Source organism: Rutidosis leptorrhynchoides, chromosome 5 (genome assembly GCF_046630445.1).
Source record: "Rutidosis leptorrhynchoides isolate AG116_Rl617_1_P2 chromosome 5, CSIRO_AGI_Rlap_v1, whole genome shotgun sequence".
Taxonomy (NCBI): Eukaryota; Viridiplantae; Streptophyta; class Magnoliopsida; order Asterales; family Asteraceae; genus Rutidosis; species Rutidosis leptorrhynchoides.
In genome coordinates, this window is record NC_092337.1 from 352028538 (window position 1) to 352100626 (window position 72089).

At 35.2% G+C, this 72089-nt stretch overlaps 1 long non-coding RNA gene across 3 annotated transcripts; it reads left to right on the forward strand.

Annotated features, from left to right (window-relative positions):
• The first annotated feature begins 34016 nt into the window (after positions 1-34016).
• LOC139847530 (uncharacterized) lies at positions 34017-37082 on the forward strand. 3 transcript variants are annotated; one of them, XR_011759556.1, is made up of 4 exons: positions 34017-34610; positions 35558-36124; positions 36205-36712; positions 36840-37082. It is a non-coding gene; the product is annotated as an uncharacterized lncRNA (long non-coding RNA). The 3 variants fall into 3 exon arrangements; XR_011759555.1 differs by having other exon boundaries at positions 36205-36292; positions 36360-37082; XR_011759554.1 differs by having other exon boundaries at positions 36205-37082.
• The last annotated feature ends 35007 nt before the right edge of the window (positions 37083-72089 follow it).

Here is a 72089-nt window from a genome sequence, read left to right on the forward strand (position 1 = left end):
CCAAATTCTGAAACTCCCTATAAAAGCAAACGAATTCTGATCGCAAAAACCAACATATATCCATCCTCTCTATATCTATACGTAAATATTTATATTTATATTTTAATTTTAATTTTAATTTTAATTTTAATCCTAATAATAAGGGTATGTTAGCGAATATTGTAAGGGTGTAAGTCGAAATTCTGTCCGTGTAACGCTACGCTATTTTTAATCATTGTAAGTTATGTTCAACCTTTTTAATTTAATGTCTCGTAGCTAAGTTATTATTATGCTTATTTAATCCGAAGTAATCATGATGTTGGGCTAATTATTAAAATTGGGTAATTGGGCTTTGTACCATAATTGGGGTTTGGACAAAGGAACGACACTTGTGGAAATTAGACTATGGGCTATTAATGGGCTTTATATTTGTTTAACTAAATGATAGTTTGTTAATGTTAATATAAAGATTTACAATTGGGCGTCCCTATAAATTACCATATACACTCGATCGGACACGATGGGCGGGGTATTTATATGTACGAATAATCGTTCATTTAACCGGACACGGGAATGGATTAATAGCCATTGGAATAATTAAAACAGGGGTGAAATTATGTACAAGGACACTTGGTATAATTGATAACAAAATATTAAAACCTTGGGTTACACTCAGTCGACATCCTGGTGTAATTATTAAACAAAGTATTAAAATCTTGTTACAGTTTAAGTCCCCAGTTAGTTGGAATATTTAACTTCGGGTATAAGGATAATTTGACGAGGACACTCGCACTTTATATTTATGACTGATGGACTGTTATGGACAAAAACCAGACGGACATATTAAATAATCCAGGACAAAGGACAATTAACCCATGGGCATAAAACTAAAATCAACACGTCAAACATCATGATTACGGAAGTTTAAATAAGCATAATTCTTTTATTTCATATTTAATTTCCTTTATTTTATATTTAATTGCACTTCTAATTATCGCATTTTTATTATTATTGTATTTAATTGCACTTTTAATTATCGTACTTTTTAATTATCGCAAGTTTATTTTATCGCACTTTTATTATTCGCAATTTCATTATCGTTATTTACTATACGCTTTAAATTAAGTCTTGTATTTATTTATTATTTTACATTTGGTTTTAATTGAGACTAAAGTTTTAAAATCGACAAACCGGTCATTAAACGGTAAAAACTCCCCTTTATAATAATAACATTACTTATATATATATTTGTATTTTTATAAAAGTAAACTAATATAGCGTTAAGCTTTGTTTAAAGATTTTCCCTGTGGAACGAACCGGACTTACTAAAAACTACACTACTGTACGATTAGGTACACTGCCTATAAGTGTTGTAGCAAGGTTTAAGTATATCCATTCTCTAAATAAATAAATATCTTGTGTAAAATTGTATCGTATTTAATAGTATTTTCTGTTAAAATTAATAGCTATTTTATATACACCTCGCATAACTATCAAAAACATAATAACACCAAACCAAAAGAACATAGAGACCGTTGTGTTAATGTTAGCTAAAAACATAACCGAGTAGCAAGAGAACTTAATCATTCCATTCAAAGTTCATAAGTATTATGAATCATTTAAACAAAAGCGTATGTTCACAATTTTTAACCAAAGTTAACCAAAGTCAATATGAACTCGCTAATACACTTTCAAAAATGAAAATCACAAATTCACAATTTAGCATCAACTTAGGACTCAAGCATGTTGCGTTAATAGGTCATAACATTTAAACTTGCATTCTAATGATATTCATCACAAATCATAACACAATTTTCACAATTTTAGCTCAAATGACCATTATAACGTCATACATTATGGCATTCCATTCCAACAATTTACTTCAACAGGCCTAAACTAGTGAAAGTTAAGCATACATATTTCATAAGTTCATTACATTTCAACAATATGCTAAAAATTCAAGAACATTCAAATTATGACCCGGTCAAATTGACATCTATATCACCAACAATAATTAAACACGTCACAACCTTCATTAATATCATACATAAACTCAACATTATGAATTAACCACCCTAAATTCGAATTCAATTTCCACAAACCCTAGAATCATGAGCATACCCTTAAAAACATGTAATTTTTGCAAAATCAACTCAATATGGGTAATTAAACAACTAAGGCATGTTAATCTAAACAATAATCATGCAAATCAAACACCCCACACTTATCATTCACCAATTAGACATATAAACATACAATTCAAGTAATTGAGAAAGAAAAATGTGAAAATGAAGTAACGATACCCTAGAAAACATGATTGGAGCTTGGATTTGGTAGAAGAAAACGCGAATTTGAGGTAGGAAATTAGGGTTTTTGGAAGTGTGTTCGTGTTTGGCAGAGAGAAGTTGATAAAAAATGTGTTTTGTGGTTGAGAAATGGGGTGGATAGGGTATTAAACGCGTATTTTTTTTTCTGAGTCAGAGGTCTTAGACGGCGTCCAGTACCTGGGACGGCGTCCAAGTTTTAAAGATGGGACGGCGTCGAGTTAAATGGGACGGCGTCCAGGATCATTAAGGTGGGACGGCGTCTAGGAAAATGGGACGGCGTCCCAATTAACTAAAATTCACTGACCTGCTTTCTTCGACACTCGCCAGTTTTAAGTCCAAACATAAATCATTTTGCACAACACTAAAAATTATCGTACACACAATTCAAAATATTTACATTTGTGAACCATTTTTTTAACGAGTCGTTCACCCAACTCGTCCCCATTTCGATTTACGCTTTGTTCTCGAAGTTGAGGCTAACCTCATCTTCGATTTCTAGGGGACCATCAACATAGTGCTTGACCCGGTGACCATTCACCTTAAACGTTTCACCTTTTGAATTCCTTAACTCCACCGTTCCATATGGAAAAGCCTTGTTAACAACAAATGGTCCCATCCATCGGGACTTGAGTTTTCCAGGGAAAAGTTTAAATCGTGAGTTAAATAGCAAAACACGATCACCCTCTTTAAAATCTTTCAGATTCCTAAGACGGTTGTCGTGCCAAACTTTTGTCTTTTCCTTGTATATGAGCGAGTTTTCATAGGCATTTTGTCTCAACTCATTCACCTCATTAAGTTGGTTTAAACAAAGGTTTCCAGCTTCTTCAAGATCGAGGTTACATGTCTTAAGAGCCCAATGTGATTTGTGCTCTATCTCCAAAGGGAGATGACATGCCTTCCCATAGACTAGGCGGTAAGGTATGGTTCCAATAGGAGTTTTGTGGGTGGTTCTAAATGCCCACAAAGCATCGTCAAGCTTCGTTGACCACACCTTAGGATTTGATCCAACCGTTTTCTCAAGGATCCTTTTTAGTGCCCGATTTGTATTTTCAACTTGCCCACTTGTTTGTGGGTGATAAGATGTAGAAATTTTATGGGTTATCCCATATCGTTTCAACACCTTTTCCAATTGGGTGTTGCAAAAATGGGTACCACGGTCACTAATTAACGCTTTCGGGGTACCGAATCGGGCAAAGAGCTCTTTAAGAAAAATTACAACAACTCGTGCATCGTTTGTGGGGAGAGCCTTTGCTTCCGCCCATTTTGACACGTAGTCAACTGCAACGAGTATGTATTGGTTGGAATTAGATTTTGGGAATGGTCCCATGAAATCAATGCCCCAAATATCGAAAACCTCACAAACTTGGATTATGTTTTGAGGCATTTCGTCTCTTTGACTAATTTTTCCTGCCCTTTGGCAAGAATCGCATGATTTACAAATTTGGTGGGCATCCTTGAAGATGGTAGGCCAATAAAAACCGGCCTCATAGACTTTTCTCCCCGTGATTTGGGGTCCGAAATGTCCACCAGTGGGACCAAGATGACATTGGAGAAGAATTTGATTGCATTCTTCCCCGGAGACACAACGACGAATTATCCCATCGGGACACCGTTTAAAGAGATACGGGTTTTCCCAAAAATAGTATTTTATGTCACTGAAAAATTTCTTTCGTTTTTGATGTGACATACCGGTTTCTAGGAATCCACCCGCAAGATAGTTGGCTATGTCTACAAACCAGGGATCATCAATTTTCTCAATTTTCATGAGATTTTCATCAAGAAAATTATCTTGAATAACGGTCTCATGGAGAACCTCAAGATTCGGGTTCTCAAGTCGAGAAAGGTGATCGGCTGCTAGGTTTTCGGCCCCCTTTTTGTCTTTAATATCAATGTCGAATTCTTTCAAAAGCAAGACCCAACGTATTAACCGGGGTTTAGCATCTTGCTTAGCAAGCAAGTACTTTAATGCCGAATGGTCTGTATAGACAACCGTCTTTGCTAGTACCAAATAGGATCAGAATTTATCAAACAAAAAGACAATTGCCAGGAGTTCCTTCTCGGTGGTAGTGTAATTAAGTTGGGCTCCTTGCAATGTCTTACTAGCATAATAAATGGGCTTGAAATGTTTTTCAATTCTTTGCCCCAAGACTGCACCAATAGCAAAGTCACTAGCATCACACATAAGTTCGAATGGAATTGACCAATTCAACGATATGAGAATGGGTGATTGCGTGAGTTTTGATTTAAGGAGGTTAAAGGCGTTAAGACACTCGTCTGTAAAGACAAATGGAGCATCTTTCTCAAGAAGTTTGTTCATCGGGGTTGCAATTTTGGAAAAATCTTTAATGAACCGCCGGTAAAAACCGGCGTGCCCCAGAAAACTTCTTACACCTTTCACATTTGACGGTGGTGGTAATTTGGCTATGACTTCCACTTTAGCTCTGTCCACCTCCAGTCCCGCAGAGGAAATTTTATGACCTAAAACAATGCCCTCTCTTACCATAAAATGGCATTTTTCCCAGTTATGAACAAGATTAGATTCTTCACACCGAATTAACATACGCTCAAGATTATGAAGACATGAATCAAAAGAATCACCGAAGACTGAAAAGTCATCCATGAATACTTCTATAAAGTCTTCAATCATATCATGAAAAATAGCTACCATACACCTTTGGAAGGTAGCAGGAGCATTGCATAAGCCAAAGGGCATACGTCGATAGGAGAAAGTACCATAAGGGCATGTAAAGGTGGTTTTCTCTTGGTCCTCGGGTGCTATAGGGATTTGGAAATATCCCGAGAAACCGTCAAGAAAACAATAAAAATTCTTTCCTGCCAACCTTTCCAACATTTGATCAATGTAAGGAAGGAAAAAATGGTCTTTTCGGGTAGCATCATTTAATTTTCTGTAATCAATGCATACCCTCCAACCCGTGATAGTCCTGGTGGAAATTAATTGGTCGTCTTCATTGGTGATAACGGTCATGCCACCCTTTTTGGGTACACATTGGACTGGACTCACCCAAGGACTATCCGAAATTGGGTAAATAAGACCTGCATCAAGGAGTTTGACAATCTCCTTTTTAACGACTTCCTGCATATTAGGGTTCAGTCGCATTTGTATTTGTACACATGGTTTATAGTTATCTTCCATTAATATCTTATGCGTACAATAAGAGGGACTTATACCCTTGATGTCATGAATTTTCCATGCTAGAGCCGGTTTATGGGCTTTTAACATGGAAACAAGCTTAGACTTCTCACTTACAGAGAGTTCGGATGAAATGATAACCGGAAGAGTAGAACCCTCTTGAAGGTAAGCATATTCCAAGTGTTTTGGGAGTGGCTTGAGTTCTAAAACTGGGGGTTCTTCAATCGATGTTTTACATCGGTATTCATTTCCCAAATCCAACTTTCTATACTCTTCATCATTTGGCTCATAACCGTTAGCCATCAAGGTGGTCAACATCTCCACTTCTTCCACCATATTCTCTTCATCACCTTCCATAAAAATGCATTCTCCCGTACCTTGCAATTCTGAAAATTCCTGCAACAACTCCGAATATGTGTCTACGGTTTGCAAATAATAACATTGATCATCAGTAGACTCGGGGTATTGCAAGGCATGGTCAACGGAAAAGGCAACCTTCATATCCTCAATACTAAGGGTCAATTTCTGCCCATGAACATCTATCATAGCTCTAGCGGTATTGAGGAAAGGTCGACCTAATATAAGAGGCACACGTGTGTCCTCCTCCATGTCCAAAATTACAAAATCAGCCGGAAATACTAGGGTACCCACTTTTACTAACATATTCTCTAAAATTCCACGGGGGAATTTAACGGAGCGGTCCGCTAGTTGAATTGCCATTCGGGTTGGTTTTAGTACCCCGGGGTTTAGCTTAACATATAATGAATAAGGCATTAAATTTATGCTAGCCCCTAAATCCGCTAATGCTTTAATGCATTCCAAATCTCCCAGGAGACATGGTATTGTAAAACTTCCAGGATCAGCTAACTTCTTTGGTATTTTATTCATCAAAATTGCTGAACAATTGGCATTCATGGTGACGGATGAAAGTTCCTCCATTTTCTTCCGATTAGTAAGTAAGTCTTTTAAGAACTTAGCATACTTGGGCATACCCGAGATTACATCAATGAAAGGCATATTTATGTTAATTTGTTTAAACATATCTAGAAATTTTAACCTTTCGGCCTCTAGCCTTTCTTGTTTTTGCTTTCTTGGGTATGGGAGCGGTGGTTGATATGGTGTCACTACGGGTTTTTCCCGTTCTTCCTTTTCAACCACTTGTTCCGGCTCCTTAACCGGTTCATCATTTTGGTTCAACGGAACACTGAAATCAGAATTTTCGGGCATTTTTGGATCATCGTATGCTAAAACACTCCGTGTGGTGATAACATTGGCGTGCTCATTTCGGGGGTTCTTATTGGTATCGCCCGGTAAACTTCCTGGTTTTCTCTCACTAAGTAAACTAGCTAACCCACTCATTTGCTTCTCCAAGTTCTGTATTGAGGCTTGTTGGTTTCTAAACTGGTGTTCGTTTTTCTCGTTGGTTTGGTTTATGTTTGTGACAAGCTGAGTTTGTGATGCAATTAACTTTTCCAACATACTCTCCAAATTTGACTTTTTCTCTTCCTGTTGGGGTTTTTGATAAAAACCCGGAGTTTGTTGTTGGTACCCGCTACTTGACCCTTGTTGGTAATTGGAATTTTGACCTTGAGGGTTGTAGGGGTTGTTAAAGTTCCCGTTAAACTGGGCTCTTCCTTGAAATTGATTATTATTTCTTTGGCTTATGAAAGCCACCTCTTCTTTTTGAGCCATAGTTAAACCGGCATCACAATCTTTTCCTAAATGGAGTCCACCGCAGTATTCACAACCTACTTTTATACTATGAATTTTCTTGGTGATTTTGTCCATGTTTTGAGCAACACCGTCTATTTTCACACTTAGGGAACTAAGGTCATCATAAGCACCGGTGCTTTAGACTTGAGCATTACGAGTAATTGGGCGTTCTTGATGCCACTCATGCGAATAATCGGCTAGCTTCTCGATTATCTCATAAGCCTCTTGCTCGGTTTTGTCCTTGAGTGAACCTCCGGACGCTTGATCAATGGAAATTCGGGTTGCAACATCATAACCCTTGTAAAAGATTTGGACTTTTTGAAAGGTATCCAAGCCATGGTTTGGACAACCTCTTAGCATTTTGGAAAATCGATTCCATGCTTCGTACAAGGTTTCCATCGGCTTTTGACAGAATTGGGTAATTTCGTGTTGGAGTCTTGCGGACTTAGAAGCTGGAAAATATTTCTTAAGAAATTTTTCCAACATACCATCCCAAGTTTCTATCGTAGCCTCGGCCAATGAATCTAACCAACTTCGTGCTTCCCCGTGGAGTGTCCATGGGAAAAGTCTTAAAAATATGGCCTGGTCAGTGTCTGGTTTAAGTTTGAAAAGAAGACATATCTCTTGAAAGAGACGAATATGTTCGTTTGCATCTTCATTAGGACCACCACTAAATTGACAGCTGTTATTAATCATTTGAAGAATAGGTCCCTTTATTTCAAAATTTACCTCACCAGTGGGCGGAGTAATGGCACTACCTTGGCCGGTTCGGGTTGCTTTCATCTTAGCCGCCGTTGATTGTCTTGGTACCAACGGTCTTTCTCCTTCCATTTCAAAATTTGGGGGTTGAACGGGTTTACCAAAATCTGAATATCGAGGCTTGGTTGTACTTGATTCTGAATCAAAAGTTTCTTGCTTTGATGAAGATTCAAAAAGTTCAAGTACTTCTTTTGGAATTCTACCAAGCTTTCTATCAGGTTCCGTAAACGGTGTAAGTAATGGAGATTCTGAACTTCGGGTATGTGGCATATGCAACCTATAATCTGTCAATCACACAACTAACAAAAACTATTAAACATACCGATTCTACAAGATTATTCAAAGACTATTAATAATTTTAAATAATTAAGAAACTACTTAATCACAAATTAGTTAATAATTCTATTTTGACACAAAACTGTCCCCGGCAGCGGCGCCAAAAAATTGATATGCGAAAAGTGGTGTATGAATTGTTGTATAAAATAATATGGAAAAATACCGATTAGAGATTGCTACACACTAACGGGCAGTGTACCCGATCGTGTAGTAGTATAGTAACTGGTTTAGTTCCGTGTATCGTTCCAAGGACAGTTGTATTAGTCAAACTAGAATTATAAACTATATTATGATTAACTAAGTAAATGAAGCTTAAAGGTACAAGTTTTATGTTTTGGTGGCTATTTAACGATTTAGCCAAATCAGAGAAGGTTAAATGTAAAAACAATATTTTTGGTCTTTTAAGTTTTATAAGATGAAAATAAGTGCAAAGAAAGTAAGTAAGATAGATTTGATATCAATTTTAAGGAAAAATGCTCATCTCGACTTTTTACCCTCGATGTTGAATGATATTTAAGATTAAGACCGGATTGATTGGTTATGCACGAGAACTAATTGATCGGCTCACCAAGAGTAGTCTTGAGTAAACACTCAAACGGGATTACAAGACGCAAGTGATGTTCTTGTCATCTAAGACCTCCTATTTGTAATCAACTAATTCAACTAGTCTAAAGACTTGAAGAATGATCAAGTCAATGGTGTGTTGATCATGATCCACTCCTATGTCAACTTATGATTTAGCCTAGTTCATTCCCTTGGTCCGGTTAAATGCTCAATTCACCCAACCCAAGTAATCAATTTAGTGTGGTAATAAGATCTCTATAAACGTCACTAGATAAGGCAAATTACTAACACCTATTAGTTATATGAAATCGAGTAATGAAAATATGTATAACAATATCTAGGGAATTGATCGTTCACCTATATAACTACACGTATCAATTAGGCTATCCGAAATTATCTACAAGAGTCGTTCTTACATCCCTATATAAACTAACCATTTGAACTCAACTTATCCCTTTTGGTAAAAGATGGATAAACACATGTCACTAGATGTAAATCAATACATTAATTTAACAAGATGATGTTTCTTAATCAAATGAACATATCAACTAGTTGAATCGAAAGGATTAAGCTTTAACAAGAATGGTTCTTGTATTCAAACATCAAACTATCGTGCATAATAACAATCAATTAAAAGTAAACATTCAACATCTCAGTTATTTATCTAGATGAACATTATAGAGTTTAGACAACAATCATAATTACAAACAAAATAACAATCAACTGATAAGTAGATTTCATTGTTGGAGGACAAGAAAACAACCTAATAGAGAATGAATCTTGGATGGAGAAGGTTTTGATCTTTGAAGACTTGATGTTGATCCTCTTTCAAGAGCTTGGAGTTCACCAAATTTGCTCCCAAAATCGTCTCAGTAGTCTCTGGTTTCGTATATGATAAAACAGTCCCTCAATCAGTAGGTTTTAAAGTGGAGAAAGTAGGTCAAAAGGCAAAAGTAGCTGAAAACCTACTACAGGACGGCGTCCTAAAGTTTGGACGGCGTCCCGTTCTTAAGAGCTGGACGGCGTCCCAAAGACTTGGACGGCGTCCCACATTAAAAGGCTGGACGGCGTCCCAAAGCCTTGGACGGCGTCCCAATGTAACGAAAATTGCTGTTTCGTTTTCTTTTCAATCTTCTTTCATTTGGACGAAGCCTAACACCTTTGATGCCTTGTTTTACCATTCTAGAGCATAAATTAGACCTTAACTTGTATCGGGATCAACCAAGGTCATAGATCATCAAAACTCTTTATAAATCACTCTCCGATACAAATTTGCACATCTTGGCCTATTACTTGTAGAAACGCCTTCATTATCCTTGATTCTAGAGCATTTTTACACGATATTGCGATAGATATATATGATGTTATTGAGCAATATCATTGTCTATGGTGGTGGGGCAGGAGAATAATTGTGGTGGTGAAATTGTGATTACAATTAATTACTTGAGAATATTTTGCAGGATATCGAAAGTATTGGAAGTGTGATTATAATTAGTTATTTTACATTAAATATATTTATGTCACGACTAAATACTCATGTGAACAATACTAAAGTAATTAGTCTTCACATGATTAGAATGGTAAAATACCCCTACCCCTTTTAGTATATATTATAATATAATTATAATATGTGCATTATGTATACAGACCAGATAATTAAGATGCTAGTATGTGATTTACAGAGACTAAGAACAAAGAGATTGAAGATCAAGTGAAGACTCAAAAGATTACATATATTTGAATAATGAATATTGGTTATGATACACGTGAAATATATATTGATTACGAGTAAATGAGCAAATTATGTATTAGCTTAATTACAAGGAAATACAATGTGATTGTGTTCCATCTAGCTAACTCGCAATATATATTGTTGGAACTTGGATTTGATTTGACTCGAATCCAATCCGCCCACTAACTCTCTTATTATTTTAAACCATTATGTTGATAATTGTTTGGAACTAAACACCATTTATACCAAAGCAAATAACCCGAAAAAGGTAACGTAAGTTGCTTAAATTGCCAATAAAGATAATATGATTTTTTCATGTGTCCAAAAAGGTAATGTATTTTTCAATTATTTCCCCTAAAGGATTACAATTTGAAAATGAGTAAAATTGAGGTAATATTTTTCAGCTGGTAATACCATGTATACTAGGGCAAATGTAATATCCTAAGATCGGGCCTAGATGTAAGATGACCTTTTTGTCCTTTGTGTGGTTAATTATGCTTTTATTTTAATAAAATGTTTAGTGTTATTTTATTATTTGATTAAGACCAGTTTGTGACAAGGGTCACAGAACAGGTTCGTTTATTTAATTTGGACTCCGATAGGGCAGTCAAATTAAATACGAAAGTTATCAGATAACTGGTAAATACGCGTGTGTGATGAGTATTGTATTTAACACTAGTATATAAGCAATATACCAGCTATTTCTATCATTTTCTTGAATCTTCTAAATCACCCCGTACCTAACACTTTCACCACTTATAAACCCTAATCTTTATATCTTGATTTGGAGCTTAAATTGTGTTTGAAATCGTTTTTCTTGTGTCATTGTGAGTCTATCAAGGTAAGAATTGTATGATTTCATGTTCAAATCAGTGTTTTAATTGGGTTTGAAACTAGGTTTTTGATAAATGTGATTTTGGTGTCTTAATGCTTAAATTTGGTGTTGTTTTGGCTCAAAACTTGTGGGTTTATACTTCTAAATGTTTTGTGTACAGTTATAAGCGGTTTTGAGGTCAAAAACGGGTCTAAGATTGAGATTTGGGTGATTTTGGTGCGAAACCCGTCAGTTTCTGCTGATGCTGCTGCACGAAGAACACAACCATACGGTTACAGCCTGCAATCGCATGATTACATGGTGCAACCGTACGGGTACATGGTGCAACCGTATAGGTACATATGCAACCGTACGGATGCAATGGTGTTGGTGCAACCGGGCAGAATGTGTGCAATTGTACGGATGCATGATGCAATCGTACGGATGGACTTACAACCATATGGATGCATGTGCAACCGTACAGATGTAGATCAGTGTTGCATTATAGTGTAATTTGGTTGTTTTCTAGCCGTTATACTGTCCGCGTGACTTATGATAACCAGGATGTAAATTCTGAAAATGCATAAGTGTTCGGTGGACTTTTAGTGACACTTTTGTTACTGATTTGCTGTACTGTGCTGTTTTGTACTAACGAACAGAAACTAACTTGATTTGCCTTATGTTCAAGTGATAAGGATAAGGACGCAGGTCAGTGATAGATTATCTGAGCTAGTTGCCGGTATTCGGTGAGTGGGTCTATCTCCGGATAGAGTATTAAGTAGCTGACGCGCTACTTGTTCTGACTCTTTATTAATATATTTATACTCTGTATGAATACCATGCATAGTTAGATATTGCCATGTTAGTTAGAACGATTGCATGATTGATTATCTGTGATCTTATGTGCGCACTGTTAGTTGGACACCAACCGAGGCGACAAGGTTGGGAACCCACCGAGGCAGCAAGGTAGGGTTTGTGTGAGGTTGACCGTGGTAGCCTGGTCAGGTCATGATGTTATTGATTGTTCAGTATAGCATAGAAGGTCACATATGTTACATCTGGACGGTTATGCAGTGGATTCAGTAAAGCGGACTATTGGTAGACTGTAGCCTGATCAGCTAAGTCGTGTACTCGTACAAGCCGCCGATCCTCATATTGTCAGTTGTTGTTTTTATGCTAGTTCAGAACGTTAGCATATCTGTGACCCTTGCATGTTCAGTTGCTTATGCTTGGTCTGTTAGATAGTATCCATTCATTTAGCAGTTGTGCTAATTCCCTCACATTTCCACCGATTGTAGGTTTAGGTACTGCTGGTTAGAAGGGTGTTACGAACGGGATGAAGTCATGTTTGATTATACGTTGAACTCTGATGTTTTCTCTTTTGTAGTGTTTTTATGTAACACCGATGTTTTGAGAAGTTGTAATGGATGATAACTAGATTGATTTCTTTATGTAAATATCAAGTAAGGTTATTTTGGTAATTACATCTATACTTCCGCTGTGATAAAAAAAAAATCAGGGTGTTACAAGTTGGTATCAGGGCTGGTTTAACCTGACTGGCAGGTTAATCGTAAAGGGGGTTCTTACAGTGGCGACCTGTGACGAAGCATTGGATCTTACCCCTTGCGATCCGTTTATGTGTAAAGGGTTGGCCGGCTGTGCGGAGATGCGGGCTGTAAAACCGGGCTCTGAGGCACTCTCAGTGGTCACCCTGTGCGCATGAACAGCATTGAGTGGGATGCGTCCCCAACTTATGTTACAAGTTGGTATCAGAGCGTGGTTTAACAACAAGTACGTGTGCGTATTTGTTCCTAGACCCTGAGTTAAGTCAAACATGTATGTGGGGTGGGGCTAAGTGAATGTAGGATATGGTGCATGTTAGTGTTTAGCAAACTAACAGTATTCCACTAAGCTTTTGTGCGAGTGTTTTGTAGCACAAATAGCAGATAACGGGGATGCAAATGCTACAAACTCGATCCACCCCGGAACGTTCAGTGCTCCAGATGAGGAGGATGAGGTTGAAGTTTACCAGGCTGATTATGTGGATGAACTGGAAAGTAAGCTTAAAGAAGCTCAGGAAAAGGTTGTCGAGCTTGAGTTAGCTAGACAGTCGGGTAATGAGGATACACCTCCGGGTTTTGCCACTGCTCAATCACACACCGTACCGCAAATTAACCAGTACCAATACCCATTACATAACCAATTACCTCAGTACATCACGCCACCACAGATTAACTACCACTATCCAAATCCAATGATGATGAACCAAGTTCAGCCACCCATATATCACCAATCATTTCCACAACAACCATTCCAACAACAATACCAGCCACTAAAAAGATGCACCTTTAAACAATTCAGAGATTGTGGACCGTCTCCGTTCTCGAGAAGTTCTGATCCATCAGTGACTCTCAATTGGTTACGAGAGGTTGAAAAGGCATTTGAGGCCTGTCAGTGTGAACCAGAACTGAAGGTGACTTATACCAGTAGGTTGAAAGATAGGGATGTGGTGTGGTGGGATTCGATAATAGCAAGTGTTCCTCCAGAACAAGTTCGAATGATCACTTGGGAGCAGTTTTACGGTAAGGTATGTGAGCAGTACTGCAATGTGTTTGACATGAATTGAATCAAAATGGAGTTTTTGAAAATGCGGATGACACCTCATATGTCAATTTATGAGGTAATTAAGAAATACATGGACAAGTTAAGGTTTGTGCAACAATGAGTGCCGGATGAGCAATCAAGAATTCAAAATTTTGTGAACATGATTTTACCTGAGTTTAGGACCTTTGTGAGGTCAGCACCGACGTTATCTCAGGCTTTTATTATGGCAAAGATGGTAGAAAGTGATGTTAGAGCAGCAAGGGGTATGAATATAGGGAATGTGGTACTGCAGGGTAGTCAGGCTACCATTCAGTCAAGTTCTAAGTCTAAGAAATCGTTTGGGTTTAGACCGAAGGGTAAAGGTAATCAAGTAAGCTCGGGGCCTGGTTCTGGAAAGAGAGAATGGTGTAAAGGTTGTAAGTCTTCTCACAGTGGACAGTGTTCAGAGGCAACGAGAAGGTGTTTAAGATGTGGTATGGTAGGTTATGAGTCTCAGGGGTGTTCCTTTAGGAAGAATGTTTGTTGGAGTTGTCACCAGCCGGGTCACCGTTCAGCTAGTTATCAGGCATCAAAGGGCGCAAGTTCCGGGGCAGGGTCAGGGGTGCGCTCGACATCTGTCGGGGGTTTCACAGCCTCAAGTGGACTAGAAAAGAAAGAACCCGCCGACTGCAGAAGCAAGGGCCTTTCAGATGACAGTGGAGGCCGCTACCAATACCGATGACGTCATAACCAGTATGTTCTTGATCAACTCAATACCTGCTAGATTATTGTTTGATTAGGGTGCAAATAGGACGTTTATGTCTATAGATTTCTGTACTAAGTTTGGGTTACCTGCTACTGTGCTGCCTGAGCCTTTTATAGTAGAGGTAGCTGATGGTAAGACGGTTCCAGTCACAACGTATGTGTCTAGAGCTAGTATAGAAATTGATGGTAGACCTTTTGCTATGTCCTGTTTAGTGTTGCCTATCCCTAGTTTTGACGTAGTGTTAGGGATGAATTGGATGAGCCTACATAAGGCCCACATCAAGTGTGATAAGAAGATTGTGACCTTCCGTTTGAATGATGGAACCCGAGTTGTGGCCCGAGGGAATGGGGTGGGTTCACTTTCAAAGGGGTGTGAGTCTTTTATGGCTTATGTTATTGATGCTAAGATAGAGAAGAGATCTGTTACCGATATTCCGGTAGTTTTGGAATTTCCTGAGGTATTTCCTGTTAAGTTACCGGGGTTACCGCCGGTAAGAGAAGTACAGTATAAGATTGAGTTGGTTCTGTGAACAACTCCAGTAGCTAAGGCTCCTTATAGGTTAGCTCCTTCTGAAATCAGAGAGATAATGTCTCAGATACAAGAATTGTTAGATAGACGGTTTATAAGACCTAGTTCTTCGCCGTGGGGTGCGCCGGTGTTGTTTGTAAAGAAGAAAGACGGTAATCTGAGAATGTGTATAGATTATCGAGAATTAAATAAAAGGACGGTTAAGAATAAGTATTCTTTGCCTAGATTGACCAGCTTCAGGGTGCGTCGTACTTTTCAAAAATAGATCTTAGATCCGGGTATCATCAGGTTCGAGTTGCAGAATCAGATATACTAAAGACAACGTTCAGAATGAGATATGGGCATTACGAGTTCTTGGTTATGCCATTTGGGTTGACGAATGCTCTAGCAGTTTTCATGGATCTGATGAACAGGGTTTGTAAGCCATATTTAGATCAGTTTGTTATTGTGTTTATCGATGATATATTGGTGTATTCAAAGACAGAGGCTGATCATTCGACACATCTTCGATTAGTGTTAGAGTTGTTAAAGAAAGAGCAGTTATATGCTAAGTTTTCAAAGTGTGAGTTCTGTCTTCGAGAAGTACAGTTTCTGGGTCATGTTATCTGCGAGGCAGGTATTAAAGTGGATCCATCGAAAATAGAAGCGGTAATGGGTTGGAATTCGCCGAAGACGCCGACAAAAGTTAAGAGTTCCTTGGGTCTTGCGGGTTATTATCGTAGGTTTATAAAAGATTTTTCTAAAATAGCGGGTCCGTTGACCAAGTTGACCAGAAAAGATGTAAGTTTTCGATGGAGTGACCAACAGGAACAAGCCTTTCAGACTCTGAAACAGTTGTTGTGTCAGGCTCCAGTATTAGCATTGCCAGAGGGTTCAGATGATTTCGTGGTTTATCATGATGTGTCAATTGCCGGGTTGGGGTGTGTACTGATGCAGAGAGATAAAGTTATCGCGTACGCTTCTCGTCAGTTAAAGACATACGAACGTAATTATCCGGTTCATGATTTAGAAATGGCCGCAGTGGTATTTGCGTTGAAGTTATGGAGATACTACTTATACGGTACAAAGTGTGTGATATGTACAGACCATAAGAGCCTCCAGTATTTTTTACGCAGAAAGAACTGAATATGCGACAGAGACGGTGGATTGAACTTATAAAAGACTATGATTGTGAAATAAAGTAATATCCGGGCAAAGCGAATGTTGGTGCTGATGCTTTAAGTCGTAAAAAGACCGTAGAGACTGTAAAATTTATGAGAACCGAAATAGCTTCAGACCTTATTGAACAGATAAGACAAGTTCAAGCCCAAGCTTTATTGGAGGAGAATTTAAAGACTGAATTGATGACTAAAATTAAAGACCAATTGACAGATGATTCTCGTGGACTTAAGATGTTTAAGAACCGAATTTGGGTGCCCATGCTTGGAGATTTAAGGAAATTAATCTTAAATGAAGCGCACAAATCAAGGTTGATTGTCCATCCGGGTAGTACCAAGATGTATAATGACTTAAAACTGATGTATTGGTGGCCAACAATGAAGAAATATGTTGCTTAATTGGTAGAAATATGTCACGTTTGCGCTCAGGTTAAAGCCGGACACCAGAACCTTATGGTTCATTACAACAGTTGAAAATTACAGAGTGGAAATGGGATCATAGTACGATGGATTTTGTAACCAAATTACCTAGATCTCATAGAGGTAATGATATGATATGGGTAATTGTTGATCGATTGACAAAGAGTGCACACTTTTTAGCAACAAAAGAGACAGCCTCGTTGAGTACTTCAATCGATCTATTGGCAATACAACCTTTGCTAAGAGAGGTAACACCTAGACTGTCTGCATCGAAAAACATGTACCTTCCAACACTGGTCACCACTTATTTAAATGTGGAGACTTTCATGGCACAAAGTGGCATGCCGATCACTTCCATCCATTTTTTGAGAGTGAATAAGTGAAAATTTTACGTGGAATTTTTAGCAATAAAATCACCAAATCATAAGGAGATCTGAGGGTGATATCTTTAACTTAGATCATATATAACCCTGCCTGTGACGTCAATGACAAATTGTGCATTTTTTGGTGATGTGGCAAGGTAAAGAAGTGAAGTTTTGTAATGGGAAGTGTTAAATTTGTGGTGGATGGTGTAGTAAAATATTATTGGTGTTGGATATAAAATATATCAATTGAGAATATATAAAAATAAATGCTAAAATCTGATTGGCTGGAGAGGATTTGACAATTTCTCCCCTTTCCGTTACATATATGACTAACGCCCATTTTTCGTCAGCTCTGACGCCCCATTAGAGGTGTCAAGAGCGTCAGATCCCTGCCACTTAGCTTTCCATATCATCTGACGGAAATTTTTGATGCCCCATTAAAATTGGTCTTAAGATCCCTTTAAATTCAGTATGATTTTCTAGAAATGTTCTAAAATGCACGAGACACACGAATCGAATCTAAAGACCCCATTTAGGAAATGTGTACAAAATATTGCCATATAGATTTCAGTTGAGAAGATGACAAATACAGAAAAAGGCGCTGTGATGTTAGATACTTAGATGTAACATATATGAGTCATCCATAAATATGATTCAGATACGCCTTGTAAAGAAATGGCTTAAAAATAAAATTAAAGAGGTTACAATAGGTTATCACTAAATCTCAAGGTGTTCGTATTGATGATAATCTGAGTTTCCATAAAGAGAGGTTCAGCTTTAATATATTTCCCTTAAGGTCAGGGTCAGTCTGCAACTTTTTGATTCCCTGAGCGATATGATTAAAAAGTGTCCCCATTATGTTCTTGTCGACAAACAACGTTCGACCATTTAAGGGTGTAAATTTCAACCGTGTCATGTAATCTTTTCTAGGTTTATTATTTAAAAAACGTACCAGAGAAGTTTAACTCTAAATCGTAATATATGTGACTTAAATGTGTATATCATTTATCATTTAGTAAAGTAAAAAACATAAGTTATTTGTGAACATATCTATATGCAAATAGCTAAGGGTGTGTTTAGATGATAAAATTTTAAAGCTTGTGAAAGCTTAAAAATATATACTTTATGATTTTAAAAAGCTTATTGTTTTTAAGCTTAGTTTGAAAAAAAAAAGCAGAGCTTATAAAAAAAATTAGAGCTTAAAAATTAAGCTCTTCCCAACTAACTTAAAAAATAAGCTCATAGCTTATGAGATGATAATTTACATAATTATATAATCATTATTATTATTTTCTTTTCTAGTCAATTCACACATATAAGCTGTAGCTCTTTCTACCTTAACAAATAATTATATAAATAATAAGTTCTAGCTTCCATCTTTAAAAATATGCTCCAGCTATAAACTCCAGCTCCAGCTAGAAGCTACAAGTTCAGCTACTTTCGTCCAAACATACCCTAAATATTGTATAATATAAATTTTTTTACAATTTTAATTAAGTAAAATTAAAAACAAACATAATCGACTATTCACTTTTATAATATACTCAATCACAATCGAGTTTAATTTATATATATAGTAAAAAATTCAAACGAGAACCACAAAAAGGGGGAACTGCGAGAACTTTTAATTTAAAAAGATTTTCACAAATGAGTAAATTTAAATCAGCCAAAAATGTTGATATAGAGTAAGAATGTATATAAATAGTTTGAAAAATCTTTTATTTTACCTATATAATCAAATATATAGTTTCTCTTTTACATGTACATATTTGTTTGTAAACATGTGGAGAAATTCATATGATTAACAATTTAACATTTAATTTGTGGTAATGAACATATGTTTGTTAATGATATGAACATTAATTAACATTTGCATGTAATTTATAGCATTTAAATGCACAAAAATTATGAAATTAAAAAGTTTTCGCCGTTCTCGGTCTTTTTGTGGTTTTGGTCCTTTTATTTTAGATTGTAATATTTTTGAATTGTTTTACAAAAATAGAAATTCTGGTTTCATTTTTACAAAAAAGGTATAACTGGATTTCCAAAGACCGGTTTGCCACTTTTCATACCAATCTGGCGTTATAAAGTCCGATTTCCTTGCACTTTTTCCAGATGGCAGCTGTAAGCACAATAACGCCACCCGTACCCTAAACCGGCCTTCCAAAACCGGATTGCAGGCTTTTATGAAAAAATCAAAAACCGGCCTTTCAAAGTTCAGTTTAAAATGCAGCACCCTGCCTCAATTATGGACTGAAACCCTATCTTGTCATGATCAGATTTCTTAACTTTTTATTATTATTTATACCACCATTATCTTCAATTTATTAACAACATCACAAACAACCTTTTTACATTTCAAATACATCAATCTGAGCTTTTTAAATAGATAAAAAATAGCTTGAAACTACAAAAAACACTAATCTCACACAATTAAATGACTAAAATTTGTTCGTTTATGATTCATTTTGTTTGGGGTGGCCAAATTACTTTTCATAATAGTTGGCTTACCGGTGATGAAACAAAAGTTAGAAGGAGTTTTGTGTTGTCTACGAAGGTTAACTGTATGCAATTAAACCAAATGGCTTACAATTATGTAGGGGGCCGATCAAAGAACACATTCGTTGAGAATGTTCTTGTGGTTTGTTTTTAATGGAAATGTTTGTAGAAATGAACTCACTGATGATCATACTTTGAAAACTATTTATTACTATTTCTCTTAGAATGATCCAAATTATCAGGCTCATATTGAAATTCAGTATGAGCAAGTATTTTCAAACACACAAGATTCGAGTTTAATGAATCCAATTGCATCTATAAAAGCTGGTCCATCAATAATTGTTGATGAAGTTCAAGAAGCATATGAAGACTCTGGTGATAGTATGTCAACCGCCACTGACGATACAGTTGAGCACTATAGTGTTGAAGTAAATGTTTCAAATGACTCCGATAGAGAGGAGGAAGTGCAAGTGCAACAAATTGCGCATGTTTCACGTTTCCAGTGTGTTAATGAAGAAAGTGAGGCTAGTAATCCTATTGCATTCGATGATGATGACGAAGAATCATGGGTTGTTTGGAATTCTGATCAACCCGATGTTATTACAAAAGGAATGATGTTCAAGAACAAAGCCGAACTTTTGTATGCTGTTCGGAGATGGAATATATGAAATAATAGGGAACTCATTGTTCAAGATAGCAGATCGTGTTATTTCAAAGCAAATTGCTACACAACTAGCCCAACTTACGAGGGTCCACAAGAAAGAAGACGTTGTTCGTGGACTGTAAGTGGTTTAGTTCATAATAGATACAAGGAATGGAAAATTGTTAAATGGAAAGATCAACACAATTGTTATAGAAACGTCCAGGAAAACAACAATCGTTGTTTAACATCTAGCTTGATTGCTAGTGACATTGCTCATCAAGTGAGTTAAGACATTGCTTTTCTGTTTCAGAACATCTAAGCATACATAAAACATATATGGCGGGTGGATGTTGATTACGCTAAGGCATGGAATGCTAGGCGTATTACAATCGAAAGAATGTATGGAACTTAGGAAATTAATTTTGCTGATCTGCCAAGGTATGTAAATGAATTAAAACAAACCAATCCTGATTGTAGAATTCTTATATGGCCCTCGAATTGAGAACGGTGTCGACAGATTCAAGTATGTGTTTTAGTCCTTTGGTCCAACTATTAGGGCATATTAAAGGTGTATTCCGATCATTTGCATTAATAGAATCCATTTGAAAGGGGCTTACAATGGTAAGCTGCTTACCGCAGTTGGCAAAAACGCTAACAATCAAATTTTGCCAGTTGCTTTCGCAATTTTTGACCAAGAAATTTACGATAGTTGGAATTGGTTTTTGGAAATGTTGCAACTCCATGTCGTTGGCAACAGAATGTTATATGTCATATCATAGATCGACACCCGGGTATCCTACTTGCCATGGGTGCAAATACATATGGTTGGGAACATAGGTATTGTTTGCACCATCTTGATAGCAACTTAATGAGTCATTTTAAAACTCCAGTGCTCAGAAGGTTGTGTTGGACATTCGGTTCAATAGCCAACTAGATACTCTACAAGAATGCTATCAAAGTAATCAGGCGTGTTAGTCAAGAGGCTTGAGAATATTTGCAAGAAGCGCGTTTAGGAATGTGGACTGTCTATAGGGATAAAGAAAAGAGTCGTTGGGGTAACAAAACGGCAAACATTGCTGAGTCCCTCAAAAACGTATTGCATCATGCCCGTATGATGCCGATTAGAGCGTGTTTCAATATACCTTTGACTACACTAGGAAATACTTTTACGATCAAAATCGAGAAGCTTTTCAATGGAATTCACCACTGTCCAAGAACATGTGGAAAATCTATCACGAACGGGAAATAAGATTGAAACAACCCAACCCGTACTCCGTACGATAAATTTTTTTTTTATATATATATACACATTTATGCGCCAATTAAATATGTAGACCAAATCACAAGTTCCATTAATACGTACAACCATTTCCAATGTTTACAAAAGGCACAAAGGCCATTAATTAAGTTAATACAAGTTTGACCGATACAATGATAGTTTATAAACCAAACGACCCAACGAGCATGGTTTGGGACTAAACTACCCAAAAGGTGGTCAACTTCCAAAAGCTCCTACAAGCACATCGTCAAGGACATCTAGTGTCCAACAATCCCCTTCCCTTTATCCTCACCTGCAACTAAAAAGATAAACAACGCGAGGGGTAAGCTAACGCTTAGTGAATGCAATAATTATACATGATCATATATAATCTACTTACTCGCATCACTTACACAACATCATATTCGAGTTTAACAATTCATCAAGCATGCTACATTAATAAGCATATACCAATAATTCACAATCCCACAAGTAGCTAATAGTACAATAGCATACAATTCATAAATTAATACTTCCAATACATAATTCACATAACCTTGGTTAACCAATTCGAACACGGGAAGCGGTACTTACAAGACCGTTGGAGTTCATAACGTCCACTAGTGTTACTTACACACCGCGTAATCACTAGTCCCCGGGTGATGTCTTAAACACCGCGACTAACTCACCCTTACAACAATGTGGCGTCTTAAACACCGCGACGAATCCACACTTCATTCAATACAATGAGTGGTGTCTTAATCACCGCGACACTTCCACTCCCATGACATTGTGGTGTCTTAAACACCGCGACAATACCACAAGTCAATCATACCATGAGTAGTGTCTTAAACACCGCGACAATGCTACTCGTTACTTAGAATGTGGTGTCTTAAACACCGCGACACTTCCACATTCACACCACACAAATAAATACATTATATACGTTCACGCATAATTATTCCACTCACCTTGACGCAAGGATGATGAATATTCGCTTCCAACTCAAAGCCAAGTACCTATTACATTAAGTACCAATTCAATACATAAACTAGTGGAATTAACCACATTACATTTACTTGGGCATTTAATGACTCAATTCGCATTGAATGACCCAACTACACCACAACCGCCCCCTTAAAGGCCAAGACTCGACTTTAATTACCAACATTAGTGCATTAAAGTCTACTAGCCTTAAATGACATCCACCTAGGGTAATTTACACCCATTTTACCCAAACTAGGTCAACTAGTACATTCTTGACCCAATTGACATCTCTTTCAATTCTAACAAGTGTTTAATGCTTACAAAACCATTAACACTTTCAAACTCACAATTACAAGACCAAAATCCTAGATTATGGCCATTAGGGTTTCATTACAACAACCTAACCCAAATTCACCCATTTTACTCCCAAATGGGTCATACAAGTTTCTATTAACCAAAACCCTAGCCATAATCAATTAAAACGCGAAACTTAGAGTTAGAACTTACCGAGACTATCACCACGTAGCTAGAGTCACAAGGATCAACTTTAATACTAGCTCCAAAGATCAACCCTCACTTCTTCCTCTCTCAATCTCACTTTGAATTAAATTGGGTGTTAGAGTTTTGGGAGAGAAATTGAAGAAAAAGGAAAAAGGAAAATGAAATAAATGATCTAGTGGACCAGATTTAATGCACCCATATGATCTATACGTCTATTTACCATTTTGCCCCTCAAAATCCCTTAATTTGAACTAAATCCGAAATCTGGCCAGCAGGCCTGCCGCGGCGCGGCATTAATCGTCGCGGCGCGACGATACACTAAAAAGGTTTATTCAGTTTAGGCTGGTTCCTGTTCTAAAATCCTTTGGTGGGCCGCGGCGCGGACCCCCTTGTCGCGGCGCGACAATTGACTGCAACAGACCCCTTCGACTATTTTACACAATTCCAAGGTTTCCTCAATACGCGTCCAAGCCTCAATCTAAGTCTCACGAGACCGAACACTACCCAAACTCATCTACATACATATATATACATTTATATACACATTCACACACAACTAACAAGTTAGCTATTCTAGCCGCATATCGAGCAAGTTATAGACGTACAATTGATTAGGTGTGTACCTTTAAGCGTGTACGGAATAACGGGGTGTTACAACTCTCCCCCACTTAGATCGGAGCGCGTCCTCGCGATCCAAGCCGCGTGACAAGCCGGAAGGTAAACAAAAACAAACTCTTCGGATTCCCATGTAAACTCGGAACCCTTTCGATGCCGCCATTGTACCTTGAAGGTTCTAACTTCCTTGTTCCGCAACATCTTAACCTTTTCATCAAGGATTGCGACCGGTTCTTCCGCATACTCTAACTTGTTATTTAAGGTAATCTCATCCAACGGCACCCAAGACGAGTCATCCACAAGACACTTGCGAAGATGGGAAACATGGAACGTATTATGAATTCCCGCAAGTTCTTCGGGTAACTCTAATCGATAAGCAACCTCACCAACACGTGCCACTACCTTGAAAGGACCAATAAACCGAGGAGCTAACTTTCCTCGCTTTCGAAACCGAATCACACCCTTCCATGGAGAAACCTTAAGCATCACCATATCATCATCTTGAAACTCAATCGTTCTTCTACCTTTATCGGCATAAGACTTTTGTCTATCTTGCGCCGCTTTAAGTCGAGCCCGAATCATTTCAATTTTACTATTCGTCTCCAATACTAAATCGGAACTTCCGATTTCTCTTTGACCCACTTCTCCCCAACAAATGGGAGTTCGACACCTTCGGCCATAAAGCATCTCATAAGGTGGCATCCCAATACTAGTGTGATAACTATTATTGTACGAGAATTCCACCAAGGGTAAATGCTCGTCCCAACTTCCACCAAAGTCAATAATACACGCCCTTAACATATCCTCTAACGTTTGGTTCGTACGCTCGGTTTGACCGTCCGTTTGAGGATGATACGCCGTGCTCATCTTCAATTGAGTACCCATGTCTTCATGAAACTTGTTCCAAAATCGAGACGTAAAGCGAGTATCCCGATCCGAAACAATAGACACCGGAACGCCATGTCGCGAGACCACTTCCTTGATAAACAACTTAGCCAAGGCCTCCGACGATATTGCTTCTTTAATGGGAAGAAACAAGGCACTTTTCGTCAACCGGTCCACGATCACCCAAATCGAATCATATTGAGTTCTCGCCGTCTTAGGTAACTTAGTGATAAAATCCATGGTAATGTGCTCCCATTCCCACTTCGGGATTTCTAACGGTTGCAACTTACCATACGGCTTTTGATGCTCGGCTTTAACTTGCAAACAAGTAACACATCGTTCGACGTATTTTACAACATCGCGTTTCATGCCCGGCCACCAATAATCTTTCTTCAAGTCATGATACATTTTCGTCGCGCCCGGATGAATGGAATATTTCGACTTATGTGCTTCATCGAGTAGCACCCGTCGGTAATCACCCGTCTTAGGCACCCACACCCTTCCTTGAAAGGACAACAAACCCCGCGGACCCATAGTAATAAACTCCGATTGGCCCACAATTCGTTCCGCGTGCTTATCGTGAACATAAGCCTCTATTTGGTCTTCACCCATCTTTTCAAGAAAGTCGTTAGTGATAATCAAACGTAACGATGTTATACGTATCGCCGGATGTTGAGTCTTTCGACTTAACGCATCCGCGACCACATTCGCCTTACCCGGATGGTAAAGTATCTCACAATCATAATCTTTCACCACATCCATCCATCTACGTTGACGATAATTCAAATCCCTTTGAGTAAAAAGGTGTTTCAAATTCTTATGATCCGAATATATCGTACACTTGACACCATATAAGTAGTGGCGCCAAATTTTCAACGCATGCACAACCGCCGCCATTTCAAGATCATGAGTCGGGTACCTCGTTTCGTGTTCCTTTAATTGTCGAGAGGCATAAGCAATGACTTTACCCCTTTGCATAAGGACGCACCCGAGCCCATTTAAAGAAGCATCACAATAAACCACCATGTCTTCGACACCTTCCGGTAACACTAACACCGGAGCTTGACACAACTTCTCTTTCAATAATTGAAAAGCAATTTCTTGCTCGTTTTCCCAATTGAACTTAGCACTCTTCCTTGTCAACTTCGTTAATGGAGAAGCAATCTTAGAAAAGTCTTGGATAAACCGACGATAATAACCGGCCAATCCGAGAAAACTTCGGATCTCCGTGGGCGTAGTCGGTCGTCCCCAACTCTTCACCGTCTCAATCTTCCCCGGATCCACTTGGATACTGCTTTCGTTCACAATGTGACCAAGAAATTGAACCTCTCTTAGCCAAAATTCACACTTAGAGAACTTAGCATACAACTTCTCCTTCCTCAGCGTCTTCAAAACTTCGCGCAAGTGACGTTCATGTTCGTGCATACTTTTCGAGTAGACTAGTATGTCGTCAATGAACACAATAACCGACTTGTCCAACATAGGTTGGCACACCCGGTTCATAAGATCCATGAATGCCGCCGGTGCATTCGTAAGACCAAAAGGCATCACCACAAACTCAAAATGCCCATAACGCGTTCGGAAAGCCGTTTTCTCAATGTCTTCCTCACGGACCCGCATTTGATGATAGCCGGACCGTAGGTCGATCTTAGAGAAATACGTTGCGCCTTGAAGTTGATCAAACAAATCGTCGATCCTAGGTAGTGGATAACGATTCTTGATCGTCACTTTATTCAACTCACGGTAATCAATGCACATACGCATACTACCGTCTTTCTTCTTCACAAATAAGACCGGAGCGCCCCATGGCGAAGCACTCGGTCGGATAAAACCCTTCTCGAGCAATTCTTGAATTTGATTCAATAACTCTTGCATCTCCGTTGGTGCTAAACGATAAGGAGTTTTAGCAATGGGGGTAGCCCCCGGAACCAACTCGATGCGAAATTCTACTTGTCTTTCCGCCGGAACACCCGGTAACTCATCCGGAAAGACATCTTCAAACTCATTAACTACCGGAATTTCACGAATAGGTGGTGGCTCATTACGAGTGTCGACAACATGAGCAAGGAAAGCCATACCACCGGTAATAACGTGACGTCGTGCCCGAGCAAAAGTGCATATCGGCACCGATCTCCTTCGTTTGTCACCATGAATAATCATCTCTCCCCCACTTGGGGTCTTTACACGAATAAACTTGTCGTGGCATGCAATATCGGCTCTATAACGATCGAGCCAATCCATACCAACGACTACATCAAAATCACCCAAAGTCATCGGAATAAGATCAATTTCGAAACTTTCGGCGCCAAACACAACATTGCAATTTTTACACACATCAACCACTAGCGCCGTCTTGCCATCCGCTATTTCAACTTCTACCGGACGACTCAACTTTACTAGCGGTTTATTTAACTTAGGCACAAATCTTGGAGATACGAAAGACAAATTAGCACCACTATCAAAAAGTATCCGAGCCGGATTAGAATTAACCATGAAAGTACCTGAAACGACTTCATTGGATTGTTTAGCTTCTTCGTTAGACATCAAGTAGTTACGACCCCTAGCCGTACCCGCTGCCTTCTCTATCCGCTTAGCATTATCATTACGCAACTCGGGACACTCGGGTTTCTTGTGTCCCTCCTTCCCACAATTGTAGCAAGTGAATTTTGTAGTAGAAGATGGTTTAGTACAATCACGAGCCATATGCCCCCTTCGCCCACAATTATGACAAGTATAGGGGAAATCCCCCGAGGCACCTTTCTTCACACTCCCCACACTCTCGGTTGGGCCTTTCTTTGACTTCTTGCTTGAAAAATTTGAGTGACTCGAACCTTCATACTTTCTCTTCCTCAACACAATCGCTTCAAACCCTTTCGCCATATTAAACAACTCATCGAAGCTCTTCACCACGTTTACGCTAATCTTTTCTTGATAACTATCATTCAAGGTTCGATAGAAATCTTCTTTCAACATTTTATCATTCCCGACATACTCCGGGCAAAATTGCGTCTTGGACAAGAACACGGATTTGAGAGTGTTCAAGTCCATCGACCCTTGCCTCAAGGTACGTAGCTCATCCTTAAGTCTTGTAAGATCGGCCGAAGTTCGGTACTCATCGAAGAACTCCGCTTTAAATTCCTCCCAAGTGAAGTCCATACATTGTTCTTCACCATAGAGTTGGATCTTAGCATCCCACCACAATTTCGCGTCACCCCTTAACATGCTACAACCATACCTAGTCTTCTTGTCGGGTGGACACTCACAGGTACGGAAGGCCCCCTCCATATCGGAGATGAATCGGGCACTCTTGAGTGGGTCCCGATCGCCCTCAAAAGTAGGAGGTTGAGCATCCCTAAAGTTCTTGAAGAAAAAGTCACGCCTTCCCCCATTTTCTTCTTGAAGAGCAATCTTAATTTGCTCCTTAACCAAAGTGACGACTTGTTCGTCAATCGTCTCGAGAAACATCTTCTTAACATCTTCGCGAAACTCCGCCTTTTGGCGCTGAAAGATGGCCTCAACCTTGGCCGTGAACTCGGGGTCCTCGCTCGTGCCCCCAATATCGGTGTCGTGTCCGTTTCTCATCTTCATTCTATAAAACGGAAAAGATTAAACAACGAAACTAAAGACATGACACATATATACATATACACCATACCACTCCATCTCGCTCGACAATCGTCGTACATCGCTTGTTTGACACGATTTGCACCCGTAGTAAGGGTAGCTAATCATTACTACGCGAGCACGTCGCGTAACTTGCTAGTACAACGTCCGTTCCACTTGATGATTGCTATATAATACAAACAATAACGCATGATTAGTTCATATAAACCTATGCGCTAACCAAGACCCGGTCCGACCCAAAGTCCTACAAGTCCCGCACAATACGCACACAAAAGTCTAAGTCTAGGCGCCTATCTCAAGTCACCTAAATCCCTTAGACCATGCTCTGATACCACTTGAAACAACCCAACCCGTACTCCGTACGATAAATTTTTTTTTTATATATATATACACATTTATGCGCCAATTAAATATGTAGACCAAATCACAAGTTCCATTAATACGTACAACCATTTCCAATGTTTACAAAAGGCACAAAGGCCATTAATTAAGTTAATACAAGTTTGACCGAATACAATGATAGTTTATAAACCAAACGACCCAACGAGCATGGTTTGGGACTAAACTACCCAAAAGGTGGTCAACTTCCAAAAGCTCCTACAAGCACATCGTCAAGGACATCTAGTGTCCAACAATCCCCTTCCCTTTATCCTCACCTGCAACTAAAAAGATAAACAACGCGAGGGGTAAGCTAACGCTTAGTGAATGCAATAATTATACATGATCATATATAATCTACTTACTCGCATCACTTACACAACATCATATTCGAGTTTAACAATTCATCAAGCATGCTACATTAATAAGCATATACCAATAATTCACAATCCCACAAGTAGCTAATAGTACAATAGCATACGATTCATAAATTAATACTTCCAATACATAATTCACATAACCTTGGTTAACCAATTCGAACACGGGAAGCGGTACTTACAAGACCGTTGGAGTTCATAACGTCCACTAGTGTTACTTACACACCGCGTAATCACTAGTCCCCGGGTGATGTCTTAAACACCGCGACTAACTCACCCTTACAACAATGTGGCGTCTTAAACACCGCGACGAATCCACACTTCATTCAATACAATGAGTGGTGTCTTAATCACCGCGACACTTCCACTCCCATGACATTGTGGTGTCTTAAACACCGCGACAATACCACAAGTCAATCATACCATGAGTAGTGTCTTAAACACCGCGACAATGCTACTCGTTACTTAGAATGTGGTGTCTTAAACACCGCGACACTTCCACATTCACACCACACAAATAAATACATTATATACGTTCACGCATAATTATTCCACTCACCTTGACGCAAGGATGATGAATATTCGCTTCCAACTCAAAGCCAAGTACCTATTACATTAAGTACCAATTCAATACATAAACTAGTGGAATTAACCACATTACATTTACTTGGGCATTTAATGACTCAATTCGCATTGAATAACCCAACTACACCACAACCGCCCCCTTAAAGGCCAAGACTCGACTTTAATTACCAACATTAGTGCATTAAAGTCTACTAGCCTTAAATGACATCCACCTAGGGTAATTTACACCCATTTTACCCAAACTAGGTCAACTAGTACATTCTTGACCCAATTGACATCTCTTTCAATTCTAACAAGTGTTTAATGCTTACAAAACCATTAACACTTTCAAACTCACAATTACAAGACCAAAATCCTAGATTATGGCCATTAGGGTTTCATTACAACAACCTAACCCAAATTCACCCATTTTACTCCCAAATGGGTCATACAAGTTTCTATTAACCAAAACCCTAGCCATAATCAATTAAAACGCGAAACTTAGAGTTAGAACTTACCGAGACTATCACCACGTAGCTAGAGTCACAAGGATCAACTTTAATACTAGCTCCAAAGATCAACCCTCAATTCTTCCTCTCTCAATCTCACTTTGAATTAAATTGGGTGTTAGAGTTTTGGGAGAGAAATTGAAGAAAAAGGAAAAAGGAAAATGAAATAAATGATCTAGTGGACCAGATTTAATTCACCCATATGATCTATACGTCTATTTACCATTTTGCCCCTCAAAATCCCTTAATTTGAACTAAATCCGAAATCTGGCCAGCAGGCCTGCCGCGGCGCGGCATTAATCGTCGCGGCGCGACGATACACTAAAAAGGTTTATTCAGTTTAGGCTGGTTCCTGTTCTAAAATCCTTTGGTGGGCCGCGGCGCGGACCCCCTTGTCGCGGCGCGACAATTGACTGCAACAGACCCCTTCGACTATTTTACACAATTCCAAGGTTTCCTCAATACGCGTCCAAGCCTCAATCTAAGTCTCACGAGACCGAACACTACCCAGACTCATCTACATACATATATATACATTTATATACACATTCACACACAACTAACAAGTTAGCTATTCTAGCCGCATATCGAGCAAGTTATAGACGTACAATTGATTATGTGTGTACCTTTAAGCGTGTACGGAATAACGGGGTGTTACAAAGATCCCAAACATACACAACAACATGTTACGACTTTCAGAAAGGTGTGTACAAAGTCCAGTCAAGTTATCAAAGAAGCGGTGAAGGTGGCACCGATTACACCGTAAAGTTTACTGATAGAAAGTGTTCATGCAGAAGATGACAACACCAAAGATTACCTTGCTCTCATGCCATTTCTGTGTGTAGCCATCTACATCGTGATGCAACTGTGTTAGGTAGTGAAAAGTACACAACTACTTTCTGGAGAGAGCAATATAGCCATTACTTTAATCCACTTAGAGACATGAGTTGTTGGGCACCGGTTGAAATGAAAATTAAGGCTGGTGCAAATAGATTGATCAGACACAGGGGAAGGAAGAAATATTAACGTTTTTCGAACCAGATGGATGAACGTGAAAAGCAAAAAACCAAAGTGTGGTATTTGCAGAGCTGAAGCCCACAATCGGAATACATGTCCTTCTAGATTTCCATAGTTATTTGATGTACTCCATTTGTTGTATAACCAAGAAGATGTGATTTATCTTTTTGGAATGATATTAGTAGTCTTCCAAACGAACAAATAGATGCACGGGTATACCATTATCTAAATTTAATGGGTTTGGGTTTGGTGTGTAAACTCGAAAAACAGAGACCGGATCACGCGCTTATTACAGCTTTGGTTTAAAGATGGTACCGGAAAACACATACTTTCCATTTCCCGACAGGTAAAATTACATATTATATTTATATATTTATAGGTATATATGTTTATAATTATGTATTCATTATATATATATATATATATATATATATATATATATATATATATATATATATATATATATATATATATATATTACGTAATATATATGATATAATTTTATTATAAGTATAGTTATAATATTCATTGTTTGCTTTTATATATATAGGCAGTGTTGTAAAAGACGGTCGAAACGGGCGACGCAACGGACGTCGCAACGGATTTGCTTTAGTATCGTTGCAACGGGCCTTGAAACGACAAAAAAGACGGTCAACGCTTAAAAAACGGTCAACAACGCTAAAAAACGATAAAAAATGGTCAAAGATGGGAAAAAACGGAAAAAAGGTCAAAGACGGAAAAAAACAGTCAAAGACGAAAAAAACGGTCAACTTTATATTTATATATATATAAATATATATATATTATATATATACATATATATGTATGTATGTATGTATATATATATATATATATATATATATATATATATATATATATATATATATATATATATATATATATATATAACGTTAATCAACATCCGTTTCGACCCCGTTTTTTTCGTTGCGACGTTTTGAGGTCGCTAACGCCTTGAAACGACAAAAAAGACGGTCAACGCTTAAAAAACGGTCAACAACGCTAAAAAACGATAAAAAATGGTCAAAGATGGGAAAAAACGGAAAAAAGGTCAAAGACGGAAAAAACAGTCAAAGACGAAAAAAACGGTCAACTTTATATTTATATATATATAAATATATATATATTATATATATACATATATATGTATGTATGTATATATATATATATATATATATATATATATATATATATATATATATATATATATATATATATATATATATATATATATATAACGTTAATCAACATCCGTTTCGACCCCGTTTTTTTCGTTGCGACGTTTTGAGGTCGCTAACGTTTCGACCCCGTCTCACGTCTTTTTCAACCTTGTATATAGGTATATATGTTTATAATTATAATGGGTTAAGGCTATCAAAAGGTCATATACTTTTTTTTGTCCTAATGTAGGTCATATACCCAAAAAATTACTATTATAGGCAATGTACCTTGGAAAAGTGTGCTAATGTAAACAAAATGTGACCGGTTACCTGCTAAACCGGTCATCTTCATCTTCATCTTCAATATCAAAATCTGACAGAAGTTATGGTGGTCCATGGCGGTTCATGGTGGTGCAAATCGAAAACACCTCAAAACTTGACCAAAACTCATCAAAGTTTGTAGTTAGCTACAGTCAGTGATTTAAAAAACGGCCGAAACGGGTGCCACAACGGACGCCGCAACGGATTTGCCTTAGCATCGTTTCATCGGGCCTTGAAACGGCAAAAAAGACGGTCAACGCTTAAAAAACGGTAAATAACGGTCAAAGACGGAAAAAAACGGAAAAAACGGTCAAAGACGGAAAAACGGTCAACTTTATATATAAATTATATATATATATATATATATATATATATATATATATATATATATATATATATATATATATATATATATATATATATATATAAGTCAACGTTAGTCAACATCCATTTTGACCCCGTTTTTTCCGTTGCGACGTTTTGAGGTCGCTAACGTTTCGGCCCCGTCTCACGTCTTTTTCAACCTTGGCTACAGTAGATCATTCTAAACATAAACCCATTGATGAATTTTACAAACACATAACCAATTTGTAGCTATCTGTTTCGATGACCATAAAAAAAAAAAAAAAAAACTTCTTGTTTTTGTGCATTTTTCACGTAACAACCATGAACCATCAATACTTACAATTTAATTAACCAACGGATCTTCGGTCCAGCGGTACGGCGGTTACACTTGTGTACTCGCAGGGCTAGAGGTCTCGGGTTCGTACCTCGTCACCCGCTCTAGGAATTGAAATATATTCCTTGAAAGTGGCCCAAAGGGAAGGTTTTACCGACCCGCTCCGGGACTAAGGTCCGGCCCGCCTGCCCCTCGGGATGGTTTAAGGGTCGGATCCTCAGAGTGTGGTTCGGGTTTCCTGCCCGAAAGCGCGTGTGTGTGCAAATGATGACTAGGCTTCGGTCCGGACTAATGCAAGCTTGCCTTTCAAAAAAAATATATTTTTTCCAAATTCCTTCGCTTCTTTCCCTGCTTCTTTTTGCGTTACCGAAATCAAACCCACAGGGGTCCCACCTGCGGCTGAAACACACCCCCAAATAGCCTCCGTCAATCCCTTTTTTTGTTGTCTAATGGTGACTCCCTCTTTTTAAATAATAGTTAGGTTTAAGCTTTAATTTATGACAAGCTCAAAATTAAAATTCATAGACAAAATTGCATTGGGGGTCCCTGTGGTTTGTTCAATACAACAAGTGGAGTTAAAAAGATTTTTTTCACCTTGGGAGTCACTGTGATTTGCAATAGTTTCACCAGGGGTCCAACATCTTAACGTCTGTCAATATTTAACAGTTTTGGGTCTCACATGACTTGCACATGAGGGTAGTTTCGTCTTTTTAATTAACCCTCCAACTTTTTTATTATATTTTCTTTTCTCTTTTCTATTTCTCTCTTTTCTATTCTTTCCCATCTGTTTTCCATCATTAAAACCATAATACTGAATCTACCATTAAAACCCCAAAATCAAAATCAAAATCAAATTCAAACCTCTCTTATTCTCCATTTCTTTCTCAAAACAAATCACCTCAAATTAAACCTAACAGGACAATGGGTAATTAATCATTAATCAATCAACTAATCAATATCATAAAAATCATTATAAATAAAAATTAAACCTCAACTCAACAACACAAGTGAATTTCAACAGGATAGTTTTGCTACCGTTCATCTTCGCGGTTACTGGAATACGGACATCTTCTCCGACGAATACTTGGTGGTGCCATCATGTCCGGTCGAATGGTTTTGCTACCGTGATTTGTTGCTGCTATTGTATACTAAATCTGGGCCAGATCTAGTATTTCCAACCATTAATCTCCATTCAATTTACAGATCTACTATTTTCGGACATGAATAACCATTCAACCGTGAAGGTCGACGGTGACGTCATCGGCGGTTGTTGACGCCAGCAACAACAGTTAATTCCTGAACTTATTTTCATTGCTGCATCACCACCCGATACTTTCTCAGACGGAAATTAAGTCATACCCACACACCACTAACAATAGAGGTTTGCACTTTTTTGAATAAGGAGGTTTTTAGTTTTGATTTTTATGCAATTAAGGTGTACCGAACTATGTTACTGTAAGTATTTCATGGCTTCTAAACTTTTTTATGACTTTCATAAAGAAATTAATCAGATGAATATTTAATAGGTATTAATATTTAATAATTCAGTCTTAATTCTGATTTTTATTTCCATTAGGATAAGGTATGATCTTGACAAAGATGGAGATGTATTTTAGATAGGTTTAAAGGGTTGGTGGGTAGGTGGGTCAATGGACAGGAAGGATATAAATTGACAAAAATACCCTCATGTGCACTGCATGTGACAGAATTTAACAGAGTTTTTGATGACAGTTAGCCTATTGGACCCCTGGTGAAACTATTGCAAACTACAGTGACCCCCAAGGTGAAAAAAATCTTTTGAACTCCACTTGTTGTATTGAACAAACCACAGGGATCCCCCATGCAATTTTGTCAAATCCATAGAATAACTCAAGTATGTAGCTCATCTTTTCTTTAAATCACAGGCCTTTTTCTTTTCTTTTCAAAGCGTATTAACATAACCCTCACTAAAAACAATTAACTCGATTTTGTTGATGTTTTGGATCCGAAATCTTCACAAAATTTGTTTATCGTTGCTCAATGATCGTGTTTCAATCATTTTTGAGGATCAATTTTATCAAATTTTAATTTAAAATAATTTGTTCATCGTGTTCTCTTAACAGCAGGTTAACAAGTTTTAGTGGTTGATATTAATACATTTTTTTAAAAGTATATAGCCTACAATAGTAATTTTTTGGGTATATGGCTTACATTGGGACAAAAAAAAAATATATGACCCTTTGGTAGCCTTAACCCTTATATAATTATGTAGATATATAATTATCTATATTACGAATTATATATTACTTTTTAATTTAGTTTAATTCGTAATAATATAAATTTGTGTAGGAGAAGCAACAATAACGTTGCAAGATGTCCAAATTTTATGGGGTTTACCCATTGACGGACCGGTTGTATCCAGAGTATGGTATAGTATGCCTGATGTGCAATGGTATGGTGTAGTTAATCAATATTTAGGGATTGTCTTTAAGAATATTGGGGCCGCGGATATAAAGAAAGGAAAAATCAGAACTTCATGTTTAATCATTGAGTTGAATAAACCCGTTGGAGATACTGAGGATTCTTACCATCAACGGACTAGAGTATACATGTTAGCTCTAATGGGTGGCGCTCTATTTCCTGATGCTAATTCAAATGATGTTTCGTTGAGTTATATTTATAACCTCATAGACTTGAGTCTGATGGTCGTTTGAGTTGGGGTAGTGCGGTTCTCGCGTATTTTTACAGAAATTTGTGTCGTGCCGCTCAAAATGAAGATAACAAGGGCATAAATGGTGCGACGCTTTTGCTACAACATTGGGCGTATGTAAGAATTCCAACCCTAGCGCCAACTCTCAGAATAGATATACTCATGCAGGAGGATGAGCCACCCATTACTGGACCATATGGTTCGAGGTATATTACACATACTTCTATTAATATATCAATAACTATAATATATGTATATATATTTTTATACTATAATTCGTATGTAGGTGGCATGGAAGACGGACACATAAAGATACGCCCATACATGTATTAGTAACGTGACGCTCTGCACTTACGGCGTTACAAGACACACATGTATATATTATATATTAATGTGTATAACTATAATATATGTATATATATTTATGTTATGTTGTTGCAGTTTCACTGGCTTCCATATGGAGACGCCTTACTTCGTCGACTTCCCGGTGGGTGTACAAATAGGGCCTTGTGGTCATACCGTGGCCCAATTTTACTTTGAGCTACTATTGAGAAGCATATTCCAGATAGGCTCTGCAGACAGTTCGGTTGGAGGCAACATATTCCAGACATGGATCTATTGTTCAGTTCGGAGATGCACTGTATAATACATAACACAACCCTAAAGTCAAAACAGAACATGGATTTGAGGACCATTAACCTGCAAGTCAATTACATCGACGATTGGACCCAACGAGCTAACATGATGTATTATGGTGTGCAAGGGGTGGGCACAGTTGATAAGTACTTTCAATGGTACAATGCGCGCACTGTTACACACATTACAAATCCTGGAAACCTAACACCTCGATATTGCTTAAATCATATACATTTCTTGTCACAATATCATTTCCATTTATCGTGTTTTTGTGTGTTTTTGTAGCCATTTAGCTCATTTGTGGTTAATGATTGAAGAATACATTCTTGGAGCATCCTTTGAAGTTTGTTGCGGATTTTTGAAGATAACTGAGCTCGGAAGTCGATTTAGTGTATCGAATTGATTATTGAAGATTATTAGAGACAAGCTTTTAAGTTTGTTGGTTGAGAATCCAATTATAATATTCAAAAGTTAATCAATTTGTTTTGATGATGACACAAAAGAGATAAGTGCTTAATCATATATAAGACGACATGAGTTCATAAGCCTACACTATCTCTAGCAAAAGACCAAAACATAAATAATTAACTTGGTAAAATTGCTATACGGCTGCACGACGGTCGACCGTGAGTCTGACTGTGGATGCACTGTACCAACGATTGCACCTTTGTCTAAAACTGTCAATCTACGGCTAACCTCACAGCCGACCGCAGTTTTCTCTGTAACCAAATTCATCCACTTTAAGATAGACCACTTTGAGACATCTATAATGTACAAAAACTTTTTAAACATACTTATAATAGTTACCTTCTTTGATTTCAAAAGAGTTTTGAACCAAAAGATGTTAATTTTTACTAATCACATCTAACAACATCTTAATGACATTTTAAGCTCAAATAAGATTAAACACGAAAGTGTTTTACTTTTCAAGTGTTACATAATGTCATTTAAACATACTAATAATGGTCATTAAAGTCCCAATTAAAGAGGTGCTCTTCCATTATTTTTATGTACCATTGTATGTATGTAAATGTAATTAGTTCAAGCTAGTCAAGGTTGTAACAAGGATCATTAAGTTCCAACTAGATTCAAACTAGTTCATTTGAGATGTAACAATGTTCCAACTAGCAAGATACTTCCATCAAGAAGAAGACAAGGGATTAAGGTGCTAGTTAAGCTTGTTTGGAAGTTTATGGTTTGTCAAGAGATGATTAAAGTAACTAGCCTAGGGATTCTTCATTATAATTAAACAAGTCAAGATTGACTTGTAGCAATCAACCAATGGGAGATGATACTTTAATTCAAGTATTGACAAAGCTTAAGATTCATGGGTTATTGTAATTGGAGCTTTGTGGGTTGTCAAGGGATAAGGTTTCAGCATTTGCCATAATAGAAAATCAATGACACAAGAGAAGGACAATGGAACTTTCCTCATTTGCAAGCTTATGTCAACTTCATTGAATGCATCCAAAGTAAGAGATGATGGTCAAGGGTATCAAGATGTTTTGGCATCTTTTTGCAGACATCAAACAAAGGAAAATGGCTAAAAAATGCAGATTACAACGGCTCTATAACGGATTTATTTTCAGTACAGCAGGGAGCGCGGTCGATCCACGGTCGACCGTGCAGAGAGCCGCGTAGGTTCTGTCAGCATTTTTCTCTTCCTATATATACCAACATTTGCCAAACTTGAAGATCACCTCTTTCCAAAAACACTTTCAAATACATATCTACTGATCTCCCAAGCCTCAAGCACATATCAATGGAGAGATTATAAGAGAGAAAGAGAGATTCTACTTATATTAAGTAGAACTGAAATGTAAACTTTGTACTCATCATTTGTATCTTTAAGTTTACTTTGTAAGACACTTCCTTAGGGGGTCAAGGAAGCTAGATAGTTCTTAAGATAGGAAATACCATATTGCTTAATGATTCAACTTCCTTAAAGGGATCTAGGAAGTTGATCAATTCCGTTGGGAATTAAGTTGGTGTAACCTATTGAAGAACTATGAGTGATTGTAAGCTTAGCTATAAGTTTACTTGTAAGGTATCTTCTTAAAGGGATCTCGAAGGTAGTTGTGATTTTACTAGGTTAGAGCATTAGGATCTTGTGGTAAGAGCATTTTGTGTTTGTGAATTCTTCAAAGGGACGCAAGGGTTCATAAGTAGCGGCTTATCGAGGAGCTAGTGTTGTATCCGGACACTCCACCGGGTTTGGGGTATCATAGTGAAGAAAAGTCTCAATTCGTAGAATTGGGGAGTGGATTAAGGTGGATTAGTTAACATCCACCCGAACCACTATAAATCCTTGTGTTTGTGCACTTGCATACTTTACATACTTGCATTAATAAACACAAACGCTTCCACACTTAAAACTTATGTTTTAATCGTTAAAGATTTTGAAAAAGTTTTAAGAAACCACTAAGTAACTATTCACCCCCCCTCTAGTTACTTACAATTGGTATCAGAGCGGTTGCTCGAAACTTTGCTCCAAAAAACGTTTTTGTGACTAAAACTACTTTGTGCAAAAACCCGAGTCAAAGATCTTGGAACTAAGCTCTACTTGGTTGAAGAACGCAAAAGAGTTTGGAAGAGTTAGTCTTGAATCACGATGAAAGTTTTCATATAAGAAGCAACTTCAAGACACTCAAGGGATGTGGAAGTCAAGGATCGAACCCGAATGCTCAAACTTACATCCACTACATTGAGGAAAAATACCACCATTTACATGGTGAGGTAAGTTTGCTTCCTTCTAGCAAAAATATATAAATTAATAGGTTTATTTAATATTATAAAGCTTGTGTACTCTAAATGTTGTGATAGTTAATAAAACCTTGATTAAAATGAAAAACTTAAACAAAGAAACATTCTTTGAATAAGCAAAGTTAATTTTTGAAAAATAAAAGGATGTAAAAAAAATGTGGGGTTGGGTCAAAATCACAACTATGGTGTACACAATAGAAGCACCTTGAAACTTGTCATGAAACTTAAGAAAATCCTTGCATGAAAAATGACATGAATTATTGTTTAATGTGTGCTTGATTAATTGATCTTACATGCTAGAATACATAAGTTGTCACACATCTTAGAGCCTTAAATGATAGACATAATATCTAAGAGTAGAATCTAAGCATCTCATTAAGTATTCTCGAAAATCAAACAAAAGATTACTTAGTGGTAATAATAATTTGTAAATAAGGTCACTAACTTGTGATTATTTTTGGACAAGAAAAAGAAGTAATTTTAAAAGTCAAAGATATCAAATGATAAATTAAACACTTGGCTTTAAAGTACACATTGATTAGACCTACCACGAGATTTTCAAGAAACACACTTTATAAGACTCAATATAATGCCAAATCGGACAGCGGTCGAGTCTACGGTTGACCGTGGATCGACCGCATAGGCCCTGATTAAAAATTGCTTTCGCAATTTTAAGATCGGCCATGGTGTGACACTTTTAGACGTTAAATCTTTTTAAAAATGGTTAAAACAATCTTTTTACATCGTTTATTAGAAATAATTAAACATTTACCAATGTGAAGCTAGTTATTGTCATTAAACGACACTTGTTTAAATGTCAAGTTTTTAACACGTAAGTGTAAATTATTTTAAAACAATTAAAAGTGTACAAAATCAATTATTCTCAAGACATGGACTTGGTTTATCAAATCTTTAAATATAAACATGTCTAAAGGATAAAATCTATTGTTTGAAAAAGGTACTAAAATGAATTAGGACGAGAGTGAATAATGTTAACAATCCCGGACCTAACAAACATTGGGTACCAAGCCTTGTATCAACAAGTTGTAGGTTTGCTAACAAGTATGGTGGAAGACGAAATAATCACAAGTGCAAAAAGCTCATGTCCTTGATAAATACGTCACACGAAGCACAAAGAACATGATGACGGTGACGTAATATTGGATAGACATACTTAATGAATATTCACCGGTCGAGGTAACTTTACTTACAAATGAATTACTCTTAAAATATGCTACATGAGTTTTAACATGCTAAGTAAGGTCAAAATTCATTTGAAAGTAGAAATCATGTTATGCTTACAATTAGGTGGAATGTTTTTTATGCCTGCAAATGAAATTAGTAAAATGATAAAAACATGTCAATATATGCATTGCGTCAATACATGTTTCAAGTTGATGGCATAAAAGATTAAATCACACGAACATGAAACTAATTGATAGAAATCCACCTAATAGTAAAATATGATGGTCACCGAGTGAATACATAAATGAGTTAAAAGTGTTAACAAGATTAATCTCATTATTTGTTTCAACAATGTAATTACTTAAGAAACGGTGCTAGCATTAAGAGAGGATAAATGTCAAGATTACAAAAAGAATCATAACAAACAAATCTTAGGAGACATCAATAGGAGTCAAATTAGATTTTAAGTGTGTAGTCTAAGTTCTCCATTTTCTAGGTATAGTATATATTTCCAAAGTTCAACTTTGTAGTCTTACTAAAGGGGTTGTATATGATTTCCATCATCTATGATTAAGGAGATATATTCTTGATGATAGAACTCATTCTAGGCTCATACCTAAATTACAAAAAGAAAATGATATTATTCTTGTCTAAGTTTCTAGAGTAGTAGTCAAGCGTTTATTGAGTTGTTAAAATGTCTAAAACACACTAAGACATATTAGGACGGATGATTCTAAATCTTTGAGGTCAGAAAGCTTTAAGAATAATTCATGCTCTTAATTTCTAAATTATGATTAGGTTTGCGTCACACGAACACCTAGAACAAACGAGTAAAATGAAAAGTTTCACTAACCTTTTAGATAAGTGCGAAGGCATTAGACACACCTATGGAAATCAATGCCAGATTATCACTCAAAGGTGTAGGTGTGACTCTAAAGGTAGGTACGTCTCTAGGATACTCTTTAGAAATTAAAATCTTACAAGGTCCAAATAGACATCCTAGCATGCTAAAGAAATAATCAAATGAAAAGTCCAACACAATGTGATTAATAGTTAAAAATGTCCTTGAACTAGAAACAAGAACTAAACCATTTCAATTATCTAGTTTAACAATCACATCGAAAAGAAAAGAGAAGTTGCTAAAACCAATCATAATGAAAGAACTCACAAGGATTTTAATTGATTATGTGTGTATCATAAGAATGAATGCCAAGAATGCATATGAAAATGACTATTGATAGACTTAGGACATTCTTACTTGGTCATGAATGAGAAATGGTAAAAAGTTTATAATACATTATTTGCTAAAAAGTATTAGAATGAAATCTTAATTGTACAAATAGATGTTCATGACTTGGTTATTGATTCAATTAACCATTTTTCTTGTGAAAAGTTTTTGAACTCATGGATAATAAGGTTGAAATATACTTGATAGAGAAACTTGAATGCTTTATGGTACACTTTACACTCTAGGCTTAAATCTAGGCTTCCGCTCATTATACACTAGGTGTAAATTGCATAATCCTTGCTTATCTCTCGCATATACCATATGTGTTCTCATTGCTTGTATGCTTATATGTGCAAATCTACATGTCATACTTGTATGCTCATAATATTATCATGCTTGACAACTTGAGTTCTCTCTTCGTAACCAATGTTGGGTTGAAATTACCCTGTTAAATGCTATACTACACACGTAAGGATCATTAACTTGCCGATTAAACTTTATTTGTGAAGGTATTGTGCTTAATATTTGCTACATCTAACATGCCATATATTTTCACCATGCGTATGTACTTACATGCTTATGATTTATTAACATGTTGAAAAATTATGCTTGGTTGTTTTTATGCTAGTGATCTAATTGAACACTCCAAATCGTTAAATGGGAAATGTTAACTAGTTAGCATTATTCATAGTCAAGTTAACATATGTTGACATGATGATAATTGTCTTAGATCATAATTGTTGAATGCCTGGAAAGTAATTTGATATTAGGTTACCTGCCATGTACTCTATGATTGCTTGTTATATTATATCATTTAAGTGCACTCTGGGGCTATATTTGAAAAGACAACTAAATAATAGTGATTTAACGTATATCGTATTTTGATATGAATTGCGAGTTAAATGCCTTTTCGATCTAGTTATTTAGGTTATGAATATGCTCATCAAAATTCATGCTATGGAACATGCCTTTATTTGATTACCATGATTACTTGCTTGCTATACATGATTGTTACTTATAGTGTGAATTCTAATTGAGCTTATTATGCATGATTGCTTGTTTTGATGTGATATATGCTTACTATAATTATTCTTGAGTTTTATGTATGCATATATTTCTAACAATGCTTGTGAGACTTCAAACACACTTTTATGCTCATCACCCAAGCAAAGGAAAGTCCAAATATGTCACTCTTTCAAGTCGTTAAAAGGAACTTTAGAGAAATTTAATGGGCTCTATGCATCATGGATATCATGTGCCTTGGAGATTTGGATGATGGTGGATCGCTACTGTTTAGAATAGTATCGAGTATATAGCGATTGAAAGATCATGTGCTCAAGGCTTATGGATGAAACAAACTTTCCTTGCTTAAGGTACCACTTCTTCCAAAACTCATATATGTGTGCATTTTCTTGCTAAAATTGGACTAGTCAACCTAATAAGTGATTATTTGAACACCAATTTAGCTTTGATCATTACATGATAAGTGAAATATTAACATGCTCTATATGTTTAGGTTATACATATGTTCATCACTAAGTATACAAAGAGATATGCTCTTAGTTGAATAACCTGAAACTTAGTGTATGATTTTTCAATGATAACGTTTAGACTTATCATATCTGTGTTATTAAGCACTATCACTTGACATGCTTCGACTAGTATGCTCATTATATTGAATAGAGGTGCCTCATGCATGTTTTAAACTTATATGTAAATTAAATCGTTATGCATGATTACGTATATTAGCATCAACATGCCACTCTTACTTGTATTCTTACAATATGCATTCAACATGCTATGCTTATATTATGTGCAATATGCTTAACATGCTATGCTAATGATACGTGCCATATGTATGCCATGCTTGTCTCTTTACATGATTGTTGAAACTACTATGATAGTATCTATAGTGTTGCATGATATGATTACGTGTGATGCTCTTACTTGTTTGCCATGCTATGATTGCTTGTGTTTTAACATGCTTGTTTGAACTTACTTTCATGCTCTAGCATCTAAGCTTATAAATATGATTGTTATGTGATAATGCTAAAAACGAACATATATTTCATAGCATTATCCCTCAAGAAAGACAAGCTTTTAGTTGCAATTGTTCTATTTACAAGTGATATTCGTTTAAATAATAAAAGGTGAAGACAAAAGACAGATTCGACAAATTGAAGACGCAAATGATCAAAAAGCTCAAAAGTACAAAGTACAATCAAAGTGGTTCCAATTATTGATAAGAAACGTCTTAAAATTACAAGAGTACAAGACGCGAAACGCAAAATACAAGATATTAAATTGTACGTAAGAACGTTCGAAAAACCGGAACCGGGACCAAAGTCAACTCTCAATGCTCGACGCAACGGACTAAAAATTACAAGTCAACTATGCACATAAATATAATATAATATTTAAATAATTCTAATAATTATTTATATATTATATTTATTTATTAAATCCGTCGGCAGAATGCAAACAACAACATGTGAGCTGGAAAAAGGGGCCATGCGAAAAAGCCATGCGATCGCATGGCAGTAGGTGACAGGTCTGGTCCTATAAATTTCGCAGTTTTGAGCGATCTTTTACACATCTTTTCTAATTCATTCTCTCTATCTATCACGTATATATATATATATATATATATATATATATATATATATATATATATATATATATATATATATATATATATATATATAATTTTAATTTTAATTTCTAATAATAAGGGTATGTTAGCGAATGTTGTAAGGGTGTAAGTCGAAATTCTGTCCGTGTAACGCTACGCTATTTTTAATCGCTGTAAGTTATGTTTAATTTTGTTGTTAAATTAATGTCTCGTAGCTAAGTTATTATTATGATTATTTAAATTAAAGTAATCATGATGTTTTGCTAAAATATTAAGACGGGGTAATTGGGCTTTGTACCATAATTGAGGTTTGGACAAAAGAACGACACTTGTGGAAATTAGACTATGAGTTATTAATGAGCTTTATATTTGTTTAATTAAATGACAGTTTGTTAATTTAATATAAAGATTTACAATTGGACGTACCTATAAATAACCATATACACTCGATCGGACACGATGGGCGGGATTTTTATATGTATGAATAATCGTTCATTTAACCGGACACGGGAATGGATTAATAGTCTATGGAATTATTAAAACATGGGTGAAATTATGTACAAGGACACTTGGCGTAATTGTTAACAAAGTATTAAAACCTTGGGTTACACGCAGTCGATATCCTGGTGTAATTATTAAACAAAGTATTAAAACCTTGTTACAGTTTAAGTCCCCAATTAGTTGGAATATTTGACTTCAGATATAAGGATAATTTAACGAGGACACTCGCACTTTATATTTATGACTGATGGACTGTTATGGACAAAAACCAGACGGACATATTAAATAATCCAGGACAAAGGACAATTAACCCATGGGAATAAACTAAAATCAACACGTCAAACATTATGATTACGGAAGTTTAAATAAGCATAATTTATATATTTCATATTTAATTGCACTTTTAATTATCGCACTTTAATTTATTGTCATTTTTATTTATCGTACCTTTTAATTATCGCAATTTTATTTTATCGCACTTTTATTTAATACAATTTCATTATCGTTATTTACTTTACGCTTTAAATTAAGTTATATTTATTTTTAATATTTTACATTAGGTTTTAACTACGACTAAAGTTTTAAAAATCGACAAACCGGTCATTAAACGGTAAAAACCCCCTTTTATAATAATAATATTACTTATATATATATTTGTATTTTTATAAATTTAAAACTAATATAGAGTTAAGCTTGTTTAATTTTCCCTGTGGAACGAACCGGACTTACTAAAAACTACACTACTGTACGATTAGGTACACTGCCTATAAGTGTTGTAGCAAGGTTTAGGTATATCCATTCTATAAATAAATAAATATCTTGTGTAAAATTGTATCATATTTAATAGTATTTTCTTGTAAAAAATATAACTATTTTATATACACCTCTACGCACATCAAGTATTTTTGGCGCCGCTGCCGCGGACTTTCTTGCTTAAACGCCTGAAGCGCAACGCTATATATATATAAAAAAAAAAATTTAAGTTTCCTTTTATAAAAATACGTTTTTGTACAAAAATATAAAAAGAAAAAAACAAAATTTAAGTATTTTTAAGAGTTTGTTAAATATATAAGTTCTATAAAGTTTATTTATCTTTATTTTATAAAAATATAAGTTTTATTTAATTTATATAAATATATTATATAAATATCTAAATCAGAAAACAGAAAAAAATAAATATAAAAGACTCGACCCGTACTGTAGCAGCCCATTTACTGGCCCGAAACCCTAGCTCATGCGATCGCATGAGCCCGAAGGCAAAACTTCATGCGATCGCATGAAGTACTCTGACACGCCCTAATTGATTCTCGTACTGCATTAATTACGGGTAATTATTATTATTAATTAAACCCTAATTATGGTATTATTATTATATTATTTAGTTTTAATTTTATTAATTTGTTTTATTTAGTTTAATTAGTTTTAATAAATTATAAAATTAATAGTTTTATAAAATAAATAATATAAAAATAATATTTTTATAAAATTGTACTTTTTGCAACTTTAAGTTTATTTTTATATTTTATATCTTTTTATTTGTTTTAGCATAATATTTGTATTTTTCGCTCGTATTTAATTCTAAAACATAGTTTTTGCCATAGTTATTTTTATTTCTAGATTTTTAGGCTTTGCCGTAAAATCCCTTATGTGCTTTTTCTTTAGACTAAGATTTAGGTGCTTTAAAATTTTGCGACGCCGTTTTTATATTTTAGTACCTTTTTAAGTTATTGCCGTTTTGGGATATAGTATTTTTTTTTAAGCTTTAATATTTTTAGACGCAACTTTTAATTCTTAGTTTTTAGTTCCTCTTTAAGTTTCGACGCGCTACTTTCTTATTTTTATTTTTCGACCCTTTTATTTTTCGACGTTTTTCGACATTCTAGTTTTTAGGACATAGAATTTTTTTTTCTCTTTCTTCTCTAAAATTTCAAAACGAAAAATTATTTTAAGTGGTTAAATTGATAGACATCAAAATTTTCTGGTTCGTAGTAATAGTTGGATTTGTACGTGGACCGGGTTATTGGAGCCAAACATTACTCAATTATATTGAGACCAAACGAATCCTGACCCTCTGCTGCATCTTTTGGCTATTTGAAACGTGGGCAAAATCAGAAAAGTCTATTAATTTGATAACTTATATAATTTTTCTTATTTTTATAACTAATAGGATATTCAGTGAATGCACCGAGCAAAACGTTCACCACCTTTTGTAAGTTCACCACCTGTAACTCGATCAAGACATCTAGCAAATATTGTCGCCGTTGATTTTTCTTTAGAATCGTCATCCAGTCGACCAAGTACTCCAATTCAAATTTCCGATAATCCATTTTTTGAACCCGACCTCACAATTGAGAATTCGGAGAATATTCAGGGACGATTTCGAGATCCTGAACCATTAATCTTTCCTCCGGAACCACCAATCATTCAAACGGAGATTGTCGAGGAACCAACCATTTAATCAGAATCCTATAGTGATTCAGATTCAACAAATTCAATCATGGAAAATCTGGAACCTCTAAGTATGGAAGACCAAATGCGAGCTAAACGCACTGGCCAAGGTCATGCAATTACTCAACCAAACATTAATGCGCCAGATTATGAAATCAAAGGACAAATCCTACACATGGTAACTAATCAATGCCAATTTAGTGGTGCGTCGAAGGAACATCCAAATGAACATCCTCGTACTTTTAATAGGATCTGTACACTATTTAAAATAAGAGAAGTGGAGGATGAACAGATATATCTCATGTTGTTTCCCTGGACTTTAAAGGGAGAAGCCAAAGATTGGTTAGAATCATTACCCGAAGGGGCGATTGATACATGGGACGTTTTAGTTGAAAAATTTCTTAAACAATTCTTTCCGGCATCTAAAGCCGTAAGACTTCAAGGAGAAATTGTAACGTTCACGCAAAAGCCAAATGAAACTTTATATGAGGCGTGGACAAGATTTGGAAAGTTATTAAGAGCATGTCCGCAACATGGTTTAGACACTTGTCAAATAGTACAAATATTCTATCAAGGATGCGACATCACAACAAGAAAAGACATCGATATAGCAGCTGGTGGTTCCATTATGAAGAAAACCGCAACTGATGATTCCAAAATTATTGATAACACTGCATCCCACTCACATGAGTGGCACCAAGAAAAAGATATCGTTAGATCATCTAAAGCAGCTGGAGCCGATTCTAGCCATGACTTAGATTCCATTTCTGCAAAGATAGATGCTGTCGAGAGACGAATGGAAAAGATGACTAAAGATATCCACTCAATACGAATTAGTTGTGAGCAGTGTGGAGGACCACATTTGACAAAAGATTGTCTCAGTATTGATCTAACAATGGAACAAAGAGAGAATGTTTCATACATAAACCAAATGCCTGAAAATAATTATCAGAATAATTATCAACCGCCAAGACCAATCTACAATCAAAATCAGAATTATAACCGAAATGTTCCATACAACAACCAACAAGGTCCTAGCAATCAACAAGTATCCAATAATACTTACAACCAGCAAAGACCTGCTTTTCAAAACAAACCACCACAAACTGATGAAAAAAAGCCAAATTTAGAAGATATGATGTTGAAGCTAGTTGATTCTCAAACACAATTTTTCACATCTCAGAAACAAACGAATGAACAAAATGCTCAAGCATTTAGAAATCAACAAGCTTCTATTCAAAATCTGGAATAAGAAGTAAGCAACCTAGCAAGGTTAATAGGTGAAAGAAAATCGGGAAGTCTACCTAGTGATACAAATGCTAACCCCCGAAATGAAACAGCTAAATCCATTACCACAAGAAGTGGTATTACACTTAAACCACCTGAAATACCTGAAATTTCTGATGAAGCTATTCCTACTCCACAAGAACCACAATCTGATCAAGATAAGGAAAAAGAAGCGGTAGTTGAAAAGGTTAATGAAGATAACACAGTTAAGGCTAAACCTTATGTTAAACCATACCAACCACCACTTCCTTACCCGAGTAAAATGAGAAAAGAGAGACTTGAAGCCGAGCAATCCAAATTCTTGGATATGTTTAAACAGATAAATGTCAATCCTCCTTTCATTGATGTGATTTCAGGAATGCCTAGATATGCTAAATTTCTGAAAGATCTAATCACAAATAGAAAGAAAATGGAAGAACTCTCGGCTGTTACTATGAATCCTAATTGTTCTGCAGTGCTGTTGAATAAGATACCAGAAAAACTATCTGATCCAGAAAGTTTCACAATTCCATGTTTTCTGGGTAGTCTTAGTTCAATAGAAGCATTGGCAGACTTAGGTGCAAGTATAAATTTAATGTCGTATTCATTATACACTAAACTAGACCTTGGAGAATTGAAACCAACAAGAATAAGTATACAACTAGCCGATCGATCAGTAAAATATCCTAGAGGGATAATGGAGAACATGCTAGTTAAAGTTGGTACTTTAGTATTTCCAGTAGATTTTGTTATTTTGAATATGGAAGAAGATTCTCAAGTTCCTATCATATTAGGAAGACCATTCTTAAACACGGCTAAAGCAATGATAGACGTGTTCGGTAAGAAATTGACCATAAGTATAGAGGACGAGAGTGTTACCTTTTCTGTTAATAGAGCCATGCAACAACCGCAATCTGCAGATAATACATGTTCTTATATTCAAACTATAGATTCACATGCAGAATTGTTAGAAGAATTTCCAGAATTACAAGGAACGGGAGAATGTTCTTTAGGAGAAGGAACTGAACCAATTGATGAAACTGAAATGATAGCTACACTTATGGCTAATGGATATGAACCAACAACAGAAGAAATTCAAATGCTAAAAGAGGAAGATAGATATCGATACAAATCATCGATAAAAGAACCACCGACATTAGAGTTAAAGCCACTTCCAAACTATTTGGAATACCCTTATTTACATGGTGAGTCTGAATTACCTGTAATAATATCGTCTTCTCTTACTGAAAATGAAAAATCTGAACTAATTTCTGTGCTAAAAGCTCATAAACCAGTCATTGCATGGAAAATTCATGATATTAAAGGAATAAGTCCTTCGTATTGCACACATAAAATCCTTATAGAAGAAGGTCATAAAACGTATGTGCAACGCCAAAGAAGACTAAATCCTAATATGCAAGATGTTGTTAAGAAAGAAATTATTAAACTGCTTGATGCAGGTTTAATATATCCAATCTCTGATAGTCCATGGGTAAGCCCAGTTCAATGCGTACCTAAGAAGGGTGGCATGACTGTCATCACAAATGAGAAAAATGAGCTTATTCCTACTAGGAATGTAACAGGATGGTGTGTTTGTATTGATTATAGAAAATTAAATGACGCCACCAGAAAAGATCACTTTCCCTTACCTTTCATTGATCAAATGTTGGAAAGATTAACCGGAAATAGTTACTATTGTTTTCTTGATGGTTTTTTCGGATATTTTCAAATTCCAATAGCACCCGAGGACCAAGAGAAAACCACATTCACATGCCCTTATGGTACTTTTGCTTACAAACGCATGCCATTTGGACTTTGCAACGCCCCTGCAACCTTTCAATGGTGCATGATGGCGATTTTTCACGACATGATAGAAGAATGCATGGAAGATTTCATGGATGACTTTTCAGTCTTCGGTGATACATTTGAATCATGTCTAGTTAATCTTGAACGAATGCTTATTAGATGCGAGCAATCAAATCTAGTACTTAATTGGGAGAAATGCCATTTCATGGTTAAAGAAGGCATTGTTCTTGGACATAAAATTTCAAAGGAAGGAATTGAAGTAGATAGAGCTAAAGTAGATGTAATTGCTAAACTTCCACATCCCACCAATGTTAGAGGAGTTAGGAGTTTTCTAGGGCATGTCGGTTTTTACCGACGTTTCATAAAAGATTTTTCTAAAATTGCCACTCCTATGAATAAACTCCTAGAAAAGGATGCTCCATTCATCTTTTCAGATGAATGTATCAAATATTTTAATATTCTTAAAGAAAAACTCACTAATGCGCCAATCATGATAATTCCAAATTGGAATCTACCGTTTGAACTTATGTGCGATGCAAGTGATTTTGCAATGGGAGCCGTTTTAGGACAAAGGATTGAAAAACGATTTCAACCTATATATTATGCTAGTAAGACGTTATAAGGAGCACAAACGAATTACACAACTACTAAAAAAGAACTCCTTGCTATTGTCTTTGCTTTTGACAAATTTCGTTCATATCTCGTTCTAGCTAAAACGGTGGTCTATACTGACCATTCTGCTCTTAGATACCTATTTTCAAAACAAGATGCCAAACCACGATTAATCCGTTGGATCTTACTCTTACAAGAGTTCGATATTGAAATCCAAGACAAAAAGGGAGCAGAAAATCTCGCCGCTGATCATCTTTCTCGTCTTGAAAATCCCGAATTAGAAGTTCTAAATGAATCAGCCATACAAGATAACTTTCCTGATGAATATCTATCGAAGATAGATTATAATGAAATTCTATGGTTTGCAGACTATGAAAACTACTTAGTATGTGGATTTCTTGAAAAGGGGTTGTCGTACCAAAAACGAAAGAAATTATTTAGTGATATAAAACACTATTTCTGGGAAGATCCACATTTGTTTAAAAGTTGTCCCGATGGAATAATACGCCGATGTGTATTCGGAGATGAAGCTAGTTAAATCTTAAGCCATTGTCACACAGGACCAACAGGAGGGCATTATGGGCCTCAACTAACAGCAAGAAAAGTTTATGATGCTGGATTCTATTGGCCTACAATTTTCAAAGACGCACACCTTCTTTGCAAATCCTATGATGCTTGTCAAAGGGCCGGAAAAATAAGTCAACGTGATGAAATGCCACAAAATGTCATTCAAGTATGTGAAGTATTTGACATTTGGGGTATTGACTTTATGGGTCCATTTCCAAAATCTCATAATAATCTCTACATTCTCGTTGCCATTGATTATGTATCTAAATGGGCGGAAGCACAAGCTATCCCAACTAATGATGCACGAGTTGTAGTCAACTTTTTAAAATGTCTTTTTGCTAGGTTTGGAACACCGAAAGTTTTAATAAGTGATCGGGGTACTCATTTTTGTAATAATCAACGTGAGAAAGTTCTTAAAAGATATGGAGTAACTCATAAAATCTCCACCACTTATCATCCACAAACAAGTGGACAAGTTAAAAATACCAACCGAGCTTTAAAACGTATTCTAGAGAAAATCGTAGGATCAAATCCGAAGGAATGGTCCATTAAATTGGAGGATGCACTCTGGGCTTTTAGAACAGCCTACAAAACTCCAATTGGAACTACACCTTTTAGACTCGTCTACGGAAAAGCATGTCATCTTCCAGTAGAAATTGAACACAAAGTATTTTGGGCTTTGAAGACATGTAATCTTGATTTACATGAAGCTGGACGTCTACGGTTAAGTCAATTAAATGAATTAGAGGAATTAAGACATGAAGCATACAAAAATTTGTTAATCTATAAGGAAAGAACGAAGAAATGGCATGATAAAAGAATCAGAAGTTCAAAAGAATTTAAAGAAGGAGACAGAGTTCTTATTTTCAATTCACGATTCATGCAATTTCCTGGAAAATTAAAATCAAGATGGTCTGGACCATTTATAGTCAAAAGAGTTTTCCCATGCGGAACTGTAGAATTAATAAATTCAAATGGGATTGCATTTAAGGTTAATGGTCACAGAGTTAAACATTACATAGATAGTCCAATGGTAGTTGACAATGAAGTTAATCACAATTTCGACACCACAGCTAACTAAGTGTGGGGAGAATCAAGTTTTTAAAGGATAATATGTATTTATGTTAGAGTTAGATGTTCTGTTTTCGTGTAGTTTCCGAGAATGGAATCCGAATGGTCTTTCCCTAGCAGACCCTAAAGAACTAGTCTTCTCCCCCCATTCTGAATTTTTATTTTTTTAGGTTTTACGAGATGAAGACTTCCTGTGAATTAAACCATGGTCTAATGCTACACGCTTTAATCACTAAATGAAATAATGACACCCTTCCAAGTGAAATAGTATCATTAATCAGAGGTAAATTGGACGGAGTAAGAAAAGAATCGAAGAACAAAAATAATAAGCTACAGTTTGGTAAAGGAAATCAAAATCCGCAGCAAAAAGAAGAGCACGACACCTTGAAAGATGTCACAAATGCGGAAAATGGTCACACGAAGGTAAATGTTCAAATAATCAAACATATTCCAATACCGAGTTTGTTACTTTATGCAGAGATGGGCCGTTCATATATTTCGAAGAAAAAACATTGAATGCTGGAGGTTACGCCTATGTAGCTGTGGAAAACCAATTAGTCCGACTATCTTATGAGTGGGCTAAAGCAGGTCACTAAGAATTCTATTTCACACGTAAGTATGTACAGTTTTTATTTTTATTTTTATTATTTTTAACCTTTTGATAATAAACGCTGAATCGTTCGCTATAAAGTATTAAATTGGTACTCAATAAAATTAGGTTTTGCGACCGAAATTATTGATATCATACAAAAATTTATTACATCACTGCGAAATTTACCGTTTATTCTTAAGGTATAAATATCTTTAATCAATCAACTCAAAATATTTCAAAAATTCGTCAGGAGTAAAACTAGGTAATATAGCCGAAATTACTTTACCGAAAAGAGGGGCGTATATTTTTGATAATATTTGATTGATTAAAGTGGAATAAAAGACCAAAAAGATTTTTAATTTTATTTTTACTTTGTTTTTAAAATTAATATTAAAATATTATTGTAAACTTTCTAAAATCAATATATTTAAGTTTGTAAATATTTGAAAAATTAATATTTTTTTAATATAAGTTTGTATGTATAAAAACAAAATTATAATACAAATTGGTGTGATTTTTTTTTAAAATTTTAATAATATGAATTTTTAATTTTATGCATTTTAAATTTAAGTTTGGTGTGAATTTTAAAATAAAAATTTACTTTATTTCGTTAAGTTAAAAATTTGATTTTTAAAATTCGTCGTGAGTTGAAGACTAAGTGTTAATACCGAAATTATTGTTACCTTGGAAAGGACATAAATTGAGAAACAAACTAAAATGTTAAGAATTCATTTAAAATGGAATAGAGGACAATAAAAAGGCAAATAAAATAAAATAAAAGCCAAGTGTGGGAAAAATTTACCAAGTTATTTTGAACATATATCACATATTTTTGTACAAATAACTGAAAATACTTTTGCTTTAGACTAATCTAAACAGTTTTACCCAATTTACTGTAATATATTTGAAAGAAAAATGGATCTACACGATGAATCAATTCCATCATTAAAAGGAAGTAAAGTCTTCCAAAAAAGAAACGCACTTCTTGATTTAGGTCATGGAGTTGTCATCCAGACCAGCTGTAGGTTGACGAAAAACCTAGAAAAGTCATCTCTAAAATCAGCAGGAAATCCATGGACCTCAGCATCAAATAGGGTCGCCAAGTGGTTAGACTTATCCTAACCATGAGAGGATCTGTCTTGTAAAATGGGGAGGACGCCGTGAAAATTAGCTGGATAAGACTAATGAATCAGATCTCCAGAAAGGATAATCTCCTTAAAAGATCAAAAATCAGCTTTTAAGCCTGATATTACTCAATCCTTGAGATTGACTTAAAAGATTGAGAATTCAAACTCATGGAATTCAATGATATCTAAACTCGAGCTTGAACGAGAAAATATTTTGATCAAAATTACAAACCAATTTGTTTTCTGAAAATCCATTTTCAATGCGTTCATTACCATTGAACGTAAAATCTTAGGAATTCACCTGGAGTTCATTAGGTCACCTGAACCAAATCGGGTGTCAACCGTAAGAACGGTGGTTGCATAGCATGGTCAAAGACAGGACCTTGTGCCAGACCGAAGAAAAATTATAAGGGTGAGCTTTACTATTGCTCCTACAAAGGATAGTAATTGCATCCGACACGTTATAGACCATAATTAAAAGCATGTCAGGGGACGTTGCCTTAACAGTTGCTTGTTCAACGCTTTCCTTTACAACCGGACGGTAGTTTACCGAAAGGTAATATACGGAGCAAGTATACTGGACGTGTTGCTTTCCCAATACAGGGTTAGCAAGTGGGTGACACAAAACTACAAGTTTTGAGCTAAAATTTTCAAATCTTAAACCCACCAAACCCACAAAAATAATTTGCAAACACCGGTGAAGGGTTATTCCGGAAAAATTATCTAGGATGAAAGCTAGATTTAATTTTCAAAAGATCAAATGTTTTCATAAAGATCCAATTTCCTTAAGGATCTAAATTTTTATAGTCATGTGGGACTGTAAACCACATCATTACTATCATTGTTTATACCGCCGTATAAAAATCACTGATGTACAAAGTGTGAAAAATAAAGAAGTGATTCTAGTATTTGTATTTCAAGACTATATTGCTTGAGGACAAGTAACGCTCAAGTGTGGGAATATTTGATAATGCTAAAAACGAACATATATTTCATAGCATTATCCCTCAATAAAGACAAGCTTTTAGTTGCAATTGTTCTATTTACAAATGATATTCGTTTAAATAATAAAAGGTGAAGACAAAAGACAGATTCGACAAATTGAAGACGAAAACGACCAAAAAGCTCAAAAGTACAAAGTACAATCAAAGCGGTTCCAATTATTGATAAGAAACGTCTTAAAATTACAAGAGTACAAGACGCGAAACGCAAAATACAAGATATTAAATTGTACGTAAGAACGTTCGAAAAACCGGAACCGGGACCAAAGTCAACTCTCAACGCTCGATGCAACGGACTAAAAATTACAAGTCAACTATGCACATAAATATAATATAATATTTAAATAATTCTAATAATTATTTATATATTATATTTATTTATTAAATTCGTCGGCAGAATGCAAACAACAACATGTGAGCTGGAAAAAGGGGCCATGCGATCGCATGGCCTGGAAGGCATAAAGCCATGCGATCGCATGGCAGTAGGTGATAGGCCTGGTCCTATAAATTTCGCAGTTTTGAGCGATCTTTTACACATCTTTTCTAATTCATTCTCTCTATCTATCAAGTATATATATATATATATATATATATATATATATATATATATATATATATATATATATATATATATATATATATATATATATATATATATATATATATATATATATATATATATATATATATATATATATATATTATATTATAATTTTAATTTTAATTTTAATTTCTAATAATAAGGGTATGTTAGTGAATGTTGTAAGGGTGTAAGTCGAAATTCTGTCCGTGTAACGCTACGCTATTTTTAATCACTGTAAGTTATTTTTAATTTTGTTGTTAAATTAATGTCTCGTAGCTAAGTTATTATTATGCTTATTTAAATTGAAGTAATCATGATGTTGGGCTAAAATATTAAGACGGGGTAATTGGGCTTTGTACCATAATTGAGGTTTGGACAAAAGAACGACACTTGTAGAAATTAGACTATGGGCTATTAATGGGCTTTATATTTGTTTAATTAAATGATAGTTTGTTAATTTAATATAAAGATTTACAATTGGACGTACCTATAAATAACCATATACACTCGATCAGACACGATGAGCGGGATTTTTATATGTATGAATAATCGTTCATTTAACCGGACACGAGAATGGATTAATAGTCTATGGAATTATTAAAACAGGGGTGAAATTATGTACAAGGACACTTGGAGTAATTGTTAACAAAGTATTAAAACCTTGGGTTACACGCAGTCGATATCCTGGTGTAATTATTAAACAAAGTATTAAAACCTTGTTACAGTTTAAGTCTCCAATTAGTTGGAATATTTGACTTCGGATATAAGGATAATTTGACGAGGACACTCGCACTTTATATTTATGACTGATGGACTGTTATGGACAAAACCAGACGGACATATTACATAATCCAGGACAAAGGACAATTAACTCATGGGAATAAACTAAAATCAACACGTCAAACATCATGATTACGGAAGTTTAAATAAGCATAATTTATATATTTCATATTTAATTGCACTTTTAATTATCGCACTTTAATTTATTGTCATTTTATTTATCGTACCTTTTAATTATCGCAATTTTATTTTATCGCACTTTTTTTTTATCGCAATTTCATTATCGTTATTTACTTTACGATTTAAATTAAGTTATATTTATTTTTAATATTTTACATTAGGTTTTAACTGCGACTAAAGTTTTAAAAATCGACAAACCGGTCATTAAACGGTAAAAACCCCCTTTTATAATAATAATATTACTTATATATATATATTTGTATTTTTATAAATTTAAAACTAATATAGCGTTAAGCTTGTTTAATTTTCCCTGTGGAACTAACCGGACTTACTAAAAACTACCCTACTGTACGATTAGGTACACTGCCTATAAGTGTTGTAGCAAGGTTTAGGTATATCCATTCTATAAATAAATAAATATCTTGTGTAAAATTGTATCATATTTAATAGTATTTTCTTGTAAAAATTATAACTATTTTATATACACCTCTACGCACATCAAGTATTTTTGATTTTTTTTTTTGCCATTAAAAACCTTATACTTTAGTAAAACATAAAATTAATAAAATTTTAAAAATTTGTTTCTTTTTAGGATGAGGGCGTTTTGGATCGTTGTCCTAGTCTGTCCCTCGACAAAATTTTAAAATTTGTCAATTCAAAGCGCGGTTTTAAAAGTAAAGATTTTTGGGTTTTTTAAATGTTTTTGGCATACTTTAGTTCAATAAGATTAAAAATAATGATAATAAAAGTTCTCTTCCCTCCTTTGATGTGCGTAGAGGTGTATATAAAATAGTTATAATTTTTACAAGAAAATACTATTAAATATGATACAATTTTACACAAGATATTTATTTATTTATAGAATGGATATACCTAAACCTTGCTACAACACTTATAGGCAGTGTACCTAATCGTATAGTAGTGTAGTTTTTAGTAAGTCCGGTTCGTTCCACAGGAAAAATTAAACAAGCTTAACGCTATATTAGTTTTAAATTTATATATATATATATATATATATATATATATATATATATAAAAGTAATATTATTATTATAAAAGGGGGTTTTTACCGTTTAATGACCGGTTTGTCGATTTTTAAAACTTTAGTCACAGTTAAAACCTAATGTAAAATATTAAAAATAAATATAACTTAATTTAAAGCGTAAAGTAAATAACGATAATGAAATTGCGATAAATAAAAGTGCGATAAAATAACTTGTGGTTAATTTAAGTTGTTATTTTGCTAACACTAATGCATATTTGGATGCACAAATTTTGTGTTTAATGTGTTTTGCAGAAAACCGATACTGCTGGTGCTTCATCGTCATCTAGACAACCACAACAAGAACCTGAACCAGAATATGAACCGCAATACGAGCAAGAACCCGAACAAGAACCACAACAGGAACAACAACATCAGCCTGACCAACATGTACCTTATTATGATCCGCTACAGTTTGCTAATGAATTCATAGTAATTCCGATGCATCCGCCAGTAGAATACCCAATGATTCCTGAACATACATTGCATCCTAATCTGAGATTCGATAGAAGCTGGAGAGATTACCCGGCATATCAAAGTAATAAATTCAAATTAGTAACGAAAGATGTAGAGGTGCCTAGGGTAATTGATTGGAATCCTTTGGAAAGGGTCCAACTTGCTGACCGTGTTAGGGAGCATTTGATCCAAAGGTATGGCAGTTCTTTTTTTACTGATTGGGAACGCTTATTCACCATTCGTAGACCTGTATATAAGGAATGGTGTGTTGAGCTGATGAGTACTATAGCATTAAATGTAGATGTAGATAGATTAGATAATAGAAGTTTTCTTAGATTTATACTTGGCCGTAGGATGTACAGAATGTCCATGCTGGACATGGCCAGGGCTTTGCAGATATATACGCCCGCTGAATTACTACTACCCGATTGTATGAATTTGATTTATCGTGGTGAAAGGGTAGATAGGAATTTTGATGCGAACGCCGTCTGGAGGCGTATGTCCGATTATAATGTTTTTGGGTGGGGAGGAACACATACCTACTTACATATTAACAGAGCCGAGCTTCGTATAATTCATAGATTTTTGGCTAACTCGATTACACAGAGAGGTCACAACAAGGAAAAATTGACCTTACATGATTTATTTTACTTAAAGTGTATTCGAGACCCAAGAGGCTTTGTTAATATCCCATACTGTGTTGGTTTTTATTTATCTAAGATGGTTTGAAGGAATACAGGAAGGGGGGATAATTGGAGGAGGTATTTTTGTTACTCTCATTGGAGAGTATTTAGGTGTAGATAAGGACCAAGGGGGTCCACTTTTGAAATGTAGGGAACAGGTTGAGCTTTTAGGATTGAGGGTTTATGCGGGTGCTAAGGTATTAAAGAGTAGACGCAACCAGGCAATACCCTATGAAGGTAGTCATCCTCAGGTAGAGAGAGGCTCAGATGAGGAAATGGAGGAAGCGAATGACATTAGGGATGTCATTCGGGAGGCTATGACTGATGTCTACCAGCGTGTAGAGGAGGTAGATATGACAAACGCGGAGAGATTTCGTCGGATGGAGCAGTGGCAAGCCCGGAATGATTACGAGCATTCCAGGCAATGACAGCATGATAGATGGGACTATCATCAGCGTCAGATTATGAGCCGGCTATCACCTCAGGATCACTACGTTCCGACCCGACCCGCTTACTATCCTCCACACCAGCCCGAGATGAGACCGCCATTTACTCTCTACGACCCTAACCAGGCATACCAGTACAACTATCACCAACCATGGAACCCGGACGATGACATGAACTGGAACCCCTATCCAGATTGATTTAGTTCTGGTTGGTAATTTATATGATTTTTAATTTTTATTATTTCTGTTTATTTATGTTTAAACACATTATATTATGATACTTTTATTGTAATATTTAATATTTTTATTATGTTGTACTAATGTTTCATATTTGATTTGAAAGTGGGATTTTAAGTCCCATTTCAAATTACCATGCATGTTTATATTTGTATTGTATGTATATTGTCGATTGTACAAAACAGGGTAAAACATCGTATTTTCAAAGACTGGCATTAAGTTCAGCAAAAGCTAATACTTTTGACGACAAAACGAAAAACAAATGTGATGTAACAACAAGACAAAATGAACAAATGATGTGCACCATTTATCATTCAACAAACAAACGCCAATATGTTTGGAAACTTTGGTAAAATTTAATCATTTATCTATGCTAATTACCCTCAATAATCTAAATTGTTACTGATTTCTTGCAAATGAGGGCATTGCAAGATCTTAAGTGTGGGAAGGGGTTAAATTCTTTCGGAATTTAAAAATTTTTGACTTATACACTTGGTTACCATTAAAAATACTAGTAAAGCAGTAGTTGTATTAGAATCTAGTGCTCTCTGATAATAAAGAACAGCCCTAGTCTTATATACTGACTACCAAATTCTAGTAAAAATTTTCAAAATTTTCAATTAAATGAACTCAAAATAATGTTTATACATATTTATGAACGATAAAACTAGGTGTTAACACCGAAATTATTGTTACCTTGGAAAGGACATAAATTGAAAAACAAACTAAAATGTTAAGAATTCATTTAAAATAGAATAGAGGACAATAAAAAGGCAAATAAAAGAAAATAAAAGCCAAGTGTGGGAAAAATTTACCAAGTTATTTTGAACATATATCACATATTTTTGTACAAATAACTGAAAATACTTTTGCTTTAGACTAATCTAAACAGTTTTACCCAATTTACTGTAATATATTTGAAAGAAAAATGGATCTACACGATGAATCAATTCCATCATTAAAAGGAAGTAAAGTCTTCCGAAAAAGAAACGTGCTTCTTGATTTAGGTCATGAAGTTGTCATCCAGACCAGCTGTAGGTTGACGAAAAACCTAGAAAAGTCATCTCTAAAATCAGCAGGAAATCCACAGACCTCAGCATCAAATAGGGTCGCCAAGTGGTCAGACTTATCCTAACCATGAGAGGATCTGTCTTGTAAAATGGGGAGGACGCCGTGCAAATTAGCTGGATAAGACTAATGAATCAGATCCCCAGAAAGGATAATCTCCTTAAAAGATCAAAAATCAGCTTTTAAGCCTGATATTACTCAATCCTTGAGATTGACTTGAAAGATTGAGAATTCAAACTCATGGAATTCAATGATATCTAAACTCGAGCTTGAACGAGAAAATATTTTGATCAAAATTACAAACCGATTTGTTTTCTGAAAATCCATTTTCAATGCGTTCATTACCATTGAACGTAAAATCCTAGGAATTCACCTGGAGTTCATTAGGTCACCTGAACCAAATCAGGTGTCAACCGTAATAACGGTGGTTGCATAGCATGGTCAAAGACAGGACCTTATGCCAGACCGAAGAAAATTTATAAGGGTGAGCTTTACTATTGCTCCTACAAAGGATAGTAATTGCATCCGACACGTTATAGACCATAATTAAAAGCAAGTCAGGGGACATTGCCTTAACAGTTGCTTGTTCAACGCTTTCCTTTATAACCGGACGGTAGTTTACCGAAAGGTAATATACGGAGCAAGTATACTGGACGTGTTGCTTTCTCAATACAAGGTTAGCAAGTGGGTGACACAAAACTACAAGTTTTGAGCTAAAATTTTCAAATCTGAAACCCACCAAACCCACAAAAATAATTTGCAAACACCGGTGAAGGGTTATTCCAGAAAACTTATCTAGGATGAAAGCTAGATTTAATTTTCAAAAGATCAAATGTTTTCATAAAGATCCAATTTCCTTAAGGATCTAAATTTTTATAGTCATGTGGGATTGTAAACCACATCGTTACTATCATTGTTTATACCGCCGTATAGAAATCACTGATGTACAAAGTGTGAAGAATAAAGAAGTGATTCTAGTATTTGTATTTCAAGACTATATTGCTTGAGGACAAGCAACGCTCAAGTGTGGGAATATTTGATAATGCTAAAAACGAACATATATTTCATAGCATTATCCCTCAAGAAAGACAAGCTTTTAGTTTCAATTGTTCTATTTACACGTGATATTCGTTTAAATAATAAATGGTGAAGACAAAAGACAGATTCGACAAATTGAAGACGCAAACGACCAAAAAGCTCAAAAGTACAAAGTACAATCAAAGTGGTTCCAATTATTGATAAGAAACGTCTTAAAATTACAAGAGTACAAGACGCGAAACGCAAAATACAAGATATTAAATTGTACGTAAGAACGTTCGAAAAACCGGAACCGGGACCAAAGTCAACTCTCAACGCTCGACGCAACGGACTAAAAATTACAAGTCAACTATGCACATAAATATAATATAATATTTAAATAATTCTAATAATTATTTATATATTATATTTATATATTAAATCCATCTGCAGAATGCAAACAACAACATGTGAGCTGGAAAAAGGGGCCATGCAATCGCATGGCCTGGAAGGCAAAAAGCCATGCGATCACATGGCAGTAGGTGACAGGTCTGTTCCTATAAATTTCGCAGTTTTGAGCGATCTTTTACACATCTTTTCTAATTCATTCTCTCTATCTTTCACGTATATATATATATATATATATATATATATATATATATATATATATATACACATATATTTAAATTTTAATTTTAATTTTAATTTTAATTTCTAATAATAAGGGTATGTTAGCGAATGTTGTAAAGGTGTAAGTCGAAATTCTGTCCGTGTAACGCTACGCTATTTTTAATCATTGTAAGTTATGTTTAATTTTGTTGTTAAATTAATGTCTCGTAGCTAAGTTACTATTATGCTTATTTAAATTGAAGTAATCATGATGTTTTGCTAAAATATTAAGACGGGGTAATTGGGTTTTGTACCATAATTGAGGTTTGGACAAAAGAACGACACTTGTGGAAATTAGACTATTGGCTATTAATGGGCTTTAAATTTGTTTAATTAAATGATAGTTTGTTAATTTAATATAAAGATTTACAATTGGACGTACCTATAAATAACCATATACACTCGATCGGACACGATGGGCGGGATTTTTATATGTATGAATAATCGTTCATTTAACCGGACACGGGAATGGATTAATAGTCTATGGAATTATTAAAACAGGGGTGAAATTATGTACAAGGACACTTGGCGTAATTGTTAACAAAGTATTAAAACCTTGGGTTACACGCAGTCGATATCCTGGTGTAATTATTAAACAAAGTATTAAAACCTTGTTATAGTTTAAGTCCCCAATTAGTTGGAATATTTGACTTCGGATATAAGGATAATTTGACGAGGACACTCGCACTTTATATTTATGACTGATGGACTATTATGGACAAAAACCAGACGGACATATTAAATAATCCAGGACAAAGGACAATTAACCCATGGGAATAAACTAAAATCAACACGTCAAACATCATGATTACGGAAGTTTAAATAAGCATAATTTATATATTTCATATTTAATTGCACTTTTAATTATCGTACTTTAATTTATTGTCATTTTATTTATCGTACCTTTTAATTATCGCAATTTTATTTTATCGCACTTTTATTTATCGCAATTTCATTATCGTTATTTACTTTACGCTTTAAATTAAGTTATATTTATTTTTAATATTTTACATTAGGTTTTAACTGCGACTAAAGTTTTAAAAATCGACAAACCGGTCATTAAACGGTAAAAACCCCCTTTTATAATAATAATATTACTTATATATATATATATATATATATATATATATATATATTTGTATTTTTATAAATTTAAAACTAATATAGCGTTAAGCTTGTTTAATTTTCCCTGTGGAACGTACTGGACTTACTAAAAACTACACTACTGTATGATTAGGTACACTGCCTATAAGTGTTGTAGCAAGGTTTAGGTATATCAATTCTATAAATAAATAAATATCTTGTGTAAAATTGTATCATATTTAATAGTATTTTCTTGTAAAAATTATAACTATTTTATATACACCTCTACGCACATCAAGTATTTTTGATTTTAGTTTTATTACCATGGGTTAATTGTCCTTTGTCCTGGATTATTCGATATGTCCATACGGATTTGTCCATAATAGTCCATCAGTCATAATCATAAAGTGTGAAAGTCTTCGTCAAATTATTCTTATTCCCGAAGTCAAATATTCCAACTAATTAGGGATTCGAATTGTAACAAGGTCTTAATACTTTGTTTAATGAATACACCAGGTTATCGAATGCGTGTAAACCAAGGTTTTACTACTTTGTTAATAATTACACCAATTACCCATGAATGTAATCCACCCCTGTTTCAACAAGTCTATTAACTATTAATCCATTTTCGTGTCCGGTCAAATGAACAATTATTGATATTTATAGATATCCCCCCACCGTACCCAGTCAAGCGTATATGGTTATATATACATATGTCAAATTATAAGTCTAAATATTAAATTAACGAGGTATCGTTTAGTTAATATAAAACCCATTAATAGCCCATAGTCTAATTTCCACAAGTGTCGTTCTTTTGTCCAAACCTCAATTATGGTACAAAGTCTAATTACCCCGTCTTAATATTTTAGCCCAACATCATGATTACTTCAATTTAAATAAGCATAATAATAACTTAGCTACGAGACATTAATTTAACAACAAAATTAAACATAACTTACAGTGATTAAAAATAGCGTAGCGTTACACGGACAGAATTTTGACTTACACCATTACAACATTCGCTAACATACCCTTATTATTAGAAATTAAAATTAAAATTAAAATTATAATATATATATATATATATATATATATATATATATATATATATATATATATATATATATATATATATATATATATATATATGTGTGTGATAGATAGAGAGAATGAATTAGAAAAGATGTGTAAAAGATCGCTCAAAACTGCGAAATTTATAGGACCAGACCTGTCACCTACTGTCATGCGATCGCATGGCTTTTTGCCTTCCAGGCCATGCGATCGCATGGCCCCTTTTTCCAGCTCACATGTTGTTGTTTGCATTCTACCGACGGATTTAATAAATAAATATAATATATAAATAATTATTAGAATTATTTAAATATTATATTATATTTATGTGCATAGTTGACTTGTAATTTTTAGTCCGTTGCGTCGAGCGTTAAGAGTTGACTTTGGTCCCAGTTTCGGTTTTTCGAACGTTCTTACGTACAATTTAATATCTTGTATTTTGCGTTTCGCGTCTTGTACTCTTTTAATTTTAAGATGTTTCTTATCAATAATTGGAACCACTTTGATTGTACTTTGTACTTTTGAGCTTTTTGGTCGTTTGCATCTTCAATTTGTCGAATCTGTCTTTTGTCTTCACCTTTTATTATTTAAACGAATATCACTTGTAAATAGAACAATTGCAACTAAAAGCTTGTCTTTCTTGAGGGATAATGCTATGAAATATATGTTCGTTTTTAGCATTATCATATATAAATTAAAATTAAAATTAAAATATAATATATATATATATATATATATATATATATATATATATATATATATATATATATATATATATATATATATATATTTTAATTAAATATATAAAAGACTTAATTTAAAGCGTAAAGTAAATAACGATAATGAAATTGCGATAATTAAAGAGAACAATAATTAAAAGTGCAATTAAATAAAATGACAATAAATAAAAGTGCGATAATTAAAAGTGCAATTAAATATGAAATATATAAATTATGCTTATTTAAACTTCCGTAATCATGATGTTTGACGTGTTGATTTTAGTTTTATTACCATGGGTTAATTGTCCTTTGTCCTGGATTATTCGATATGTCCATACGGATTTGTCCATAATAGTCCATCAGTCATAATCATAAAGTGCGAAAGTCTTCGTCAAATTATTCTTATTCCTGAAGTCAAATATTCCAACTAATTGGGGATTCGAATTGTAACAAGGTCTTAATACTTTGTTTAATGAATACACCAGGTTATCGACTGCGTGTAAACCAAGGTTTTACTACTTTGTTAACAATTACACCAATTACCCTTGAATGTAATCCACCCCTGTTTCAACAAGTCTATTAACTATTAATCCAGTTCCGTGTCCAGTCAAATGAACAATTATTGATATTTATAGATATCCCGCCCACCGTACCCGGTCAAGCGTATATGGTTATATATAAATACGTCAAATTATAAGTCTATATATTAAATTAACGAGGTATCGTTTAGTTAATATAAAACCCATTAATAGCCCATAGTCTAATTTCCACAAGTGTCGTTCTTTTATCCAAACCCCAATTATGGTATAAAGCCCAATTACTCAATTTTAATATTCACCCCAACATCATGATTACTTCGGCATTAAATAAGCATAATAATAACTTAGCTACGAGACATTAATTTAAAAATAACATTAACCATAACTTACAGTGATTAAAAATAGCGTAGCGTTACACGGACAGAATTTCGACTTACACCCTTACAACATTCGCTAACATACCCTTATTATTAGAATTTAAAATTAAAATTAAAATATAATATATATATATATATATATATATATATATATATATATATATATATATATATATATATATATATATACGTATGAATGAGAAGAGAAAAAGATGTGTAAAAGATCGCTCAAAACTGTGAAATTTATAGGACCAGACCTGTCACCTACTGCCATGCGTTCGCATGGCTTTTTGCCTTCCAGGCCATGCGATCGCATGGCCCCTTTTTCCAGCTCACATGTTGTTGTTTGCATTCTACCGACGGATTTAATAAATAAATATAATATATAAATAATTATTAGAATTATTTAAATATTATATTATATTTATGTGCATAGTTGACTTGTAATTTTTAGTCCGTTGCGTCGAGCGTTCAGAGTTGACTTTGGTCCCGGTTCTGGTTTTTCGAACGTCCTTACGTACAATTTAATATCTTGTATTTTGTGTTTCGCGTCTTGTACTCTTGTAATTTTAAGACGTTTCTTATCAATAATTGGAACCACTTTGATTGTACTTTGTACTTTTGAGCTTTTTGGTCGTTTGCGTCTTCAATTTGTCGAATCTGTCTTTTGTCTTCACCTTTTATTATTTAAACGAATATCACTTGTAAATAGAACAATTGTAACTAAAAGCTTGTCTTTCTTGAGGGATAATGCTATGAAATATATGTCCGTTTTTAGCATTATCATTATGCATGATTGTTTGCTTGACAATTGATCTAATGTATATTAGCTTTTGCATGCTACTCTCACTTATGTTTTCACATTGTGCTATGTGCAATATGTATACCATGCTATGCTATATGGTTCTACATGCTTGCTTAAACCTACTTGCTTCTATACATGCCTAAAATTGGTAGAACTAGTGGAGTAATGTTGGTACTTAATGATAATGTTGCATTATATACTAAGGCTTCTGCTCACTACATGTTATATCACACATTCATGTTATACTATTCATTAACTCTGATATGTGATGGTTCATACGCACTTTTGATTTTACATGCTCCCTAACGATCACATATATTGGTCAAAGTGTTCACTCCACTATCTTTGTTATCTATGACACACAATGATTCTTATGCTTGCTATATAGTATTATGTGTGTGCACTAACCCTTGATTGAAGGTTTATCCAGCTCGTTGAGTTCATATAACTCTTTACTTGATATTATAACTTATGTGTGGACTAATCCTCTTTTCTATGAGTCTTATATTGCACATTTCAAGGGGGAGCTATATCATCTACCGCTATGTAAGATTTAAGGGGGATCATTACTCTAGGGCGCACTTAGTTCTAGAGGAAGCTAACCTTTTTGCTTCGACAAAAGGGGGAGAAAGTGTATGGTAAGTGATGTTAACACTTATGTTGGCTTACATAACTAAACACTTACCCATATGTTTACCATCATCAAAAAGGGGGAGAATGTTGGTTGAGAATCCAATTATAATATTCAAAAGTTAATCAATTTGTTTTGATGATGACACAAAAGAGATAAGTGCTTAATCATATGTAAGACGACGTGAGTTCATAAGCCTACACTATCTATAGCAAAAGACCAATACATAAATAATTAACATGGCAAAATTGCTATACGGCTACACCACGGTCGACCGTGAGTCTGACCGTGGATGCAATGTACCAACGATTGCACCTTTGTCTAAAACTGTCAATCTACGGCTAACCTCACGGCCGACCGTAGTTCGACCGCAGTTTTCTCTTTAACCAAATTCATCCACTTTAAGATAGACCACTTTGAGACATCTATAATGTACAAAACCTTTTTAAACATACTTATAATAGTTGCCTTCTTTGATTTCAAAAGAGTTTTGAACCAAAAGATGTTAATTTTTACTAATCACACCTAACGACATCTTAATGACATTTTAAGCTCAAATAAGATTAAACACAAAAGTTTTTTACTTTTCAAGTGTTACATAATGTCATTTAAATATACTAATAATGGTCATTAAAGTCCCAATTAAAGAGGTGCTCTTCCATTATTTTTATGTACCATTGTATGTATGTAAATGTAATTAGTTCAAGCTAGTCAAGGTTGTAACAAGGATCATTAAGTTCCAACTAGATTCAAACTAGTTCATTTGAGATGTAACAATGTTCCAACTAGCAAGATACTTCCATCAAGAAGAAGACAAAGGATTAAGGTGCTAGTTAAGCTTGTTTGGAAGTTTATGGTTTGTCAAGAGATGATTAAAGCAACTAGCCTAGGGATTCTTCATTATAATTAAACAAGTCAAGATTGACTTGTAGCAAGCAACCAATGGGAGATGATACTTCCATTCAAGTATTGACAAAGCTTAAGATTCATGGGTTATTGTGATTGGAGCTTTGTGGGTTGTCAAGGGATAAGGTTTCAGCATTTGCCATAATAGGAAATCAATGACACAAGAGAAGGACAATGGAACTTTCCTCATTTGCAATCTTATGTCAACTTCATTGAATGCATCCAAAGTAAGAGATGATGGTCAAGGGTATCAAGATATTTTGGCATCTTTTTGCAGACATCAAACAAAGGAAAATGGCCAAAAATACAGATTACAACGGCTCTATAATGAATTTATTTTCAGTACAGCAGGGAGCGCGGTTGATCCACGGTCGACCGTGCAGAGAGCCGCATAGGTTCTGTCAGCATTTTTCTCTTCCTATATATACCAACATTTGCCAAACTTGAAGATCACCTCTTTCCAAAAACACTTTCAAATACATATCTACTGATCTCCCAAGCCTCAAGCACATATCAATGAAGAGATTATAAGAAAGAAAGAGAGATTCTACTTATACTAAGTAGAATTGAAATGTAAACTTTGTACTCATCATTTGTATCTTTAAGTTTACTTTGTAAGACACTTCCTTAGGGGGTCAAGGAAGCTAGATATTCTTATGATAGGAAACACCATCTTGCTTAATGAATCAACTTCCTTAAAGGGATCTAGGAAGTTGATCAATTCCATTGGGAATTAAGTTGGTGTAACCTATTGAAGAACTATGAGTGATTGTAAGCTTAGCTATAAGTTTACTTGTAAGCTATCTTCTTAAAGGGATCTAGAAGGTAGTTGTGATTTCACTAGGTTAGAGCATTAGGATCTTGTGGTAAGAGCATTTGGTGTTTGTGAATTCTTCAAAGGGACACAAGGGTTCATAAGTAGCGGCTTATCGAGGAGCTAGTGCTGTATCCGAACACTCCACCGGGTTGGGGTATCATAGTGAAGAAAAGTCTCAATTCGTAGAATTGGGGAGTGGATTAAGGTGGATTAGTTAACATCCACCCGAACCACTATAAATCCTTGTGTTTGTGCACTTACATACTTTACATACTTGCATTAACAAACACAAACGCTTCCACACTTAAAACTTATGTTTTAATCGTTAAAGATTTAGAAAAAGTTTTAAGAAACCACTAAGTAACTATTCACCCCCCTCTAGTTACTTACAAAGTTTTCATGGACTCGCTGACGCTAAGACAATGTCGTGGGATCATTATTCGCTGAGCTGATAATTGTTGGTTTGTGCATCATCGCGTTTTAAGTATATTTGGTCAGTTTGTCACATTTCAAGGATGAATAAGTGCAAAAACCAGATGGCACGGTGTGCCACATATTGGCCCGGTGTGCCAGAAACAATCCAACATAAACAGCAGCTACTTGGCACGACGTGCTACTTTTTGGCACAGCATGCCACCCCACTAAAGCATCCCAGAACAACAAAAAGCTGGCACGATGTGCCACAATGGGTTACCTGATGTATTTAAAGCAATTTTTGGGTCATTTGAAGAGATAACTTGTATTTTTCCAGCACTTTCGAGTTCCAGGCGATTTTGGGCGATTTTGGGGGTTTACTTCCGTTTTCTTTTCATCTTGTAATCATAGTTAACAACATCTTGTGGGATTTGATCTTCATAACAATTGGTAATCTTGTTTATCTTTTTTTATTAATTTAAGTATGAGATTTACTTGTATTGATCATCTTGTTCATCTTTCTTGCACTATGCTAGGCTAAATATCTTTGCATGTTCACTTGATTGTGAACGTTTGATTGTGGATTATTAATAACATGTAATATTTGCGTTATTTGACTTTTGATTGTGTGTTCAACCAAAGAACAATCGTTGCTAGGTTTGATACTTTACTCCAATCATATAGGTTGTTAAGCAGTTAACGAGAGTTAATCCGTAATATACGATTTGTGCTTCAACTTCTTTGGCGATCTAGACAATTACATGAGTATTTTCAAGAGATTGGTATACGAGTGTGATTGATGATTGGTTGGTATTGAAACTTAGCAATTGTGTAATTGCACATGGTAGCCCGTTGTAGTTTGTGATTCTATGAGAGCGGAACTGGGTTTAGTCTCACGGTCATTAGTCAGGTATAGTTTGATTGACAGAGAAAGATCGACGAGAGTTGGTTGATTCTTGTTGGTTGAAGTCGTGTGATTATTTGGCCAGTAGTCATAAGACTATATACCGTTAACTAAATAATCGGTTTGATTCTCATACAATCCACGTCGAAGAGAATCATTCAAGTGGGCACCATTTCCTTAGTATTGTCTATTCGCTTTACTTACGTACTTTTATATTGTCAAAAAAAAAAAACTCCCCCTTTCTCTACTACGGAAATATTACTTGATTATCGTATTCTGAATCACATTACTCCTTGTGGATCGACCGGACTTACTTTTAACTAGCTACATATGATTTGGATTCGTTGCCCATTTGTGTGTTAGTAGATTGAACGTTTTTTTTCCCATTGTTATAAGTATAATAAATGCACATCACACCCCCTAATACATATCCTGATTGGGCAGGAACTAATAATTTTTATGTAAGAAACAATATTTTAATATTTTTATTATATACCAAAATGTAGCATACGTTTGAAATACTTTAGTTCTAATATATGTTTACTTTTAACTAATATGCATGATGTAACACCCTGATTTTTTTATCACAACGAAAGTACATATAATTACCAAATTAACCTTGACTAATGTTTACAAACCATAGTTAAGAAATTAGCTTAGTTAACAATCATTACAATTTTCCAAAATGACGGTGCTACATAAAAAAATAGTACAATATATGAAAATATCAGAGTTAAGATCATAGTTAAACATATCTTCAACCCGTCCGTAACACCCTTTTAACCAGCAGTACCTAAACCTGTAATGGGTGGAAATGTGAGGGAATTAGCACAACTGCTAAGTGAATGGATACTATCTAACAGACCAAACATAAGCAACTGAACATGCAAAGGTCACAAATATGCTAACGTCCTGAACTAGCATATAACAACAACTGACAATATGAGGACCATCTGCTTGTACGAGCACACGACTTAGCAGATTAGGCTACGGTTTACCGATAGTCTGCTTTACTGAATCTACTGCATAACCATCCAGACGCAACACATGCATCCTTCTTTGCTATACTGAATAGTCCGTAACATCATGACCTAACCAGGCTACCACGGTCGACCTCACACAAACCCTACCTTGCTGCCTCGGTAGGTTCTGTTAGAACCCTGAGAATTGCATAGATTATGTGATAAGCCTTGTAATGGTGGGATATAGACGAGGGCTATATACATATATATATATATATATATATATATATATATATATATATATATATATATATATATATATATATATATATATATATATATATCTC